The sequence below is a fragment of the Pyrus communis genome, chromosome 14 (genome assembly GCF_041283825.1).
Source record: "Pyrus communis isolate YQ-2024b chromosome 14, ASM4128382v1, whole genome shotgun sequence".
Classification (NCBI taxonomy): domain Eukaryota; kingdom Viridiplantae; phylum Streptophyta; class Magnoliopsida; order Rosales; family Rosaceae; genus Pyrus; species Pyrus communis.
The window spans coordinates 11957196-12026604 of record NC_142578.1 but is presented as its reverse complement, the minus strand read 5'-3'; the positions used below and the strand labels follow the sequence as shown (position 1 = coordinate 12026604).

General features: G+C 37.2%; 6 protein-coding genes and 1 long non-coding RNA gene across 15 annotated transcripts; 3 read left to right on the top strand and 4 right to left on the bottom strand.

Moving 5' to 3' along the window:
* Positions 1 to 7503: 7503 nt before the first annotated feature.
* LOC137713288 (putative phospholipid hydroperoxide glutathione peroxidase 6, mitochondrial) lies at positions 7504 to 9759 on the top strand. The gene is made up of 6 exons (XM_068452577.2): positions 7504 to 7763; positions 8592 to 8668; positions 8851 to 8912; positions 9043 to 9161; positions 9274 to 9441; positions 9536 to 9759. Exons 1-6 carry the CDS (start codon positions 7716 to 7718, stop codon positions 9566 to 9568), a joined length of 507 nt encoding a protein of 168 aa, XP_068308678.2. The 5' UTR covers positions 7504 to 7715; the 3' UTR covers positions 9569 to 9759.
* A 2290-nt stretch (positions 9760 to 12049) lies between these two features.
* LOC137713657 (putative phospholipid hydroperoxide glutathione peroxidase) lies at positions 12050 to 14859 on the top strand. The gene is made up of 6 exons (XM_068452984.2): positions 12050 to 12195; positions 12880 to 12956; positions 13044 to 13105; positions 13371 to 13489; positions 14373 to 14540; positions 14658 to 14859. Exons 1-6 carry the CDS (start codon positions 12145 to 12147, stop codon positions 14688 to 14690), a joined length of 510 nt encoding a protein of 169 aa, XP_068309085.2. The 5' UTR covers positions 12050 to 12144; the 3' UTR covers positions 14691 to 14859.
* Positions 14860 to 21722: 6863 nt separating this feature from the next.
* LOC137713070 (putative phospholipid hydroperoxide glutathione peroxidase) lies at positions 21723 to 25512 on the top strand. Of its 4 annotated transcripts, none has more exons than XM_088683868.1 (7): positions 21723 to 22041; positions 22179 to 22273; positions 23896 to 23972; positions 24211 to 24272; positions 24370 to 24488; positions 24781 to 24948; positions 25073 to 25512. In XM_088683868.1, the coding sequence occupies exons 1-7, from the start codon at positions 21999 to 22001 to the stop codon at positions 25103 to 25105; spliced, it is 597 nt and encodes a 198-aa protein (XP_088539994.1). In that variant the 5' UTR covers positions 21723 to 21998; the 3' UTR covers positions 25106 to 25512. The 4 variants fall into 4 exon arrangements, with proteins under 4 accessions (XP_088539994.1, XP_088539996.1, XP_088539995.1 ...); XM_088683870.1 differs by having other exon boundaries at positions 22170 to 22273; positions 24829 to 24948; XM_088683869.1 differs by having other exon boundaries at positions 22170 to 22273; positions 24820 to 24948.
* Positions 25513 to 25859: 347 nt separating this feature from the next.
* On the bottom strand, positions 25860 to 30877 carry LOC137713069 (AT-hook motif nuclear-localized protein 5). 2 transcript variants are annotated; one of them, XM_068452313.2, is made up of 6 exons: positions 30454 to 30852; positions 29699 to 30245; positions 29146 to 29213; positions 28259 to 28390; positions 26661 to 26819; positions 25860 to 26446 (listed from the first exon to the last, which is right to left on the bottom strand). In XM_068452313.2, exons 2-6 carry the CDS (start codon positions 30162 to 30164, stop codon positions 26219 to 26221), a joined length of 1053 nt encoding a protein of 350 aa, XP_068308414.2. In that variant the 5' UTR covers positions 30165 to 30245; positions 30454 to 30852; the 3' UTR covers positions 25860 to 26218. The 2 variants fall into 2 exon arrangements, with proteins under 2 accessions (XP_068308414.2, XP_068308413.2); XM_068452312.2 differs by having other exon boundaries at positions 29699 to 30877.
* Positions 30878 to 38895: 8018 nt separating this feature from the next.
* On the bottom strand, positions 38896 to 40987 carry LOC148691245 (uncharacterized). The gene is made up of 2 exons (XR_015955406.1): positions 39737 to 40987; positions 38896 to 39378 (listed from the first exon to the last, which is right to left on the bottom strand). It is a non-coding gene; the product is annotated as an uncharacterized LOC148691245 (long non-coding RNA).
* Positions 40988 to 41075: 88 nt separating this feature from the next.
* Positions 41076 to 44334, bottom strand: LOC137713557 (Polynucleotidyl transferase, ribonuclease H-like superfamily protein). 4 transcript variants are annotated; one of them, XR_015955404.1, is made up of 7 exons: positions 44053 to 44334; positions 43912 to 43969; positions 43070 to 43138; positions 42898 to 42993; positions 42518 to 42713; positions 41896 to 42058; positions 41076 to 41515 (listed from the first exon to the last, which is right to left on the bottom strand). XR_015955404.1 is itself a non-coding variant. In XM_088683619.1 (6 exons), exons 1-6 carry the CDS (start codon positions 44199 to 44201, stop codon positions 42021 to 42023), a joined length of 606 nt encoding a protein of 201 aa, XP_088539745.1. In that variant the 5' UTR covers positions 44202 to 44334; the 3' UTR covers positions 41636 to 42020. The 4 variants fall into 4 exon arrangements, 2 of the variants coding, with proteins under 2 accessions (XP_088539745.1, XP_068308969.2); XR_015955405.1 differs by having other exon boundaries at positions 42518 to 42607; XM_088683619.1 differs by lacking the exon at positions 41076 to 41515 and having other exon boundaries at positions 41636 to 42058.
* Positions 44335 to 45223: 889 nt separating this feature from the next.
* Positions 45224 to 60361, bottom strand: LOC137711926 (lysine-specific demethylase JMJ17). 2 transcript variants are annotated; one of them, XM_068451079.2, is made up of 34 exons: positions 60277 to 60361; positions 58793 to 60178; positions 57524 to 57581; positions 57072 to 57194; positions 56584 to 56641; positions 56352 to 56488; positions 54869 to 55030; positions 54680 to 54766; positions 53737 to 53919; positions 53377 to 53529; positions 53096 to 53287; positions 52936 to 53001; positions 52588 to 52683; positions 52380 to 52466; positions 52136 to 52252; positions 51847 to 52054; positions 51695 to 51759; positions 51344 to 51402; positions 51116 to 51247; positions 50869 to 51025; positions 50457 to 50792; positions 49318 to 49500; positions 49165 to 49226; positions 48418 to 48496; positions 47957 to 48106; positions 47742 to 47875; positions 47412 to 47529; positions 47254 to 47327; positions 47020 to 47164; positions 46618 to 46767; positions 46103 to 46198; positions 45923 to 46018; positions 45628 to 45824; positions 45224 to 45543 (listed from the first exon to the last, which is right to left on the bottom strand). In XM_068451079.2, the coding sequence occupies exons 2-34, from the start codon at positions 60127 to 60129 to the stop codon at positions 45294 to 45296; spliced, it is 5547 nt and encodes a 1848-aa protein (XP_068307180.2). In that variant the 5' UTR covers positions 60130 to 60178; positions 60277 to 60361; the 3' UTR covers positions 45224 to 45293. The 2 variants fall into 2 exon arrangements, with proteins under 2 accessions (XP_068307180.2, XP_068307181.2); XM_068451080.2 differs by having other exon boundaries at positions 54869 to 55027.
* Between the last annotated feature and the right edge of the window lie 9048 nt (positions 60362 to 69409).

The window sequence follows — 69409 nt, the reverse complement described above, 5'->3', positions numbered from 1 at the left end:
AAGTGTTGCGGTTTTGATGTTTGTTTGTAGTAGAGATAAAGTTCCACTCTGGCCTGTAATTTTAATTGCCACAATTTTAGTCTGGAAGTTTACTACATGTTGAAATTTAAGTAAAAGGGGCTTGGATTCATCAAAGATTTTTCTTTTTATGGAACCAGGATTCAGGACGTAAGTGGAAGATGGAGTTTATGGAATTGTACGACATCTCCCACATTGCATTCACGGTACTATTTTAATTGGGCAAAAAATTCAAGGAAACAAGCCATTGTTCTTGAATTGCAATAGTTAAATTACGACAATTGAAACTATATGACCTAAAGTCAAATTTTACCAAACTACAAGGACTAAAACTATAATTTGGCCCTTTTCTTTTTCTCATGACGTATTAAGATTATGGTTCATATTAAAGAGAATGACTTACATGGGACAGTTTACTGTCATTGTAGGGTCTTGGGCCAAAATATCATGTCATATATAAGTTTTTCTCCATATGACATGAAATTATTAACCAAAACGCTACATCGCGGTAAGCTTGGTCCATAGAAATTGTTCTCCATGTATCTTAGGTTTGATAGAGTCACAACAGGAAGAAATGAACCCTTTCCCTAACATTGTTCCCTCTCTAAATCATGTCAATATTATGTTGTTATAAACTAATTCTATTAAAAATATACAAACTGATACTACTAAAAAAGTATACAAAATTGATTCTGCATGTATTCAAAACTAATTATGCAAAAAATGCTTGAAAACGGGTTGAACTGATTATGCAAAAATGGTCGATGATAGGTTGAACTGATTCTACAAAAACGGTCGAGGGCGGATTGAACTGATTCTGCAAAAATGATCGATGACTGATTGAATTGATTCTGCAAAAATGGTCGAGGATAAGTTGAATTGATTCTAGTAATAAAGCATACAAACTAATTCTATTTATAGTTTCAAAATTGATTCTGTAGAAATAGTCAAGGATGGGTCGAGCTTATGTCACATATTAATTTTGTTTAAGTTGTGAGGGATGTGTTCTATTAAGGGCTTTAAAGCCTTAGGGGTATAGTTGGTATTTTAAAAAATTGTTTCCATGTTTTTGGACTAAGCTTTTTATGTTTTTGTCTCTCCTTAACATGTTTAAAAACTAGTGCAATTCCTTGATATATAGTGAAAGTTTTTGTCTCTATACATAAACTCATTTTCATTTAACAACTTAAAAGGGCCCAAATACAAATAAGAAAAAGAAAGATATACCAATTCAAAACCAAGTTTGAAGTCCAAAATACATGAAGCTCTAACATCAAACCGTACACCGACACAAATGTCGTCGTTGCCACTATTGCTGTAAAAAAAAAAACACCGTCATCGTTGAAACAAGTCAGAAGAAACAGAAAAAGTGATTATATAAAAATGGGGACATAGTCACGCATATAACAAGAGAGTGATTGAGCATGAGATTTGGGGCAAGATAAGAGTGCAAAATTAGATATGGTAGCAGGATGGTGAATATGGGTGAGCGCAAGCCAGAGCTAGTTGGGGATGGAGGGTTCGTTCGAGTCTGTGACATCTTGTGCTGCCAAAGTGAGGAGATTGTCCGAGTCTGTAACATCTTGTGCAGCCAAAGTGAACTCGACTTCCTCTAGTGCTTGTGCTTTGATCGAAGTCTTGGGGCAGTAAATGGTTTCATGTTGTCCTAACTCAATGGCCCACTTGCTAACTCTGGATGATGCATCGGGATTGTGCAAGATGGATTGTAGCAGGTACTCCGTCATGTAGATTACTCTGAACGATTGGGAGTATGGTCGAAGCTTTATGGTCACAGTCAACAGTGCAAGTATGAATTTTTCCATTTTCTTGGTATCCTGTCTCTGGTTCGAGAAGAGCTTTTGACATGTAGAACACAGGTTTCTGCTCCCTCAAGTCTTCTCGAATAGGAGCCGTGCTTACTGCGCAGTCTGATACTGACAGGATTAGGTACAAATCTTTTCCATCTTCCAATTTTGATGGTAACGGGGGTTTGGATAGGTACTCTTTTAGCTTCGTAAAGGCATCTTCACACTTATCCGTCCAAAGCAGGCCTTTACTCTTTTCTGTCGCCGTGAAGAATGGTTTGCACTGATCAGTGGATCTTGAGGAGAACCTGTTGTGGGTCGAGTTTTTCGACAAAGGTGTCTCGACTGTGGGTCAAGTTTCAAAGTTCGAATCCTTGCAAGATTCGTCTGGAATCTTATCGTTCCATGATGGAAACGTTTCCTCGAAGATGAAAGATGACTTGCAGGTCGTCAGAGGAAGTTGCATGAGTCATCAGGGAGCTCGGTGTTGCAACTCCAGCGTGAGCTGCATGCTCAAGCGCTGGATTTTAGGTCAAGACCTATCCTAAATTTTTCATGTTGCAAGGCCCATCACAACTCCTTTTTTTTTTTTTTTTTTTTTTGTGCTTATCCACACATATTCAATTTACATAATTTACATAGTATACCACCACATAGTTTCACGGTCTAGTGGTATTCCTCTTCACTTGTAAGTAAAAGGTCTTAGGTCTGATTCTTGCCAAAGCTGAATTTGAACCACATTATTGATAGCCCATTGTGAAGCTTAGCCTACTCCTTTACCCCTTAGTGTAGATAATATTAGTTGTTAAAAAAAAAAAAAAATTTACGTAATATACAATTTATGCTATGAATAAAAGAAAACACAACTTAAGCAAAATCTATAATTCGTAACGTGAAAAGCCAAGTTCATGCATTATGTAATGGTTCATGCAATCAGGCTAAAAAAATATCGACAATCAAGACCCGTGTTTTAAAAGAACCTGGATTGCGATGATGAATATTGTGAAGGAATTTGTAGGAGTTCTTCCTTCAATTTTGGATTTCCATTTTCAAAGTGTTGTACCATGTTCAACACAAAAAAAATTAAAAAAAATTAAAAATATCAATAAAAGTATATGAATTCAATAAAATAAAAAAGTTTCATCATAACAATAATTATTGAAACAGAATGTCCCCTGATTAAAGATGGACAACTTCTCTTTAGTGCAGCGTCAAAATCGTGATGATAACATGTTGTGACCTATTTTAAGAATTTATGTGCGTTATTCTTCAGACCTTGTGCCTTTATTTATTGTAATAAGTAGGGGTAGATTTTTTTGCCAAATTGTCGTGCCAACCGAATTGCCAACCGTGCCATACCGATTTTGTGCCAATTGGTAATGGTACAGTATTGTACCATACTGTACCAAAAATATAAATATAATATATAATTTATAGATTATATAATATATAATTATATTAACACATATTTATAATATTCCATTGCTTGATTTGTATGATGAGTTTAGGAGATTAAAAAATGATTGCTTGATTTGTATAATGAGTTTAGGATGGGTTCTTTTACTACCACTGGGGCTTCTCTGGAAGATGTGGAACTAAATGTGGAGTTCATAATTCAAGCTCGTGGGGGTGATGAGAACAAAATTGAAATGATGAAGGAGCTTATACAAGAAAGGAGGGAGCAACACCTTTTGGAGATATCCGATGAAGTTGATAAGTACTTCACCGCTCCTTATATTAGCATTGTTGTTGGTGGCTTTGATCTCTTGAGTTGGTAGAAATCAAACAAAAAATAGTTCCCAATTATTTCAGAAATAGCCAAGAATATATTTGCAATCCTCACTTCTACCGTTGACTCCTAAAATGATAGAGGAACTAATGTGTACTAGTGATAGGCTTAACACAAGCTCAATCTTCTACAAGTTCAATGCCTCCTCCAAAAGCTTCGACATCTCAAACTTGAATAATTGATCAATGGATTTTACTTTTTGAAGTTTAGTTCCAATTTTCATTTGGTTTGAAACTTTAACTTCTATTTATTTTGGTTCGTAACTTCTATTTCGATTGTAAGCTTAATTTTCATCATGAATCTTGATGCTTCATTTGAATTATTGTATGTGTGAATTCTGAATAATAATTAACAGATGAATTTGGGCTACAATGTATGAGATTAAGGTACAAAAAAATGTTTTGCCCTTGAATTGGGTTAAAAAAAAAAAAAGATTTTGTCCAAAACAAAGTGGCAATTACCATTGCCATATCATGCTAACTGAACTATTTGGCAATACCAAACTTCGGTATACTAAAAGTTTGGTAAGATAATGGTAATAGATTTTGCTAAACTAAAAATTTGGTACGGTAATTGGTACGAGAGTTTTGGTACGGTAACCATACCGAACCCACCCCTAACTATTGCTATTAAAAAAAAAAAACACCGTCATTATTGAAACAAGTCAGAAGAAAAAGAAAAAGTGAATATATAAAAATGGGGACATAGTCACGCACATAATCAGTCGACAAGTGGATACAATACGATTTAAGATCCCAAATCCATCAAGCAATGAATCTGCAGCACGCCAAGGAATGTCTAAGATAGCTAAGGAAGAGAGGGCGCGAGGTGAAGAGATCTGTAGCAAAGGGAAGTTTTGACATACAAGAGAGTGATTGAGCATGAGATTTGGGGCAAGATAGGAGTGCAAAATTAGATATGGTAGCAAGATGGTGAGTATGGGTGAGCGCAAGCCAGAGCTAGTTGGGGATTGAGGGTTCGTCCGAGTCTGTGACATCTTATGCTGCCAAAGTGAAGAGGTTGTCCGAGTCTGTAACATCTTGTGCAGCCGAAGTGAACTCGACTTCCTCTAGTGCTTATGCTTTATTGAAGTCTTGGGGCAGTAAATGGTTTCATGTTTTCCTAACTCAATGGCCCACTTGCTAACTCTGGATGATGCATCGGGGTTGTGCAAGATGGATTGTAGCAGATACTCTGTCATGTAGATTACTCTGAACGATTGGAAGTATGGTTGAAGCTTTATGGCCACAGTCACTAGTGCAAGGATGAATTTTTCCATTTTCTTGGTATCTTGCCTCTGGTTCGAGAAGAGCTTTTAACATGTAGTACACAGGTTTCTGCTCCCTCGAGTCTTCTCGAATAAGAGTCGTGCTTACTGCGCTGTCTGATACTGCCAGGTATAGGTACAAATCTTCTCCGCGGGGTTTGGATATGTACTCTTTTAGGTTCGTAAAGGCATCTTCACACTCATTTGTCCAAAGCAGGCCTTTACTCTTTTCTATCGCGGTGAAGAATGGTTTGCACTTATCGATGGATGTTGAGAAGAACCTGCTGTGGGTCGAGTTTTTCGACAAAGGTGTCTCGACTGTGGGTCGAGTTTCAAAGTTGAATCCTTGCAAGATTCGTCTGGAATCTTATCTTTCCATGATGGAAACGTCTCCCCAAAGATGAAAGATGACTTGTAGGTCGTCAGAGGAAGTTGCTTGAGTCATCAGGGAGCTCGGTGGCGCAGCTCCAGCGTGAGCTGCATGCTCAAGCGCTGGATCTTAATTCTAGACGTAGCCTAAAATTTTCATGTTGCAAGGCCCATCACAACTCCCTTTGTTTTTATGTTTTTTCTTTCCTTTTTTCTATGTTTATTCACACATATTCAATTTACACAATTTACATAGTATACAACCACTTAATTCCACGACCTAATGGTATTTCTCTTCACTTGTAAGCAAGAGGTCTTAGGTTTGATTCTCGCCAAAATTGAATTTGAACCACATTATTGCTAGCCTATTATAAGGCTTAGCCTACTCCCCCCCCTTTAGTGTAGATAATATTAGTTGTTAAAAAAAAATTTACATAATATACAATTTATGCTATGAATAAAAGAAAACACAATTGTAGCATGATCTATAATTCGTAACGCGAAAAATCGGGTTCATGCATTATGTAATGGTTCATGCAATCAGGCTAAAAAAATATCAACAATCAAGACCCGTGTTTTAGAAGAACCTAGATTGAGATGATAAATATTGTGAAGGATTTGTAGGAGTTCGTCCTTCAATTTTGGATTTCCATTTTCAGAGTGTTGTATCCTGTTCAACACACACAAAAAATAAAAATAAAAAATTAATAGAAGCATATGAATTCAATAAAATAAAAAAGTATATTCGTAATAATAATGATTGAAACGGAATATCCCCTGATTAAAGATGAACAACTTCTCTTTACTGCAATGTCAAAAGCGTGATAATAACGTGTTGTGACCTATTTTAAGAATTTGTGTGTTATTCTTCAGACCTTGTGCCTTTATTTAGTAATAACTAATAAGACGGAGATAAAACCTGCTTTCCAAGTAATACAAAGTGTAATAAGAAAGATCTTCTAAAACACAATTACATTATGTTAAATATAATTACGTTCACATTATTCACACCCCTTTTTTTATAAAAACAAAAAATTCGTGTTCGCATTATTCACACCTTCCACCACACATCCCGTTTGGTTTAGGGAAATTTTATTTGAACTCATATAACTTCTTTTTACACCCAACTTACTCTCTACACCCATATTAGTTCTAATTAAAGAATAAATCTCTCTTTAAACCCAAATTTACTACCTAAACTACCCCATAAACCCAATTCAATATATAAATTCATTCTTAAATAATCAATCTCTCTTTAAGCCTATTGTTTTATTTGTCATGGCAACCAATTGTTATAGATGGATTGATCAGTAGTATCAATTTGTTTTACAACTTTTTCAACGTTGCCAGTTTATAGTGCAAGGCTGCTAGGGAATGATATTTGCCAAGCTCTTAATGGAGTAGTCCAGGTAGTTAATCTGAATGTGATTTGCGAAATTGAGTGATGCATTTCTAATTCAAGATTAAACAGTTCAGTAGCAGTTAGGCAAGCAGTTGAACTAGTGCTTTTGGAGTTTGAATCATGTAAAATTATGTGGACACCTTAATGAAAGTAAATTTCAGTAGAATTTCTCATCACATTTTCTTGAAGGATCATGGCGGTAATTTTATTGGAGTGATATGTGTTGCTTTTACAGGCATACCTAGTTGAATTGGAAGTAGAACTTAACCAATTACGAGATGAGTTCCTTAAGCAAGCGCTGGTAATGACATGAAACACATTTCGATGTGTTGAAAGCTTTTTACTCTTTTTGTTTCTTGTGATGATATGGCTTGTAATTATTGCTCTTGCTGATCGAGTTAACATGAAGCTAAAGAGGAAACAAAAGCAATCGGGTTTGATTATTGGGTGATGGTAGGTTTTATGATTGCTCTTAGGATCTAAGTCAGAAGGAACATAGGATAAAGATTGTGTGATAGTAGGGTTTGATTATTGAATGTGAATTTATTGATAAATTTTAAATTTATTGTTAATTTCATTTTGTATTTGATGGTAATTTTGCAATATGATAAAATAAACAATTCAAATATAAAATTTATGTTTGGTACAGAGAAAAATTATAAATGATCAAACAAAGTTTGTCCGACCATCGACGGTCAACCCGTCCATTTTCCCCACTTCCAAGACAACACAAAGTGTTTGTCATTACACTTCCACGTGTGGGATTACGAAAGCGCCTACGTGTCAATCTAGTATCCCTCCACGTGTGGGCCCGCAAATCATCACATTCCACTCCTTTAGTTAATAGCCGATTCTCTGCTTTGAGTCCCCGTATGCTCTGTGCTACTACTCGCTTTCTCTTCCGACGAAATCTCACCGTCACCACTTCATCTGCTTCTCAGCTTCTGCAAAAGCACTTCTCGGCCGATTCCCGGCAGACCCTTTTGCGGTTGTCGCAGATTTCGCTGCTTTCGCCGTCGATCAAGGTAGAGCCCGGTTTCGTCAACCTTCCGATTGAATCGTACAATGGCTAGCCAGTCCGAGAGTAAATCCATCCACGACTTCACTGTCAAGGTTGGCTTTTCACGAATTTTGATTATTTTCATTTTTCAATTGAGATTGGGGATTTTTGTTTGGTTAGAAGCTGGGTTTTTGCGTATAGTTCATTAAATTTTGAAAATGAAAATGTTAGGGGATCAAATTTTTAAATTAAATTTTGTAAAATAAATAACTTAGAGGTAGATGGTTAGATTATTACGTAAGTGTTGATTAACGTGCTTATATTCTCTGGATGACACGCATCATTTAGTTTGTAAATTTAAATTTAAATATGGATTATAACAAGTATTAATTAACGTAGTGACACACCGTTTGGTTTGCAAATTTGATTTAAAATTTTAGTTTTCTGGCGTTACCGTTTCGAAAATAGTGTTGTTAAAAAGAAAAACTGATGTCAGGAATGCTTGGGTTTTCCCCAGTTTGTTAGAATTTGGGTAGTTTATGATAATGTCCATGCTTTAATTTAATTTGCGTTTAATTTAGCAGGTTAGAATTTGGGTTCTAATTGTAAGGGGTGGATAGCCCTTGTCGGCCTTCCTCTTCAATCTACTGGGTCCCGTGATCAAACCATCCCCAGTCTCTCTTAGTGTAGTTTATTGTAGAATATGCTTTTAATAATAAAACCAAACAGAAAGGAATTTGAGTTCTAATTATCTTCCTTGTAATTGAAATTTTAGTAGTTTTGGATTGACCCTTTGGAGCCAACCACTGTAGCTTATTTCAGTTTTGATCCCCAAAAATTGCAAGGTGATGTGGTATAGGGGCTGCAGGTTAGCAAATCTAAACCAAACTTCATCCCGAATCCAATAATTGAATACATATAATGTGTCCGTTTACTCGCAGGATGCCAAGGGTAACCATGTTGATCTTAGCACCTACAAAGGGAAGGTCCTGATGATCGTCAACGTCGCGTCGCAGTGGTACGCAATATCTTCTATTTTCTTTCGAGTTTTTACGTGCATTACATACAAAAATACTAAAAGAAAGAAAATCTGATAAGGATGGTTATATTCTCATAAAATGGGATGCATTATCAGCCAACGTTGTTTGTCTTTGTCTGAAGTGTGAGCTTATTATAGTTTGCTATTTAATTTTGATGCAGTGGCTTGACTAATTCAAACTACACAGAGCTAGCTCAGTTGTATGAAAAATACAAAACTCAAGGTCTGCTTTTGTGAATCTTTTATTACGTATGCATGTTTGTACTTCACCCCATGGCTGTTTTCATAGAAACTCCCTATCGTTTGGTTGCCTTGTAGGCTTGTAGCTCACACTTGCTTCTGTTGCCTTGCAGGATTGGAAATCTTGGCATTCCCGTGCAATCAGTTTGGAGCTCAGGAGCCGGGGACAAATGATGAGATTGTAGAGTTTGCTTGCACTCGCTTTAAGGCCGAGTATCCCATCTTTGATAAGGTAAGAGTTTCTTAGGATGTCATTTCCAATATGAACAAACAGCGAAAGCGTCTTCTTTTCATGGAGTTGTGTTATTTTCTAGAGCTGGAGATTTACAAACAACCAATTTTAGGTGGATGTGAATGGTGAGAAAGCTGCTCCAATTTACAAGTACTTGAAGTCGAGCAAAGGTGGACTCTTTGGCGACAACATCAAGTGGAACTTCTCCAAGTTCCTGGTTGACAAAGAAGGGAAAGTCGTTGACCGTTATGCTCCTACAACTTCTCCTCTTAGCATTGAGGTAAGAAATCATACATTCATGACAATTGCATTGAACTGAAAAAGTGAATTAGGATAATGAAATTGCGGTTTGTTGTCTCCTTTTTGTTTTGCAGAAGGATGTAAAGAAACTGTTGGGGGTCGCATGAACAGGCAGCTCTCTATGAAGAAATGAGAGGGAGTAAATTAGTTGAGGAATAAAAGGCACTTGCTGTAATAAGAATGCATCTCTTTGTATTGTTCAACATTTTGTAAGGGTTGCACTCTGTTGATGTTTCAAGGAAGTATAACTTAAAAAAAACAGTCGGAATTCAGACCAGTTGAGGGTCTGTGTTTTCAAGTTTTAGCTTCAAGATTTGAGGTTAGGCTAGTCAAATCAAGCACTACATATATATATATATATATATATATATATATATATATATATATATATATATATGTCTTTAGAAAACCTTGACGGTACAAATGTAATTTTATTGATAACAAAAACGAAGTTACTCATAATACAAGAAAAAATGATAAAAAAAAAAATATGAAAAAGAAGAGGGACATAAATCTTACCTTTCTAGAAACGAAAACAATAAGATACAAGAAAAGACGGGGGGCATGAAATTTAACCCCTTTAATGGCAAACATAAAAGTTTAAACCTACAAAACAAGTTAAGAAACATCACAAGGTTGAGAGAAAAAAAAAAGACAAAAAAAAGCGAGTCAAACATGTATGCTGATATGCAAATTAATTTAGTGATAGCCAAGAAAGCAAGCACAGTCTGAAAACAAAGTAGCATGAGCTGCCAACGGAAGGGAATTATGGCATACCAAAGTTGGCGAAGACAAGACAATCTTAGCAAAATTGTTTGCAACAACATTTCCTTCGCGATATATGTGAGAGACCTAGAAAGTCATATTCCGAATGCGGTCCAAACAAATAGACCATTGTGTACAAAAAGGCCAAGGAGGATCAAAATCAATCGATTGGAAAGCAGAAATAACAATAGAATAATCACTTTCCAACCAAAGACAATGCCGACCCCGCTAATATGCAAACTCTACACCAATCATAATTGCTAATAATTCTGCAAAGAAAGAGTTGCAATGGCCAATCCCTTGGCAGAAACCACCAAGAAATTGACCATGGAAATCCCTGAAAACTCCTCCAGAAGTAGCAGGATCGGGATTTCCTATGGACAAACAATCTGTATTAAGTCTAATCCAAGGAACCAAGAAGAAGACCAAAGCACATGAAAAATTATTGGTGCCTTACAAGGGATAGGCTAGATCCCCAAAGAAGAAATGTTACAAGTGTCAAAACTATAAGAATAACCCGGAATAAACTTCCCACCATGAATGACCCCATAATTGATAGACATGCAAAGACGACGAAAATAGATTGGGCGACCCTTAAAAATAAACTTCTTTCGAGCGTTCCAAATAGCCTAAATAGTAGAAAGACCCGCAAAATCCCAGAGATTGTCCAACTGTTGGGAAAATGGCTTACGTACGTAGGCATGCCAAAAACAACCAAAGAATCTAAAAAAGATAAAGAGGTACCGAATTGACATGCTTAACCACCTCCAAAGCTGCCTAGATATCCAACAATCGAAGACAAGATTACAATAGATTCCTCAGATTAAGACATAAACAACAAATGGACGCTAAAGAAATACCACGTCGTTGAAGTGCACCTTCAGTAAGAAGTTTATCATGAAGAAGCTGCCAAGCCAAAATAGACGGTCGAGGTGGGATAAAATGTCACTAAATAACCTTAGCCCAAGCACAATCACCATGTTTTTGTAGAATAACATGATAGGCAAAAGAAAAGGAAAATTTCCTAGTAGATGTAGGCTCCCAAATCAATTTGTCATCCTTTATATTTAAAGGCAAAGGTAGACATAGAATCTGCTGCACTACAAAAGGGAATAAATTTACAAAATAATCTGGCAAAGACCAACTTTGTGCTTCAATCACTTTTGAAGCCCTAGAAAGAATTGTAGGTGAAATGAACGAAGATAATGAAGGGCCATTAATCAGGTTATCCAACCATTTGTCGAACCAAAAGGAAACTGACTTCCCATCACCAATAACCCAACGACTATTATTATTCAGAATAGGAAAAACAAGCTTCAACCTGTGCCACATAGAAGACCGTAAATAAATATCTTGTTTTTTAACTCAACGTCCGTTGAAGTGCACTAAACCCTAATATACATGAACAACCTAGCATTGTTTAGGGAGCTTGGAGTTCCTCATATGTTTTCTATAGAAGTTTTCCCAAATCATGAATTAGAAAGTTTGGTCCAATAGACCCTCAGCAGTATTGTTGAGAAAGTCAACATGCTTAGATTAGAATCCAATCAACGTTAATTTGAGCAAATATGTCGGAATGATTACCTTCTCACTTAGTGTTAATTGTATCAATAGCCAGATATTAATTTCATGCTTTGTATCAATTGTATTATAGTAGGAATCAATCAAAGAAATTAAACCATATTAAATTTAATTAGTATCTTCCAGGATGCAGAATTTGCTTTAAGACAACAACCATGGACGAATCAATCAATATTGGAGCTACCCAAGTCAAACAAGGCAGACTACTAAATGGTTCACTATCTGAGTTTCCTATCTATAGTATACAGCTCATAGTTGGTCTGGTAGCTGAGAGCTTTAGCTTGACAAATAATTGAGACAGAAAAAAAAAAAAAAAAAAAAAAAAAAAGAGAAAAGAATGGCTAGTCTTAGCCCACCCCCTGGATCATTTTATGACTTCACTGTCAAGGTAAATCCTTTCTATCCTCAATTACTTTATGATTAATTTTCTTAATTTGTTGCAGATTGTTGGTTTATTTCTTTTTGCATAATATGAGCGATATAACTACTCTAGTCTAAATACATTAAGGGGGGAGGGGAAGAGGAGGAGGAGGAGGAGGAGGAGGAGGAGGAGGAGGGGGAGGGGGAGGGGGAGGGGGATGGTTTGAACGTCGAGACGTAGTTGATTAAAGTTGAATGGCCTAATCACCCGGTCAATTCACCCGGTAATGAACCACTTGCAAAGATCAGTAGTTTCTTGAGTAAAGTAATTATGTGATTTGAACTTCGAGACGCAGTTGATTAAAGATGAACAGCCTAAGCACCAGGTCAATCCACCCGGTAATCTACCACTTGCAGAAGATCAGTAGTTTCTTGAATAAAGTGATTATGTTGAATGTATTCACAATCAAAACAATAAGCATATGGGAATTCGGTATTTATTTTTGGCATGTCTTGAGAATTTACCTTCACCTGTTCGGATGACAAGAAAAAAAATCATACCTGAAAGGTTAAAAGTTTAAACAAATATATATTGGGAACAGAAGAAATGTTATTTGTATTGAACCTTTGTTGGAGATTCAGCTGAGAAATGTGATTTGTTTGTCTTGATCTTGTACTTCTTGTGATGGGGTTTTAATTTGTGTAAGTGCAGGATGTTAAGGGAAATGATGTCGATCTTAGCATTTACAAGGGAAAAGTTCTGCTGGTCATCAATGTTGCTTCCAAATGGTATATACACCCCCTTGTTTTCATAGCCGTGTTTTTTTCATTTTATTCTTTGATTCATTGCTCTTTTTTCAATGATTTTCCCGGCAGTGGACTGACCAACTCAAATTACGATGAGCTGAATGAACTGTATCGAAAGTATAAAGATCAAGGTTTGCATTTTGAACTTGTATGGTTTTCTTACATGTTCTTGAGCTGATATCTATGTAGTTACTTCTCCTACAAGTTGAGTTCTGACTGCCCCTCTGTGATACATGCTAATCTGCTGCTTGTTCGAAAACTTTCGAATTAATATATTGCATATGCAATGATCGAATTTTTGTTAGAAAAACATGAATTCCCTCAAAAATTTTGTTGAAATTCTACCTTTTTCCATTACTTTTCACCTTTGTATGATATATTACGAGGTTGATACAGGCTTTGAGATTCTGGCATTTCCGTGCAACCAGTTTGGTGATCAGGAACCAGGAAGTAACAAAGAGATTGAAGATTTTGTCTGCACTCGGTTCAAATCGGAGTTTCCCATTTTTGACAAGGTAGATCCAGAAAAGTAGATTATGTTGTATGGTAGTTTCTAATTTTCCATTAGCTCACGTTCGTAAAACGATGAAGAGCGGATGGTGGTTGAAGATCTTTGTGTCTACAAGTTTAAGTTCCAACTTTCAAGGATTTTAAAGTCGATACATTTAGGCTATTGAAACCTTAATAGCTGAAGTTTTAAAAAAAAAACCTATCTAATGAGTAATGAGTGCTCATTTTAATTCTATTTGAACTCTTGCAAATTAGAACTTTCACATGCGTTTTTCCCTACGGATATTTCAACTGCATCTGAGAGCTAGGATGGTATTGCACTGTTCTAAAAATCCCCGCCTAGGCGCTAGGCGACTGGCCACCATCCCGATTAATGTCTAGGCATTTGAAAATTAAGATAAGGCACTTAGACTTGATGAGGCACCTGCATAGACCATGTAGGCACCCACCTAGGCCACCAGACCCGCCTAGGCACCCACTTAGGTTGCGACTCACTTAGATAGAAAATAGATAACTTTCATTTTATTTTTTTATTTTTTTCAGTAAATTATAAAAGACTTGCTGAATGGTTAAATAAATACTCATTATATGTTTGTTCCCCATGTTTTCATTATGTTCCAATACTTCATAATATATATGTCACTCTATTTTGTAGTTTATGATGAAATTATATATATTTTAAGTATAAACAGACACTTATTTACATGAAATATAATATATTTACTTAAATCTGCCTAGTCCACCTAGGCGCCCACCTAGACCCTACCTAGCCGCCTAAGCGCTAGGCCCCAGCCCGCCGCCCAACTAGCACCTAGCGTCTTTAGAACCTTGTGGTATTGCAATAATGTTAGATCTTTCTTTCTGAATCCGCCCTTGTTCTTGTGTTAGATTGAAGTAAACGGAGATAATACTGCTCCAGTGTACAAGTTCTTGAAGGAAGGCATGTGGGGATTCTTTGGAGACGATATTCAGTGGAACTTTACCAAGTTTCTAGTTGACAAAGAAGGAGAAGCGTCTCACCGCTATTATCCAAGCACACCCCCCCTTAGCATCGAGGTCTGTTTCTCAAATTTAATCATGTTATGCTGCCTCTGTTGTTTACTGTGATTGATCATCTCGACTCATCAATAGATTTGTCAATTTTTCTAGCCTTTTGACATACATTTTCCACAGCGTGACATCAAGACGCTGTTGGGAATCGCGTAAGTAGCTCAGATGTGAAGATTTCAACATATGCTTTCCTTTTGCGTACACTGGAATAAAAGTTCAAGCTTGCTTTGTGTATGTATATTATATCAGAAGGCTTGTTAAGGATGGAGGCATGGTGCTAATTAATAAAACATTAAGCAGTTGCAATCCCTGCTTGTTTCTTAAACTTGATTAAACCATTTATGTTCCTTGTGGGATGATGGAAAATGTTTTAATTGGCAGTCAGGATTCAATCATCTTTCCTAATCTGGATATGTTTGTTATTTTGATCACAGATTGATGTATAGGGAAAAGACTTAGCTGTCTCTTTTTCCACGAGATATATCTTTCATGTTAGCACTCATTGCGTGACCTCGCATCATGGTGAGTACAATAAAAACATTGAGGATATATATTTCTCATTGGAGTGAGATTTTAGTTAAGGGATCATCTAAGTAACCTTATTTGAGGAACAACCTTGTAGAGCCAACTTCGCATTGTACTTAAGGATTCCACTGCATATCTTGTCTCTCTCAAAAACCATCTCTACCAAATCATCATAACTGGAAACAATATAACGGTTACCCTTGTAGAGCCAACTTCACATTGTTTTTCAACAATCCAACCATGTATTGTTGAAAAGTAACTCAGCTAGGGTTCTAGGAATATGAAGTCTGGGAAGAAACTTTTGAATATTTTTCATTATTTTCTTTACAATAGAACACAAGACTTATATAATACAAGGTGGCATATTCTAGGAAGGAAATAGAATATAATTTACATTGATTTACATGGATCAAATATGCTCCTATGATCAAGGAGAATCAATCAAGTATCCTAAACGATATTGTCTTCCAATACTTTCCCTTAAGGTGGAGTGTGAATGTCAAGAACACCCATCTTGCCAAGTAGAGAACGGAATGCTGATTGTCCAAGTGGCTTGGTGAATATATCGGCAAGCTGCTGTCCAATAGGTACATAGGCTGTCGAAATAACCCTAGAATGTATTCGTTCACGAACAACGTGGCAGTCGATCTCTATGTGTTTGGTGCGTTCATGAAAAACTGGATTGGCAGCTGTGTGGAGTGCAACTTGTTTGTCACATGTAACTTTGTCGGACCCTTGTGATCAATTTGCAGGTCAACCAATAAGAACTTCATCCATGTAAACTCACATGTAGCGAAGGTCATGGCACGATACTCCGCTTTAGCTGAGGATCGCGAAACAGTAGATTGTTTCTTGGTTTTCCAAGATACTAGTGCACCTCCAAGGAATATACAATAGCCTGTGACAGATCTTCTCGTAAGTAGACATCGAGCCCAGTCGGTGTCACAATATCCTTTCAATGTTAAACTCCCCTTTGAAGGAAAAAAAGCCCTTGTCTAGGTGATCCCTTTAAGTATCATAGGAGACAATGAACCGCGTCAAGATGAGGCTTCCTTGGTTGTTGCATAAATTGGTTGTGTATATGAATCGAGTATGAAATCTCCGGCCTAGTGATTGTGAGATAAATAAGTTTCCCAACAAGCCTCCTGTATTTCGAGGCATTGTGGAGAAGTTGCCCTTCCGTTGGAGATAATCTCAAGTTTTCTTCTGTCACATCCCAGCTCGAGAGGGACCACTTCCCGGGCCCGCTCCACCACCGTAGCACGATATTTTCTGCTTTGGGCCCCGACCACGCCCTCATGGTTTTGTTTCTGGGAACTCACACGAGAACTTCCCGATGGGTCACTCGTCCTGGGAATGCTCTCGCGTGCTACTCACTTAACTTCGGAGTTCCAATGGAACCTGAAACCAGTGAGCTCCCAAAAGGCCTCGTGCTAGGTAAGGATGGGAATATACATATAAGGATCACTCCCGTGGGCAATGTGGGATGTCACAATCCACCCCCCTTAGGGGCCCAACGTCCTCGTCGGCACACACGCGACCAGGGTTAGGCTCTGATACCAAATTGTCACATCCCAGCCCGGGAGGGACCACTTCCCAGGCCCACTCCACCACCGTAGCACAATATTGTCCGCTTTGGGCCCAACCATGCCCTCACGGTTTTGTTTCTGGGAACTCACACGAGAACTTCCCGATGGGTCACCCATCCTGGGAATGCTCTCGTGTGCTACTCACTTAACTTCGGAGTTCCAATGGAACCTGAAGCTAGTGAGCTCCCAAAAGGCCTCGTGCTAGGTAAGGATAGGAATATACATATAAGGATCACTCCCCTGGGCAATGTGGGATGTCACATCTTCCATGGGGAACTTTGCAGGCTTTGCATCGAGTAAGCCGACTTCATCAAGAATGTCAAGTGTGTATTTACATTGTGAAATGGAGATTCCTTGAGAAGATCGAGCCATCTCCACACCAAGGAAATACTTCAACTGTCCAAGGTTCTTAATTCAAAAGTATGATTGAAGAAATTGCTTGAGAACATGGATGGCACCCTCATCGTTGCCTTTTCCACTGCCATATACCAAGCTGGCTACCAACAGTCAATGGCCGAATACTCCCTATTCACTAAGGTGTGTGGAAATTTGTTTACAGTCGTCTTGATTTATGTTAACAACATAATTATCACATGGAACTAGCTGCGAAAGGCTTGCTTGAGGCCATAGAAGGACTTGTTAAGTCAACATACATTATGCTCCCCCTGCCGACGAAGCCCAGGAGGCAGCTTCGTATAAACTTCCTCACAAAGATCACTGTGAAGAAAGGCATTATGGACATCTATTTAATGTAAGGACCAATTACGAACAGATGCAACGACTAATAGACAACAGACTGTGATGAGTTTGGCAAAAAGAGCAAAGGTTTCCTTGTAATCAATACCTTCGCATTGTGTAAAACCTTTGGCAATGAGGCGAGCTTTATAACGCTCGACGGTACCGTCAAAGTTGTATTTGATTTTGTATACCCATTTGCAACCAATGGCGTGACGACCAGGAAAAAGGGTAGTGAGAGTCTATGTGTTGTTTTGTTCAAGGGCCAGAAGTTTAGAGTCCATGGCAGCACGCCATTGAGGGTCACTATTAGCCTGTGCAAATGTAGTTGGTTCAACAATAGTCAAAATAGCACAAGCAAAAGAGCGATGCGATGGTGAAAGGTGAGCATATGATACATAGTGAGATAAAGGATAACGAGTATTTGACATGGAGGAAAGAGTGGCGTTGGGAGCAAGAGATTGCACATGATATAAATGGTAGCCCTAGAACCTTACAAAAAGCTTGGGAACGCGGCCAGAGTGTCGAGGGGCAAGTGGGTTAGGACGTGATGGAGAGGGTGATGGAGATTCTAAGTGAGGTGCTATGAGAGAGTCGATGGTGGTCGGTGTGGGAGGAGAAGGTTCTGTTGGTGTAGGTAAATGGGGTTCTGGAGGAGATTGTGTGGTAGTAGGTTGTGTAGGATTAGGATGAGAAAGAGAGTCGGTGGGGATAGGTAAGACAAATGTATGAGGTTGATGATCAGGAGGTTAAGTGAGGAAACAGAACGTGGTTTCATGGAATACCATGTCATGAGTGGAAGAAATTTTGTGTGTGGTGAGGTCATAAACTTGATATCCTTTTTGACCTAATGGGTACCCAACAAAAATACATTTTTGAGCACGTTGGTCAAATTTATGGTGAGGATGGAGGTTGGTAGCATAACATAAACAATCGAAAACCCGTAGGTGGGAAAAATCAGGAAGTTGGCGATGCAAAATCTCATAAGGAGTTTTGTGATCAAGGAGAGGTGTAGGTAAACGATTAATTAAATAACACGTTGTTTGTATGCTTTCCCCCCAAAAATTTGGTGGTAAACTAGCTTGAAACCGAAGTGCTCAACCAACATTTAGAAGATGACGGTGTTTTCGTTCAACAACCCCATTTTGTTGAGGTGTGGACGGACAAGAAGTCTAAAACATGATACCCTTACTTTCAAAAAAAGAGCGTAAAGAGGTGAATTCACCACCATTATCAGCCCTAAGTGCTTTGATCATGCAATTAAATTGTGTTTGGACCCAAGCAATAAAGGAACATAACAAACCTTGTGTTTCTGACTTAAAACGCATAAGATGTATCCAAGTATAACGAGAATAATCATCAACAATCATTAAAAAATATCGAGCCCCTGAATAGGAATTGACTCGATGAGGTCCCCAAATATCACAATGTATCAAATCGAAATGAGTTTTAGAAGAAATAGAACTTGATAGAAAAGATAAACAGGTTTGTTTAGCAAGAGGGCAAACGTCACATGAATGACTAGAATCAAACATTATTGTTGGAACTTGTTTGGTTAAAGCTTGCAGAGGACCGGCGGAAGGGTGCCTTAATCGTTGGTGACAGAGGATGAAGTTTACGGCTAATGTGATGAGCAAGACGAGGGTTTTGTTCTGGTACCAAGTAGTAGAGCCCATTATATCGCTTGCCCAGGCCAATCGTCCACCTCATATCCATGTCCTGTATCACACAAAAATCAGGGAAGAAAATCACTATGCATCGTAATGCTTCAGTAAGTTTGCTAACAAATAATAAGTAAACTCGAAAGTTAGGCACGTGGAGCACTCCATCAAGTTTAATGTGAGGGGTAACTTGTATAGAACCGATCGAGTCTATTAAGGCATGTCCTCCATTCGGCAATTGAATAGAATCCAGCAGGGATAATGATTTCTTGTCTAGCAAGTGAGGAGAAGGAGAGATGTGGTCTGTTTCCCCACTCTCAATGATCCAATATAAAGTTTTCTTTGGGGAGACTTCTGACAAGTTAGAGGAAGGTGTGATTGTACCTGTTGCATTTGCAAAATGTTGTAGATTACCAATAATGTTGCTCTTCTTGAGCATTTCCATAAGTTGATTATATTCTTCAGTGGTGAACTTTGGACCTTCACTAGACATCGCTTTGTGTCATGAGTCAGAGCCTTTGGTGGTCTCGGTCTCCACTTTCACTTGGTTTGTCGCAGGTTTTCTTTTGTTTAGTGGCTTGACTGATTTGCCATGATACTTATGGCCAGAGGGGAAACCATACAGGTAAAAGCATCGATCCACGGTGTGGTACTTTTTATCACAATATGAACATTGAAGGGTGTTTCCTTTCGGTGCAAGAGGTTCCCTGTTATGGGTTACATTCATGGCATGTAGATTTATATTGTTACGATTCAAAGATACCTTTACTTGGTTCTCCTATTAGAGAACAAAGGAGTATGCCTTCCGAGTGTCTGGTAGTGGCTGCATCAATAGTATCTATCCACGTACTACTGCATAAGAGTCGTTCAAACCCATTAGGAAATGCATCACCCTTTCTTTCTCATCCTGATCATTTACCTTCTTCAACCCCCCACAGGTGCAAGTCGAAGTTTCATTGTAGGATGCCAGTTCATCCCACAACACTTTTAGTTTCGTGTGGTAAACCAAGATCGATTGTTGTTCCTGTCTGTGTTCAACGATCTCTCTCTTGATTTGATAAATGTGTGAGTCGTTTCCTTGTGAGAACGATCTCGCAAGTCAGCCCAAACATCGGCTGCTGTCGTGTAATAAGAAACACTGCTTGCAATGTCATCGGGGACCTGAGAATCCAAGCAAGGACCATATCATTGCATCTTTGCCATGATGCGAATTGTTTGTCAGTCTCTGGTGAAAGGTCAATGGTGCCATCAACCATGCCAAGTTTATTCTTCGCGCTCAAGCTGATTCGCATAGCATGACTCTAGGTATTGTAGTTGTCTCCTTGAAGTGTTTTGGAGACCAAGATATTCCCAAGTTGATCTGAGGGATGTAGAGTAAAAGGGTTTGAGACATCTGTGAATGTCTCTGTAAACTTTGGGTTTTGGGTGTCGATGGACGTCCTAGTGGGTTTTGTTGTTGGATCGCCCATGGTGGTTTAGGTGATGTTGTGTTTGTTAGGATTGCAAAAGTTGTGTGGGTATTCAAAGTCACCAGAACGGTGCTCTGATACCATGTTAAAAAGTAACTCGGCTAGGGTTCTAGGAATATGAAGTCTGGGAAGAAACTTTTGAATATTTTTCATTATTTTCTTTACAATAGAAAACAAGACTTATATAATACAAGGTAGCCTATTCTAGGAAGGAAATAGAATATAATTTACATTGATTTACGTGGATCAAATCTGCTCCTATGATCAAGGAGAATCAATCAAGTATCCTAAACGATATTGTCTTCCAATATATATCTTGTCTTCCTCAAAGACCATCTCTACAAAAAGATCATCATATTTGGAAACCATATGACTGTTAAATTAAATTATAATCCTTTTAGTGTTCTTTCGAAGCAGCACATTCATTTATTTTCGTCATTAAAATGGATGCTGAGATGTGAAAGCTGAATAATTTCAAGCTTTGTATGATCAAGAGGGGAAATAAGTTCAAGCTTTTCTTTTGTGTAAGTTTTATTATATCATTGTGTTGCTTCAGGACTCATTACTATTGTTATAATATAAAAAATTGAAACCCAAATACTCATCTTTCTATAGTCTAAGAAATATTGAAATCAGACGAACACAAATTTTCATGAATCGAGTTATACTTTAGTTTGAGAATTCAAAACTTTAAAATTACCATCCATCGATAAAAAAAAATTAAATAAATAATAAATTAAATTAAATAAAAAATATAAAAATATAAAATAAAAACTTGTTTTTCTCCATAAAATCTATTAGGATTTTAGCCACAATAAACACAGGATAAACAATGAGTGATGATTAGATTTAATTATAGTGTGTGGGTTTATTGATAAATTTTAATTTTATTATTAATTTCGTTTTGTACTTGATAGTAATTATGCAATAGGGAAAAAAGGATAATTTATATTTAAAATTTAAGTTGGTGTAGAAAGTGGTTGCATGGGTTTAAATAAAATTTCCCATAAATTTTTTATTGACAAGGATGGAGAGACAACATTGATGACCAAAATAATAGATGAGGACTAAATTGATGATTTTGAAACATGAATGACCAAACTGATGAGATGGCAAAACATGAATGACTATTTGTGATAAAACCTTTTTAAATACTATGAACAAATTTAATATATCGAATAAATTAATTAAAATTAATAGAGGAAAAAACCCTAAAGCAGCATGCAAAACTAAACCACGTCCACCGTTGTAAAGAAAAAGAAAGGCGGAACAGCCATCGTTATTTCACCTCCACCGTCAGGAAAAGGGAACCACCACCCCACCCTGAATTTCACCTACATCATAATTTCAAGCACTAAAGAGCTGATTTCGTAGAAAGCATCGGTTAAATTCGAGTTGTAGGCCGGATTGTAGCTGATTCTGTGGCGGAGTTGATTTCCAACAGCCTCTTCTGTTGAGCGTTATTTCTCATTGGCTACATCCTCTATGGGAAACAAGGTTTCTGGCTGCTTTACAACAATGCCTCAAGGCAAGATAAATTAAGCTTATTCTGTTCTTTTCTTCTTTAACCCTAATTTAGTTTTGTACAAAATAAACCCAAAATTGCTTGCTGGATTTTGCAATTTTTGTTCTCCCTTAATTTTGCTGCTTTTGTAGCTAGCACAGGTACCTGTGGTACTTCAGAGTTGGGACCGGATTGTAAAATGCCAAGCCAACCCGATGAGTACCCAGAAGGAACAATTTACGAATACTCTGTCAAGGTAAGCAAGTCCTGTCTTCAATTAGTTTTTGCATTTCTCCTCTCTCTATTTAGCTGGTCAATATCACTTTGTTTGGACCCAATATCACGCCATTGACCCCATTCAATCGAGGCTGTTGAATGAATTCACGATTTAATATGATTTTAATATTTTTCGTAGATATTACTATTGGATTATCATAGTAATTCTCTTGTAGAAATATTTTATGAGCTTGGAGATGAGGATGAAAACGAAAACTTTTGTTCAACAAGAAGATGGACTCAATGATATTCTTGTTAATTTTTTGGAGTCAGTACGACGTAGAGATGACCTTCAACTCTACACACAAATCAACGCTCTACGCTAACCCTCTCACTTTTGAGAAGAAAAAAAAACACTAATTGGTTTACTGAAAGTCAGCACAAATACCGTTTGGTTAAACATATTTGGGTTGACAGATGACGAACAAGGACAATCTAGTTAGACAGCGTTTCCAAAGGCAACCAGGGAAGGTGACATTTTTGCTAAACGACACTAGGGTTGCAGAATCAGTTTTATGTTAGGAGTCTTGACAGTGTGGTTAAACAGCAGCTTTTCCTAAGTTAAACTGATTATCTATCCTAAGTCTTTGCCTGTTAAGAGTCCTTGATTCTTTCACCTAACAAGGTGACTTCATTAGCTTTCTCGGTGAAGTAAAATGTTCCATGATTGGATATTTCCCAATGACATTTAAAGTTCATTCAAATAGTCGAACCACTTTCACCATAAAGACAATCATCTCTTTTGAGTATCTTTGTCCCTATAGTTTGGTACCAATTCGACGCACTTATATGTTCACAAATATAGTTGAAGTTGCTGAACCTAGTGCAGAAGATTGAATTTCATAGCAAAAGGCATAATTGCGTCTTTAGGTTCTAGAATCCAAGGCTGGGAGTGTTCCTTCCTTCACCTGATTAAGAAGTCAGGAGCATATTCCATCACACTCAAAAAGTATTTGCCCGGCCGAGCTCTATAGCAAATTGGCTTGCCTACATCAGCAATCAATCACCAAAGAACGTAGTTAACTCTTAGTCACTCAGCATGCAAGCCACGTCTATTCTCAAGAGATGGAATGGAAAATTTTGACTCGAGTTTTTTGAAATTATGTGTGACGAGTGGTAAATTTGTCACACGAAAAAACAACAATGCATGCTTTTCGAAATGATGGGAAAAGAATTCTCGAGGGAAGCCAAGGGTATGACTTCTAGTGTGTTTACCAAACATTGGTGTGATATCTCATACTCATTCCAGGGCTCCAATCTGCAAACCAAACGCCAAATGTTAATCTCCAAATTGTAAAACAATAATTTTGAAGAGATGAGATTATGTTGGATATATACTCCCCTTTTGGGATGTTTGATAATATTCCTCAAGTGTGGCTTGGGTGCCAGGACAAAAGTATAATTGAAGGGGAGAGAAAGAAACATTGACACAACATTGGAAAAACACAAAATATATGGCTCGTTTCTTTGTTGGGAATATGAACGAAAAATTTTGATTTGTATTTGATTAAATACATGCTAGAAATTCAGTTTAGAAGTAGTATTTTTTTGTTCTTTGGTTTATAGTTCATCTGATAGTTAATAATTTATATGTTTGTGCAGGATGTTAAGGGAAAGGATGTCGATCTCAGCGTGTACAGGGGAAAGGTTGTGATGGTTGTTAATGTTGCTTCCCAATGGTATTCCTCATATTCGGCCCTTCTCGCATTTATTTGTTCTTAATTTAGGGAATTGTTATTAGCACTTCAAAAATCTCATCCTACACTCCTCACAAGTATATTTTTGTTTCTAATTATAGAAAGTTTGGAGTGTAAAATGAGATTTTTTGAGTGCCAATAACAATTCCCTTAATTTATTTCTTTTGTAAAAAGAAAATAAAAACTCTATAATCATTGTTGGTTTTCACTGATTTTGCAGTGGATTGACGGAGGAAAATTACACGGAGTTGAATCAACTATATCAAAAGTATAAAGATCAAGGTTTGCATTCTGTACTGTTTTGCAGCTTCAGCATATATTTCAACTCTTCTCTTTGGTTCGTTTTTTTTTGTATGATGTACCGGTGGTTGCGACACAGGCTTGGAGATTCTGGCATTTCCGTGTAACCAGTTTAACGCTCAGGAACCGGGAAGTAATGATCAGATTCAAGAGTTTGCCTGCACTCGTTTCAAAACAGCATTCCCAATTTTTAACAAGGTAGATTCAGAACTGAAACACTAGATTATGTCACGTCTGCATGCTTTCCAACAGCGTAAACTTACTAGAGCATTTAGGCAAGCCAGAAGATTATTCGACTGGATGCCTCATGCATGTATTGTCTTTGTAAAACAACGAAGAACTGCATTGTAACTATAATTGTTCTATATCAGCGGGTATTTATAACTCCCTTACAACTTTTGCAGGTTAAGAATTTTAGATGTGTTTCTTGGTCGGTATTGTAATTATTTCAGACATTTTGTAAATTTACCACCCTTGTTCTCTGTGTTAGATTAAAGTAAACGGCATTAATACTGCTCCGTTGTACAAGTTCTTGAAGTTAGGCAAATGGGGATTCTTCGAAGACGATATCCAGTGGAACTTTGCTAAGTTCCTTGTCAACAAGCAAGGAAAACCTGTCGGTCGTTATTACCCATCAACTTCCCCCCTTAGCCTTCAGGTGAAAACTTAGACGTCGAATTTGCAAATATGCTTATGTTATGCTGCTTCTGTTGTTTATTGCAGTGATCATCTGCAGGTTTTGTCAAGTACTCTAGTTGTGTGACATTGTATTATTTTTGCAGCATGACATAAACAGGCTTTTGGAAGCCTCGTGAATTATGAATACTGTGCGATGCAAAGGCCTTAACCCGAGGGTGCATGCTCCCTGCCGGTTTCACTATTCGAACAAAACGATATCTGTTCTTTTTGGATGATTGACATTGGCCTAGTTGGGAGTCGGGATGTAATCATCTCTTCCGAACCCTTGTTGACAATGACCTGTGTCTCAAAAACTCACTAGCTTTATCTAATTTACTTTAAATCTTGTAAAACACGGTATGTTAATTGGTTGTCAGGAGTGTAAAGATGCTAATCTCGTGGACATATACATTTGAAGAAAACTGCCCGTCTGGTGGCATTCGCGAAATAAAGGTCCGATGGATATGGTCACGCCACCACCGCCTAACTCACACCTGTTTGAGCAGACGGGGGATGAGCATTCCATGTGGTGTTTTGGATTGCACTGTCGTGTTTTGGATTCACTGCGTTTTACGTTTTTCCGATCAATACAAGCAGTGTTGCCCCTAAAACACTCCCATAAGATCATAGTTTCATAGGAGTGGTAAACATCGTAATGGTTCCAAATTGTTACACACGGAACCACACATCAAGATACCAGACAAATCAATGAGATTAGCGGGATGCTTGCAAGTGATTATCGAAGGGGGCTATAATCACTTCTGAGGCCATAATCGCTTTTCCTCAGAACTGATGGCTCTTTTCATAATCACTTCCAAATGGGCCCTGAATGGCTCAGACAATGCTTCATCACCTAAGTGGCGAAACACAAGTTGCTCCGGAGACAAAAAATGAAAAAGAGACTCGTTCATCCATGCATATGCAGCATACAATTCTACAAATTGTCATTTTTGAATCGGTTACAAACTTCAAATGGACTTTTGATTCAAATAGGAAGTTTCCACCTAAAAGCCAAAAGAATTTCTTGCTACTGATGAGTATTTTAACCTCCACACTACTTGAAACTTCCTCAACGAGTGAATTATGTCACCCGAAACATGCCCTGGAGTTATGGATTTTGTTACAGATTATGTTAGCACAAACTTGTTTACCCACCAGTGGGTGAACAAGGGTCGGAGAGTTGCATCACAGATTCAGTTCATTTACAACACATATATACAAACCTGGCATGTGTCTGTTGCAGCTTATCTTCACCCTCGAGTCAAGTCAATACCGGTGTGGGCATTTCTCAAATCAACTTGCCGCGAGCCAGGCCATATGCCTGCTCCGGAGGGATTATAATTTTGAGTTGGTGGGGCACTGCTTGGTAGACCCAATTTCTCACTATGCTGTGGCTCGGAATTCTCATCGCTATTGGGATCAGCCAGTTGCTTGTTCTTGGTCTTGGAGCCACCATATACGAAACTGCAAAGCACAACCTGCAACAACACATGAATCAGATCTCTCAATAGGTCTCCACATTCCTTCACTACAATTAGAACTGATAAAAAGTGCTTTTAAGATCGTCCATCGTCCAATGCTAGACAAAGATCACGTCACAACATGTGCGCATGTGCAGACAACCAGCAGGAAATAGGCATTAGCATTGAGCCTAGAAACTTTGAACAAATTACTGAGCAGTAAACAAAATACCTGCACTGGAGTCGCTGCAATCAGCACTGCCACAGCACCACCAATGACATGACCATTAGGATTAGAAAGGGAAACGCTTATTCCCCCTGTTCGATTGCGAGGTCCACCATCCTCTGCAACTAAGTAAGAACCTGACAAGCATAATATCTGGAACCGACCCTGCAGAGCCACATAAACAACCGAGTTATAAGGGAGGAATGAGCTAATTATTGCAAAAAATTGGACTTGCAAAAGTAAGTGCATTTTTATGAGCAATGATTCACTGTTTCAGCATTGAATACTATGACAGACAATCCACTTGATAAAATCAAGGCACGTTTCCGGGAAGAATATATAAACCTGAGCTGCTCCAGAATGGAACAAAAGAAAGAGAAATGTTGCTTCTTGGAGACAGAAGTAGGCATTCAAGCTTAGTTAACCTGGATAGTATCTGAGATTCTAAACTAATTACTGTCGAACAGAGTCCGCTAACAGTTAACCCCACTCCTAATGGCATTCTCCTCTTAGTAATGCATTAACCAGTCCACTTTAATTATGTTAGGTTTGGCCACTGAGAAGGGTTGGCAACTGCCTAACCGATAATCACCATAAGCATCTCTGATTCTAACATTCCAATTATCTGGAGATCTCACTGAGACTTGCAGCTGTTATAGCCACCATCAACCCATAAATCTTCAAACAGCCAATGCGCTGTCACATGGCAACATCTACAATTCCCAAGACCCTTTGAGTTATTTTCTTACCATTTTCCACACGTACATTCCCTGCCTCCTACCGCCCCCGCCCCCCTCCTCTTCTCTTTTTCATTTGTCTCCTTTTCATTCTATTTTTTCATTAGTTGTAATTATATTGGTGGCCCGAAGGCCGTGTTGGCACACTGTATACCAACTGCTTTTCTCCCCATATGTATTTGATAAGTACTAATTACTGCGCTAATTTCCCTTTCCCATCAGCTATTTGAACCAAACAAAGTGCTCAAACTATTAAAGAAAATGAAATATACTCAAATTATAACCAATCACAAACTTACACAAAGAGCGGACAGCTCTTTGCAATTGTAAACATTACAATGCTCAACAACCAAATTAGAGTTGCAACTTAAGGTATTTACAAGAAATGATTTAAACAAATGGAAGAAAATTTGCAGCTTCCTATCCTAGTTTTGGAATAGAAATTCTCAGTAAAACTGAGATCTGGTTCAACCCAGAAGGAAAAGGAACTAAAATGGAGTTATTTCTTCTGCTCCATATGTTTTTCCTACGGACATAATTTTTGCACTAATTTCTCATCAGGAACTAAAAATGCTCAAATTATTACAGAAAATGAGATGTGTTATACATATAACCAACCACAAACTTGCACAATGAGCCAGGACAGCTCTTCGCAATCATAAACGTTACAACACTTCACTAACTGAACTAATTTGCAACTTTAGTATTTGCAAGAAATGTTTTTATAAAAGGAAAAAACATGCAGCATATCCCACTCTTGTAATTATCCATAATTTAGATATAGTCCAACATAAAAGGAAAAGCATCTAAAATGGAATTCTTTCTTAGGCAAAATATGAGCAAAATTAGAGATAAAATTGAGTTAACCTCATATGTGACACTGACACCAGTAGATGCAGGCTCACGTAGAGTTACTGAAGACACTGCACCATTTCCTGACAAGATGCATAGCGCCCTTGGTCTCTGTTGTGCAAACAACAATAATTTTGCTGCAATGTCCTATAGAAAAACAATAAGGAAAAGTTTAACAGGGGCAGGAGCTCATGTGCATTTAAGCAATAAATCAACACATAATTATCATCCAAAAGCAAGTTAAACATTGACATTAAGACCTTCATCAAGAACCAAACGCTAAAGAAACCATTAAGGAAACAGTAGACAGACAAGTGTTGCATTCATATAGAGTAGCCTTACTTGCGTGTGTTTTTGCATTTGTATGTACTATGTATCTCAACTTTCTGGAATCCTAGTGATACGGCCATTCCATTTAGGCCACAAATGAACACATAATTATCATCCAAAAGCAAGTTCAAGACACTGTACATGTTATAAACTTCTAATAATTCCTACCATGCTTTAACATAATAACAGGTAAAGCATTACGCAAAATTTTAATAGTGTAATTCTTATTCCCCTATAGATTCATGATCCAGAAACATTCACTGCAATATTCGAAAAACTATTTGGTTCAGAAGCTTCTAGTTAGCTATCTGAAGCGAGCGTACTACGGGCTGGTAAGAATGATTAGTGCCCATTTCTAGTATTCATCTGTTTTACTTTCCTTATGCATGAACTTAAGAGCTTATGCAGAATTGAAACCATAATTAAATAAAGACAACAAACAATGACAACCTCCTATGTCTTCACAAAGGGACTGTTGAACACAACATATTGGAGCAACTCCATTGTAGATCACAAAATGTTTGTGACATCAATTCTTAGTATCTTACTAGTACGAGCGGTGTATGGCATACCTCTCCAGCTCCAATGGTGATAACATGGGGTGCAAAAGCTAATCCGGCTGAAGTGTTCATCCAATCCCCTATGAAAACAGTTTAAAACGTCCAAGACATAGTAAGAATATGCCACCTTTATAATTCATGTGAGAAATAGAAAAACTTGAACTGGAAAATTACAAACATCTAAGCACTAATTATCATAAAAAATAGGTGTAGCGTACATAAAACAACCATAACATTAGAATCTATGACTGTTACTTCTGCGTGCATCTCTGCTTCTGAACTCCTATACATGTTTAGATGTTTGTGCTAAAAACTTGTTAGTGAGCACCTCAAGGACATTACTAGTAATTTACAAAATGCAGGAAGTTTAGTAACATTAGCAGAATTGGCATGAATTAACCACCATTTATAGAAATCAAATGAACGAAGTTGATAAGAAAATGCTAACAATAATGGGCCACTACATGCTAGCCAACTAAATTTAGAAAAACTGATAAAATTAGAACCATAAGCAAACAAAAGTAAGGCATGAAAAAAGGATATTAGAAATTGCACAGAGATTTACCAAGAGTAGCCAACTGTTGCTTCCTACCACTCCCAGGTGGCCTCCCTCTACTACGTTTCGGGGTCGGACTGGTTGAACCCGGTGTAGGAGTAGGTGTTGCAGACATGGGAGACAACCCCAGAGAAACCGGCCCATCGGGGCCATACTTCCGGGGCCTCCCTCTTTTCTTCTTTACAGGCTGAGCTGAAGGCACTCCGGGAGCGACATTCATGGTACTGCCACGATGTTGAAAATTGGGTCTTGAAGGCTCTACTGAGAATGTTGATCCCGCAGAGCTGACCCTCACATTGGACTGAGGTTGCATGAGTGTGTTTGAGATGGGCCTGAACCCAGGTGGAGCATGATGAAGTCCGCCGCCACCGCCAGTAGCCTGTGATCCAGGCATAGACCCACCAACCCCTCCTCCCCTATGGATGTAGTATGAAGCTGACCCACCAGACAATCCCATTGCTTCCCTCCCATCCATGCATTTACTAAGAGATTTGTCACCAAAAAACTCACTTTTTTGTCACCTAAAGATTGTTTCTACAAACCCTCTTGGTCAATTCTTCAGAAAACAGAAAATTGGAACAAAATGGGGGAAAAAGTCAAAACATTATTTTCAAAAACCAAAAAAAAAAGAGGGAGATAAATCCCCTTTAACCCTAAATCTTCAAAATACAGAAACAGAGTGAGCTTATAAAAAAATAAAAAAAAATAAAAAAAGGTTTTGCTTGAAGTTTCGGAAAATCTAAAAAACTCTATAAAGCTCTGACCTTTACCCACAGAAACAAGTAGCCAAGTGACTGCAGAGCTTGAACAATACGACCCCTACAGACCCATCACAGAAAATGCCCAGCAAAAACCAAAATGTAGAAAATCAGGAGCTCAGGGAGCTACAGAGAAGTAAGAATAACAACCTGGCAGCTCTTGAGCCACTGCCTCAGACACAGCAACAGAAAAAAACCCCAGATTTCAAATCTAGGGTTTTGACAGGAAAATGCAGGAGGTGCAAAAGGGGGAAAAAGGAGGGAGGAAAAGACAAAGGGAAGACCGGAAGGAGGGGTTGGGGTGGAAAAAATGAATTGAAAATTTGAGGTTTTGAATTAAAGTTGCGAGTGAGAGAGAGAGAGAGAGAGAGAGAGAGAAAGAGAGAGAGAAAACTTTTTCCTTTTTCTTTAGTCTGATCTGAGGCCTGAGGGGAGTTGTGATGTGTCTGTGACTATTGCCTAATGCTATTGGACAACAGTGTGGAGCCTACCAAACTACCAACCAGGATGTCCTCATCAGCTTGCCCTTGCTTAGGGCACAGAGCCCTCAGGGGCCCCCAGTCCCCACATTCCTCTCCACTCTCCCTCGCTCGCCTCTCTCTCGTTTCCCTCTTTAATGACCCCTTTGGTGTGGGCATCTTTTGCTGGGTTAGGTTCAACAGATTGTAATACTTTACTAATTGGAATGGGTTAGAATTTGGTCATGGGCCGGTCTCAAATGGGAGACAGAATGGGAGTTTACTTCTTTTTCCGAGCCACTAATACGTCGTCATGATTTTTTCGAACTAGTATTACGATATCGAATGTGAAGAGTTTAAAATATAGCATTGTTATACAGATTTAATGGCACTGTTTTAGTGATTTAAGACGCCACAATGACAATAAATCTATTAAGTATAAATGTAGGAAAAGATGTTTTCCTTCAATGTTATTGGTGTAAAAATATCGAGACAAATGGAGCAATAGCAAAGTCGTATGGATTAAAAACAAATTAATTAGTAATTAACGTGGTCAATAAGGTGTTCATTACTGGTCTAAAACTAAAAAATAAGAACATGTGTTTCAAACTTGACTATACAAGTGGGAGTAAAAGTCATGTGACCCACATGACACCCACCTTTGTTTTGGTATTTTGTACCCGAATTTACACTCTCTAGTCTAATTGAATCTAGTGGTCCAAATAAAGGTGAAAATGATATTATGTTAAATTACACCCATGATTTAAGTCATACGAAACTTTTTTTGGTCCAAATGAAGATGATGGAATGGACACAATCAAGGCTAGTCAATGTAAACTATCACCGATTAGGAAGATTTCCGTTGATTGACGTGATCACGAGACAAGGTATCTAGATTTAACGGAAACCTATAAATACAAGCTTTAAGAAAAAGAAAATGATCCCTAATTTAACACACAAACGTATCATTTTATTCTCTTCAATTCCTCTCTAGGAGCAGCGCAATGTAATCCATAGTCTATCGCTTTTCAATTTCCTTTCAATACAAGTTTTTAATTTACTTTATGTTATTAATTAATTTATTTTGTGCAAGTTAACTGCAGTTGTCTTTTTTCTTTTTTCTTTTTTACGCATTTTACTTTCCGTCTTGCCTTTGCAATTTTACTTAATTTCAAAGAACTTTTATTTTTACGCACTCGCTCTTCATTTAATTTACTTTCTCACAAGTACATTAATTTTAATTTCATTTATTCTAAATTCTTTTTACTTTTTCGCTCAATCCTTACCTTCACCATTTAACATTATTTTGGTTGTTGCTTCAAAGCCTTGTCTTCGAGGTAAAAAACCGTTCAATCATTTGATTAGAAGTCAAATCTAAGGTGCAAACGCAATTCACACTCACATTTTTTCTACATCAGGCAATTTAGTTCACGTGGCAACACACTCACGCATCTAGACAAAGAAAAGACTAAATCCTTAAAAAAAATACAAAAGGGAAACAGTTTTGGCATGCCCAGTGGCATACTGTATATAAGCAGGCAATATGGATTGTAATATTCATATCGGTGGATAAACTACGGTGAGTATGGGTTTAGTAGCCAATACATACGAAATGAACAATATGGTTTTAGTGGCCAAAATGACTCGGGCAGCCAATATGCCTCTAATGACATTACTGTAACACTCTGTTTGGATGAGACAATTTAAGATTACTAAAGAATTTTAAACTGACGAAAATTGAAATGAAGAAATTTTATTTTCTAGAATTTGTGAATTTTCTTGTTTGGTTAGCCTAAAATAACAACAGAATTTGTTATTTTTAAACTTTCACTCATGAAAATTCAAAAATAATACCCATTTACATGAAACTTAAGCTTGTGAATTTTCTTCTTCGGTTGTAATAGTCAATTTGTTTATAGTGGTCAATATGACCAAAATAATTCAACCAACATAGCTAATGGTTCGGATTATGAATTTGGCGAAACAATTTACTCAAACTAGGAGTGCTATCCTAAGGTCCTCTTTTTGAGGTCCTGTGAAGGCCTCTTTTATATAAGTATAGGATTAATCTAACTGTGACAACCCGTTCCAAATTTTACGTTTTTATTCTATTTTAAAAACGTGAATTTACGAATCTTTTAACATATCATCGTAGTACTCGTTGGTACGAACATATAGGCGAAAGCCGTTTGCGAGTCCGGATTATAACGGTATAGTTACGGACGTTCGAAATTGGTTATTCAAGGTTTAGTGTTAATTAAATTAAATCCCCACTTTGTGGGGTGAAGCCCAATCAGAAAAAAAAAAAAAAAAAAAAAAAAAAAAAAAGGAAAAAGGAAGTGGCTTTCCCGTCCACCCGCACCCACCACGAGTTCCCATTTTCCAAGGCCAATTCCGGCCAACTCCGGTGGAGTTTTTCGATGCCACCACCACCATCTTGAAGCTCTCATTCCCCTCTACAAAACACACCCAAGAACCACCTTGATTAACAATGGTATGTGGCGGTTTGAGGCCACGAAAGTTGACGAAAATCAATAATGCTCCGGCCACCCTTTTCGATTTTCCGGCAAATCTGCAAAGCGATGGCTGATGCCACCACTTGGGCTTTGTATCCCATCATCCCAGGAGCAAAACCCAACCAACCTTGACCCCGTTGGACCACCGTAGACGACGAATCGACGTCGGGAAGTTTTAGGCACCCGCCAGCTTTGTGGGCAAAATTGACCATCTTCCGTCCACTTTTGGACTTCGTGGCAGGTATGAAAGTTGCTCCACTCACTGAGATCTTCATTTCTGTGAAGTTTGAGAATTTTTGGAAATAGTTGGATTTTTTGGCGAGTCGGGGCGGCCGACCGCCACCTGCGGCGGCACGTGGCTAATGGGCCGCCAATGCTATTTTTAGGCTATGTCGAATGTCTTGAATTCATTTTTGTCATTTGAATGACGTAGGTTGATCGTTGGAACCTAAATTCGTTACGATACGTTACTTGATAAAAATGTGAATCGATGATCCGACCGTTGGATCGTCACCAAAATTGGGTACATTATAATACGTAATATTTAAAGATCATAGGAATTTATGGATCAGGAATCCGACATATGGATCTTCCTGAATTGGATTTGTAAGTTAGTAAAATAAATGTTCACGGCCACTTGTTTTAGGCAATTGGCGGAGATCTGACTGTTGGATCGTAATGAAATTTTAATATGTTATTCTAGAAACATATTGTGGATCGTTGGAAGTTGCGGATTGGAAATCTGCTATGCGGATCTTCTGGGTCAAGTTATACAGTGTTGCAATGTGACATCCCACGTCGCCGCCCAGGGGAGTGATCCTTAAATGTATATTCTCATCTCTACCTAGCACGAGGCTTTTTGGGAGCTCACTGGCTTCAGGTTCCGTAGGAACTCCGAAGTTAAGCGAGAAGGGGGCTAGAGCAATCCCATGATGGGTGACCCACTGGGAAGTTGCTCGTGAGTTCCCAAAAACAAAACCGTGAGGGAATGGTAAGCCCAAAACTGACAATATCGTGCTACGGTGGTGGAGCGGGCACGGGAAGTGGTCCTCCCCGGGCCAGGATATGACATGTAAACCCTACCGTCGATCTTTGATCGACTCTTGACTTGTGGTCAATGGGTCTCAAACTATTTTAGAATGTCGTTGAGGTTGTGTTTTATGTGAATTACGTATTCTACGAACAAGAGTTCTGAGATGTGATTTGATAATTGGTCACAGGGACCAATCATTCAGGACGCCTCGATGCGTGTGCTAGAGAATCATAGCGTGGACTCTAGGTGAGTGGATCTTTTCCTTTTTATCGTACATATTATTGAGAGTTCTATCGACACTTTTAAATTGATTAGGTATATTACCTTCATATAATTATTGTGAATGCTTGAAGTACCTATATGAACTACGAATGGATTGATCCCTGTTTAGGGTACGTAGGCAGTCTAACGAGACGTTAGATGCAGCCATAAAATATTTGAGACAAAAGCCTTGCTTGGGAAATTGAGTAATGTGAAGGAAATTGGTAAAGGCAAGTTTTAGTTTTGTGAATTAGTTAGTTAAATTAGTGTTAATTGGGTTGTCATGGATAATTATCCCTGAAAATAAGTAGTTCGGGAGTATGGCGTTATTGATTGTACACTTCACACCATATTGTTTATAATTGAAAATGCTACGACATGGTTGAGTATTAGATTGCATCATGGTATATTCATATGTATATTACTTGCATATAATTATTGAGAATGCTTTCAAGTGCAAAGGTGAACGCAGGACACCCAGGTAAGTTCAGGTAGTTTATGGTATTAGTTGAATCGATTACGTTATAGCATGACTACAGTTATGTGTTAGGCAACTTCAATACTGTCGTACTGGTTGCCATGAGTTGCACATGTTATATTGAGATGCAATGAGAGCTCATAAACCTGCACCCCAGTGTTAGTGCTCCCGCCCATGGCCAGGGCACAGTCCTTCACGTGATGTTCACCTCTCGCACCTTACGCTCACCTTGGATCCAAGGTAGATGCACAGTCCTGTCGTACAGACCACTTTAGGTGGTTCCGACTCGTTGGTGACCCGCGATTATTCGCACAGTCTTTACGTGATCGTAGCACTTGAGCGTATTTATTTACACCCAGTCCTGTCGTACAGACCACTTTAGATGGTTCCGACTCGTGTGCAGGTATACTTATTGAGCTATTGGCTAACCATGATTGATGAGATATAGATAAGTCGTACAGGTCACTATAGGTGGACTTATATGCTAGTCATGATTGATGAGATATGGATAAGTCGTACGTGTCACTATAGGTGACTTCGACTTATATGCTAGCCATGATTGATGAGATATGGATAGGTCGTACAGGTCACTATAGGTGACTCCGACTTATATGCTAGCCATGATTGATGATATATGGATAAGTTGTACATGTCATTTTAGATGACGCTGACTAATATATCACTTTGTATTGATTAAGTTCATTTGGCCTAGTTATTACTGTATGGTGAAGTTGATGGCAAACCGTGGTTTTGGTCATTTCTGAGTATGGTTTGGATATATGTATATATGTTGTACTGTCTTATAGAAAACGATAAGGGAATTACAGTGAGAGGTTATTATTGTTAGAAAGGTAATAGTTTTGGGAAGCTTGGTTTTACTGCTTACTCACACTTTCTGTTTTGTACCCCTTCAGGTTTTAACTGCTGAGTTCGTATCGACGAGGATATATAGCTAATCTTAGTATTGGTGGCTACTTTTAAGGGTATGATTCTTACCCACACTACTGTACCTTACTTATGCTCTGACATCGCGTGTGAAATGGGTTCGCTCCCACTCGTAGTGCACTCTGGTATTTAGACACTTTTAGATTCAAATTTATTCACTTTTTATACACTATTACATTTTATGGCTTCGTCACCTTCCAGGTGTCGACCAGCACAGCTCGATTCAGGGTCCAAGTGGACTTTCTGGGTCGGGGTGTGTCACTAACGGTACAAAAATTGATGAATTTATATAATCTTGTTACACTTAAACAAAATCAAAACACGCTAAAAAAATAAAATAAAAAGTTGGTTCACGTTCAAATTTTTGACAGCTGCATGTTGAAGGAAAGCAGTGTGAATTCCGATTTCATAGTGTCCTCGGAAAAGTAAAATTCTCTTTGAAGCTACGAAAATGTATTTCCTTTATAGTTGTATTGATTTCAATTTCTCCCAATTTTCCCGTCCCCATTGTCGAAAAAAGTAGAATCACGTTGATGTTTATCGTAGAATGGAATTAATTGAGTACCATTCTTCTTTTAATTAGGTCTCATAGTAACCCAGAAATGCTTTCCTAATTGAGCACCATTCTATTTTATATTTCTTTGTGGTGGTGGTTCAACCTCAACCCCATTCTTCTTTTTTTTTCTTTTTTTTTTTTTTTGCTTCACTTTTAATTTTAATTGCAGATTGTTGTATGATGGAGGAACAATCTTACAAGGGATGATCTTGAACCACCAGCAACGATCTTCAAGGGTGGGAGCAGAGCGGTAGAAAGGGAGGGTTGGGACGACGTCCTTGACGAAATATTTCTATGAGATCGAACTGGTTACATTTTTGCTCATCTCTCTCAGGAAACAGGAATGAAGGATGAGTTTGAACCCTATTTTTATTTTTTAGCATGTTTTGATTTTGTTTAGGTGTAACAGGATTATATAAACTCATCAGTTTTTCTACCATTAGATTAATTGTATGGCTCATATAAAAGAGGTCCTCACAGGTCCTAGAAAAAAGAGGACCTTGAGAGAGCATCTATTACTCAAACATGCAACGAAGGCTGTTCTCCATCTCCTTCACGAAGGGAAAAGGAAAGGGAGAGAGGTGGCCCGAGAGTAAATTGACATAAAGCATATGGAGGAGTCGGCCCTTGAATTTGTTACTCAAGTCGACAACGTTACTGAAACCCCCACTTCCATTGATTGAGGAAAATGCAAATACCGTGCAAGATGAAAGTCAACAAATAGCCTAGTTCGACGACCAAATTACGTCAAAATACTGACGAAATGTGAAGTTTTAAAACCACTACCTTATGTCAAAGTTGGTCGATCAACCAGACTTGGGGGGCATGAAAAAAGGGCCAAAATAATGACCAAAAGTTATATCGGCCATGGGTTTAGGGTTTGGCTGAGAGAAGAGTGAGGCTGAATTATTCGATAGGGAGATGCACCACCGGTGGCCAAAGGATTACAAGCTTTGGTTGGTTTAGTTTTCAATACAATTTGAGTGGTCTTAATGCAGAGTTTTGGCCCGCTTATTGAAGTGGCATGATTCTTTTGCCAATTGATGGTTGATCGCTATCTAATCTGATAATTCAATGCTAAAAATAAAAAATAAAAAATTAAAATGTCATATGAATTTATACTTTTTTTTTTCAATTTGTCATATAAAGTAAATTTTAACTCATTCATTATATCAATTTTTTGAAATCATCCATTTGTCATCTCTTTCTAATTCTCCTAAATTTTTCATTCAAAATAAGTCATGTGCTTCTTGTTTTGATATTTTTGTATTTATAGTTATACGAAGATATATTTACACTAAGGTAGGGTATATTGGTTTTGGACTTGTGGGATCCTTTTTCATAAGTTCTCTAGTTTTATTTGGTACGAACAAAAAAAAAAAATTGGCTAGTAAAAAAAAATGAATGAAAATTGTTGGCTATAGTGATAGGATTTTTAGTACATGCACAAAACAAATTAAAATCACACAAAATACTTGCAAGAGAATAGGTAGTTGTAATATAATATAAACGGTTATAGTAAGGTCGTTCTCCACAGGGATATTTAAAAACAATTTATATTTAATCTAAATCTTAATTCATTACTTAAAACAAAGTTTTAGAAAATATGGTGATTTTATGACCTAGCTTAACGAAACTGATTTTAATTAAAAAGATTAGAAAAATCTGCAATATTAAAGAAGGGGAAAGAAAATAATTTTTGAAAATTAAGTTGTAAAAGCACTAGAGTTCCACCGTCACCTTAACAGTCCTATGTAATTTATCAATTACCTATGAATTAGACATACAACTTTGAAGGTTAGGTTTTCCTAATGTATATTCTACTTGGACCTCCAACCTAGAATGTATATCAAACATGCAATTCGGATCACATGTAAACATAAAAGACTTATTAAGCTTTATTAAAACTCTTTGAAAAATCATGCAACCATTAAGACGTGGTGTTCGCCTTAAGTGAAATTACAATTATTAACCACAAGAAGTCATAACCAATTTCAAGAAACCTTCTGACAAAATTGCATCAAATTACTTTTATAAAGATCCTAATGGTAGCTAAGCATTAAGATGATAGTTTAAACATAGTGATTAATAATTCAAAGTATGTATGCATAATATCATAAGCAATTAAATAAAAACTACATATTCATGCTAATTTTCATGGCCTTACCCTAGCAAAAGAAAGTTAATTACACATATTCATATTTAAAATCAAAAGGAATTTTATTGAAATAGAAAAAGAGTTAAAACACCTTGAAAGTAAAAGTCTCAGAATCTTCAAAAGCTCTAGCCAAATTACTCTCTCCAAAGTCGTACAAAGAAGACGACTAGGGCTAGCCAAAAGGCCTTATTTATGCTACTACAATTGAAATCATTCCTAGAAAATGTCTTAGAATAAAACTAGGAAACAAAATAAATAAAGAGAAACTAGGAAACAATCTCCTAGTCGAACATGGAGAATATGCCATCAAACTGATCAGCCACGTTTTTAACTCAAAAAAGCTCCAAAACAGGCCCAAGATAGCTTATTTTAAAGACATTATGAACATATCTCCATGAGGGTCCGAACCCAAAAGAGACATTCTTGGACGCCAAAAAATCCAAATAAGCCCAAAAACGTCACTTTGGCAGCATTGCACACTGCTCATTCATTTCATCGCCATAAATAATCCATTTGGTAGAAAAATCTGAAACATTGACACGAACTAGTTGAGAGACTCACAAACATCCTCCAATTGAAATCACTCCAAAATTCATCTATTTGATCACTTTTTCTCAAGAGGAAGTTGAAAGTCCTACATTGAAAATATAATTCAAAGTATCAAAATTTCACCAAAATAATTACCAAAACATACCAAGAATAAGGGAAAATATATAATATGAAATCAAATCATCATAGAGATTATTTGAGCAACACATGCATATATTAACAATTAAAAAAAAGTATGAACTCAAAACAAATCTAAGTTCCATAAAAATTCAAGGCCTAGTGGATGGTGAACCAAGACTCCTTCCATAAATGAAAGAAGAAAGTTTGAACTTTACCCTTGAAGCACCCTTGTTTTAACAAGGCAACCACCCAAGTGGAGGGCCTTCAAGTCCTCTCCTTGCTCCTTGGATCTTTGTTTCTTCATTGCTCCTTTGCTCCTTGAGAATTTGATGAAAGGATTCTTCAAGCAGAAAAGAGATGGCACCTCTAAGTCCACACACCATGGATGTGATGTGAAGACAAGATGGATAAACTAGGATATGTTTTGATGCTAATAAAACTTTATCTAGTTGACTAGATAAAGAGAGAGAGGGAGAGTTTGTGTGCCTCCAAACTTTCTCTCCAAAGAACCCTAATGAGTTTTTGCCTATAAGGTCACTTTTACACACACAAGTGAATGACATAAGTGAAATTGAGGCCAATCCTCATGTATAGCCAGCTACCCTAGTGTGGGTGAGCTTGTGTCTCATTTTGTTTAAGTTGTCATACAAAGTTTAATGGACCTTATGGATCAAAGCCCATTGGGCCTAGAAAACCCGAAACTAATTTGAAGCCTAGTACAAACCTTTCTTATGATAAATAAATAATTAATTAATTTTAACCATACACAATTAAACTATTTAATTGCTTATATCCATCCCAATTACATATCTTGCATCTCACCCTAACACAGTGTACGATCCATTAGGTTACAATTAATGAGGCAGTGGATGATTGTGACTCTTACTAAACAATTGTGAATTAAAACTTACTTTCAATCTCCCTATGACGAAGATTAATGATTACTAATATTCAAGGTTTTCACAAACCATGAGGACACCTGATAGTATGCCATGACTACCCAAACTAAATAGAAGTGGTTGAAGAACTTATTCAGTTACAACTACAATGTAGTACAATGTTTCTCTAATTCAATACTCCTAACCACATTGTTTAGTTGATAAACTGTTTGGTTGATAGTTTATCTCATGTCTACTATCCAATACGATACTTCTGTATATGATTCTAGTGAACATGATTTGGAACATTGTTCCTAAGTCATATTCATATGATTTGGCCAAGGACTCTCTAACCATATCTTAGAGTGTTCTTCTTCCACTATGGAAGGTTAGAGGTCCCTTGTTGTACACTTACATGTCTCTACAGATAAATTAATGACCCCAACAATGCTAGGAACATGCCCAAGATGAGGCATGTACTTTGTTACATTGACAAATGATGAAAGGCATACCCAAAAGGCATATGTGGTGTCTCAAGTCAAATGACTACTTGTTTCTGTGTATGTATGTATAAGAGTGTGTGTGTGTGTATGTTAATGTATATATATGTATATATTATGCATATGTATATGTACTTTAGTCTTAACACATGACATTATTTTGCTTCACTTGCTAATTATTCGAAATGCCGTCAAATTTGAGCATTGGTCGTTGACGCACTCCTTTAGTTAATTTATAAACTGACATGACATTATGATGAGTTTTTCAATCTGCCACACCTCGCGGGCATAAACTTTTGTGACAATCGAACATGGAGGTAATTGAGAAACAGTTTCTAAACAGCCAATGTTTTGCACTCGAAAAGGCATCTACGCAACTTAAGACACACGGATGAAGATAGTCCGAGATCAAGTTCCACAACTTCACACCGGATATCAGTGCAAATCCAAGCATCCACACCAGAAGCATCCTTGATTCCGCCCTGGTAAAGAGAACATTTTTCCATCTGCGTGACAAAACGTTGCAGCTCTCTTACAACAAACCTCAGCCCCCCATTTTTGTAGATTAAAAACCAGCGGATGTGATGAGTTGATATGCGCAATACGCAGCTCATGCCTGAAAAATATAATGTGGTACAGTGGTACCGGTCTGTTTGTCAATAGGACTGAAGTGCTTTGTGGGTTTGTTTGTTATGCAAGAAAAGAGTTGCCAAGAAAATCGACCGGGAACAAACTCTGGAAAAATTCTCCCCTAAATGATTTAAACGGAAAGCTTGAGAACTTAACTATGTCATGTCAGTACTAACTATAATCCTAGTTTTGAACATTACAGTACAAAGTCCAGAAGGACAAAATTGGAGTCATCGTCATCGGTTGAGACTCGAGTGTATTTATCTTCACCAAAATTTTCATCTGTGATAATTTTGATCCAGCTCCAATAGCTCAGGAAAGTACTAAGTTTGCTTACCAGTCAGGTCAACGATCTTAGAACCTTACCAATTCAATTCTTCTATGATAGATGATCCGCAGAGTATATCTTGAGTGCAGTCGTAACGTAATCGCTCTGTCATGAACAAGTAAGAAACAGCTATATCCATTCAGAGACACTTTACTGAGTGACGTCAGACTTCAGCTCTCTGTTCACATAATCCAAGTATCCCTGACAAATATGGAAATATAAATTGATGTTAGCACCCAAGACTCCGAAAACTGATTGAGATGAATGCTCTTCGTATTGTCCACTTGAAACAACCAAAGAATCAGTTCTCGTTTGATAACCACCATTTCACATGATTGAGATATGCGGAAAGTACATATGGGAGAAAGGATAGACGAAGAAAGTTGGTGGGAGAGAAGAAATAAAGAATAATGAACAAAAATGAAATCTTGAGAGGGAAAACAACTCACAGTAGCTTTTGGTTTTTAGTTTTCATTTTGTGTACATTTCTTCTACATCTATTATAAATTTCCCCATATCTCAAGCACAAATAGTGAAAAATAAAAAACTAAAAACAAGGGTCATCAAACGGGTCCGTTACGATATTTATTCAGTTTTATCTAGCACAATCCGACACCTTTTATTGGATTCTATGTAACGGAAGAAAACATACAACACTACCTGGAGTATACCGACAGCAGCAAACTTGTCCATAATTGTCTTGGACTGAACTGGAGGCAGATTCAAAGGCTTCAACAGTAGTTCCACGTTCTGTTTGCGGTAAAATAAAATCTGAGATTCTAGATCGCTTACAAAATAAGGACACTTGTTGTGTAATTTGTAATAATAGCCTAACTCTTAAGTGTAGGCTGCTCTTCTGCCGGCAAACAAAGTACAAGCAAGATCTTTAACATTTGAAACAAAAAAACTGCAAAACCTAATGGATAGTAAATTAACACTAGACACATCCAAGTTAGCAGCAGTGCCCATATGATGAATGAATAGTGTCAGAAGCATCATGTCACAAGACTAAATAATTTTCCCACACTATACGCACTAACCTTTGATGTAAATCCCTCGTCCCAATATGTATACTTTAAGCCTTCCAGTTTTCTTGTCTTAGAGAGGTCGTCAATGAAAAGCTTCACTTGGACAGCCTAAACAAAGACAAGAAAATCATGATAAAAAAATGAGAGAGTCCCCACATAGACAACTCAAGCTAAGAATACACACATCAGGAGTCCCTTTTTGTCTGTCGAACGGGTATCCAACAATGAAGCCCACCAGAGAAAGCTCAGAAATCTGCATACAGAAACAGAAGGAATTATGAATCTGACCCGGGAACTAACATGGACCAAGGTTTCAAACAGTCTCACATCACTGATGTAATATCACGTATGATTTGTACTCATGCTTGGTTACATGCCTGTTACGCCTAGAAATCTAATGATATTGAATACTTGGGTATGACCAGGAGAAACCAAAGTTCCTAAACTCATGAGAAGTTCAGAACCAATCACGAAGAAAAACTAAATGCATATAGATATCATTGAGGCAGCACCTAATGTTGCATTAGCATGATTTCTAGACTTCACTCTGAAAATTACTTATGTTTAAAACGTATAAGATTACGATAATGTCTTTGGCCACATATTGCTATAGAAATGTGTATAACACGGATACAGATGAAAACAATGAGAGGCATTTGGCCAATTATCTGACAAGAACAAAACTATTAACATCTTGTATGAGCCCTATCCCTATCGTATCGTAACCAATGTTGGGGGGTGATGTCTAAACTTCACCTCATATCAGAGAAACGCTGAAGTTTAGGCTAAAATCGACATATATCGTTGATATTGCTGATACATGTGTTAAAATAGTGGAGAAACTCATATTTCGTTCAAACCAATGTTTGACAACATACCCAAAGTTTCATTTTAAATTTCCAGAATTTAACAGTGCCAGAACATCTGTAACTTCAATTTCTAGAATTTAACTTGTAAATGGCACTTCAATTAACATAAACAAGTAAATAAAATCAGGAAATGAACAAAAAACAAAAAAAACCTCACCAAACTCTGAAAATCGGCAGCCATCAAACCAATATTTGATTTCTTCCTCAACAGAACACTGCGGCGCATCAAATATTAAGAGACCCAAACTCATATGTGAACCATAATTTGAAGATTTACAGGAGGAAATTATTCCAGTACCTCAAGGGCGACGCAATCTTGTTATGAAGATCCGAAACGGCTACGCCGACGTACTTGTCGCCGACGTCCAAACCCAGCAACCGCCCGCGTTCCAGAGTATTGGCCTTGACCAGATCCTGGAACAAGTTCAGCGGCTTCACGTACCTCATCTATGTATTTGATGAACTCACTTACGGATTTGTCCAACACTTACGGCGTCGACTGATTGGCGAGGGAGTGCCAGTGCTTATGTTTTTTTTTTGTTTTTTTGTTTTTTTTTTTTTCACAAACGATATTACGAGGGGAGTACTTTAAATTTTTCACTTATAAAATAAATAAACAGGAATACAACTAGATGTTACTGATTGGCTACGTTTGCTTAACTTCGTCGCACTTTGGAACCTGTGAATAGGACAAGTTAAATGGGTCGGACCGGGTTGAATGATAGTCTGCCTGCATTAGGCTGGCCCAGCCCGTTAAATTTTTGGTGCTTTTGCAAAAAGTTACCTGTTATAATAGCCCGTTTACTATTTAATCCCGTTTTCAAAACTTCTACATTTTTTTTCTTTTTAAATTTGCAAATGAGAAATCTTAGATTTGATTTTTGCTAAATACGAATTTAAATCACATTACCACTAAACGATTGGAAGATTAATCCATCACCTTACCTTAGTGTAGATAATATCGTTTGTTCACGAAAAAACAAAAAAAAAAAAAGAGAACCTTTGGCAATGGGATGGGTCGGATCGAGGATGCCAATGCGGTGTAAATGTAAATTGAAGGTATTTTAAATTATTATCAATTCGAGTTATGTTTAACGAGATGGAGTGAAATTGGGAGTAATCTTCGGTGAAAGTCATTAAAAAATAGAGTTATACTGGCACACATCAAATAGACGTAATACCACACCACCAGAGTAACCGAAGTGATTCTCACACCCTTTTTAGCCTCTTGCAGATTACGATTTAATCCTAATCGTTGAATTTATTTAATTCAATAGCCATAAACAAATAGGAAAACATGAGATGCTAAAAAACGTGTGAAAATCACTTCCCTTCGAATAACAGGGGCTGCTTTACTCCATACAACTGAAAAGTTGCATTTATAACTTCAGAAATATTTCCAGGACGAACCAAAAAAAGGGGAAAACTCATCATATAGCTCAAGCATTTAAAATTTAGGACCATCTACGTGAGCTGAAATCAGGGTAATCAATTGAATAAATTAAATCATGGCCTACAACCAATTTTCTTTTTAATGTTTCACCCTTCCAAATGAGAAAACACAGAGAGACTATCAAGCTTGGCACGTCGTTTAGCCGCCCTTCTGAAAGGTTTCCGATTTCGCCACCATAAACGTTCGATCCCGCTAGAACACCTATAAACATTGTTGGGGTCTGTAATTGCAAGAATCTTTTGTGCTAGATTGGACTCCGCCTTCTTTGGGTTCGTCCTGCACTTTGCATGCGTAGGAGAGGGCGTTTTGGGCTCTACAGATTTCGCATCACTACATCTGTCGAAGCATGCATTTTGGGAGAACCAGTTATTGGACACGCATGGTATAGGATACAATAAATTTAGAGGAGACAAGACTGACCTCTCTTGATCCACCACGGGTTCACAACACTCTTCTCCTAGAGGCTGACATGCAGGGCATATGTAAACCTTTGGTGTGGAACGTAATTTAATGCAATCAAAGTGATACCACTCATTACATTGGTCACACGCAATCATTGCTCGTTGATCATACGGCTTTCGGCAAATGCAATAAAGCATACTCCGAGCTTTCAACAACTGAAACAAGTAAGCATTTTTTTTAGGGGGTCAGAGATCAGCATAGTTTACTAACAAAAGGCCACAGCACATAATTAAGACGAAAGCCTCCTCTGTACCTTAAGTTCCCTCTCTAGACGAACAGGCAAATTTTCACCCTCCGAAACAAGTTCAAAAACTTTATCCAAGGGGAGAGCCCCAGAATCGGCAGCAACCTGTGCACAAAAGGCAAATAAGAGAGGAGAGGAGAGAGAAACAGAGAAGATAGGAGAAAGAGAGGACAGAAAAATGCTCCTAACCTTCTTAGCAGTATCTGCCCACTGCAAACCAATAATCCTCACTTCGGTAAGTTTCTGCCAATAATAATCCGCAGGCAGAATGTTCAAGGCAGCTCCCTAAACATTGAAGAAAAGATAAATAAATGCATGAACATTAACTACAGCAAAAATAGACGATATTCTTTCCTGCTAAATTGCTTTACTTGATAAAGGTTTGCTATTTTGGACAATCAAGAGTGACCTCACACCAGAACATTTGTTTTTGCCTTAAAAGTTGAAGTTCAATGTATTAAATGCTTTTTCTTTCATTTCTTTAGTTTCTAAAAGCAAAAAAACTGTAGCCACCATTTCTCGGTATCCAGTACTCGTGCACAAGCAAAGAAATTTCTCGATCTAATAACCAACTGTTGGAAAATGTTTTCCATGCCACCGTTTGGTCGAAAAAAACCACAAAGGACAGAGAAATTGTTGCATGAGAAATCCATCTTAAGAACATAGAACGCGCTTCAAATTCATTTAATATCAGCAGGACATACCTCTTTTAACTGCTGCTGAACCTGTTGGATTGTGGGCTTTTGTGAACCCTCCAATAACCTATTGACTCTGACTTTCCATGAGTATCTTGATAAAGCCAACATAAGGTTGATATCACCTTCATGATCATGTACACCCTGCATTTCTCTGGCCTGTATAACAAAAACAATTTCAATCACGAAGATGTACCAAGCCTATATCAAGGTCATTCCCATCAACAGAATATGCCAAGATTGGTTATTCTCCATTTTTCTTTTCAATTTCTGGAAGACTAGTTTTCTAACAACATAACTAGCAAATTCCAACCCAAAGGCATTTATGCTAGATGACAAAACCAATGGGTCCATCATATTTAAAATAAAATAAAATAGTTCAACACTACAGCAAAACGCTCCTTAAGATACCTTTAAAGCTGTTGTTAGTTTTTCAACGAGCACACTGAGATCCTTATCAGAATAAGCTAATGCAAAATCCACTAATTCTGTCAAGCGAGATTTGCATGCTTGAGCTTGCTTCAAAACTTCTTTCAGTACATCTCTTTCTTTAATACTGTAAATCCAAAACAATGTTAATAATTTCAATAACTTTAAGAACAAAGTATGAATAAACAAGTAACTTAAAAGAGTGCACTTCATTACCAAACACAGAAGTCTTCTTCACCGGATAAATGTTCAATAATTTTTTGAAGTTCTGGACGCATCCCACCAAATTTCTATACCATATAAATAGGATATTAAAATAGATATCAAACATACAGCCTTCCTTACAGAATATACTAGACAAATTAAATACATACCAGAGTACTGAGCCCACTTGGAGAAGAAGTTCCAGATACCAGATATCGGCAACATGGGCATTCATATTCTGCATGTTTTCCACCTACCATGGAAGACCCTAGACACCTCAAATGGTAGCTGTTCAAGAAGATATCAAGTTATAACCTATAACAGAGGGGAAAATTTACAGGAATTGTGTTTCTTGCTTGAAATTCTTCATAGTAAAAACATGTGATTGAAGTGCAAAAATAAGATTGAAATAACAACCTATTGTGAAACAATTAAGTACTAATAATAACACGTAAGGGTGAAGGACCTGCAAAAATTTACAATAGCAATAAATAACTTACCAGTCCTTGCATGAAGAACAAGTAAGAAATTCCTGATCCAGAGAACCACTGGAGCAGCAAGCAAAAGAACTACTCTCTTTCAAGCCATGTGGTTTCTCATATATGTGTATACATCTCTTCAGAGTCTGTCCTATCTGTGAATCAATAACAACGATTCAAGTCCCTAGGGAAAACATAACAATTAGATGTAATAAATTACAGTTTTAGCTGAAAACCTTTTCTAAACTGCCAAGCAATGAATTATCATCCCCAACTACTATCCTGAAAATATCCATGCACTGTTGTTTCCAACTCTCAACCCTTTCAACTTCAGATACAATCAAATCTAGTTCTGTGCAACTGAAAGCAGCAGAAACTCCAAGTTCCTGAGTGCAATTGAATCATATTAGGCATGTTTTCAGGAATTTAAGTACATAATCGAATGTAATTTAACAATCAATATAATTGACAAGAGAAAGCAGGCAAAAATTATACAACATTGACCAAGCCAAAGTGTTGTACTCTTCAACAATCATAGAAGTCATCAGTCATAATCAAACATCACCTATGCTGATCTATTAACATTATAAATACAAGTGAAGACATTTACTTAAAGGTGAACTGCAAGGGAACAAAGATGAACTTTGTCATGTCAAAAGCACTAAAGCATGTATAAGCGCACAATCTGACGTCATACCTTTAGCTGTAATGTTAGAGACCAAGATCGTTCTCCTGGCCTTAGGCTGAAAAGTTGATGCACTTGCTCAAGCCAGGACCTACAATACATTTACAATTACTTATTATAAATCATACTGGTAATGCAAGAGAGGTCAATACAAATTGAAAACCCAGAAGCCAAAAGTTTTTTTTGTTTTTGTTTTTTGTTATCCAGCTTGTTGCATGCTTAGGCCCAAATTGTTTTCCTTTCCCTCAAGATCAAAAGGGAAAAGGTACAATAAATCAGACCGCCCAAAGAGATCATAATATGATATTAGCAGAAAACAAGCCACTGGATCATGCAGCATCCCCGAAATTCTAGTATACAAGTTTTAAGGACCAGTTCATTCCAAAAATTCTTTCCTTCAACTTGATAACTAAACATCAAAACATTGCTTAATACAATAAAATCATGACAGAACTTTTATTTCTAGTAGAAGCAGAACCAACATAATATTACCAAATAATATGTACACAAATTTGGGAATAAGTACTTTTTTTTCTAAAGAAATAATTTTGCAGTGACAACAGTATTTGAAAAACACCTTTCTCAAACACTCAGATTATTAGCCTCATTTTCATATTCTGCAACAGCCTGGACTTGTTGCATGCATACCAAGTCCTTGAAACTTTTTCTAACTCCTCCCACAAATATATCAAGTGATGCACTTCAGTTTAAAAAGTGAAAGTAAAACAATGGACAGGTCAAAAGACACGGCAAGCTCACTTGTGTTTCTGAATAGCACATTCAAGTTGATCAACCATCAATGGGAAGGAGACACTGATACTCTGCAAAAGATGATGATACAGTTTAGTATGGCAAGTATAAAAATATCCATGTATAGAATTGATTTGAAATATTACCAGAAAATAAAAACACCTGAGATTTAGAAAGAACTTCTTCAGCTTCACCTAAAGTGCATCTTTTAGAATTGCATGATGCAGAAATAACCTTTGTAGCATGCTCAAGCCATTTCAGCCCTTCAACCAACGAGCCCCACAATGCACTAGGGGCAAATGTACCACATAAATTTTCTGCAGCACTCGCCAAATTTTCAACATCCTACAACAGAAATGACAAGTCTCCATAAAATTGCCAACAGAAAGGCATTGTATAGAAAGTAAAAAGAATCATAGTGTTAAAACAAGGCACATGAAAACCAAGCAAGACCAAGATAGCATCCTCATCATTCCACCACTAGCACCAAGGTAGCTTAACAATCACAGGGACACTTTTTTAAGTTGGTCTATATAATACTCATTTACTCTTGCTTAGCAACTTGAGCCTTGCGTTCATTTTGATTGTGGTGGGTTGAGACTTGGGATTGTCATTTCATTTAGGGCCAATATTTACTCTTCCTAATTCCTTTTCTCTTTCTCAGCTCTCTAGTCTATGTCCCCACCATCTCTCCCTTCTCTTTGTTTGAAAAAAATGAACAATAAAAGACAAAAAACAAAAAACAAAACTTCTGTGAAAAACAGGCTTCTAGTTGTACGGAAAACTAGGAGTCCTGGATGCAATGGACAAACATTGATACACTTTTTATGATGTGTCGGACAAACATTGATACATTCCTTGTGCTGTGCCTGTCCATCATATTTCTCTATAATGTATATATTGCATTAATTGGTACAAGAGCTGGTCGCTACTCCACCGCTAAATGCATTTTATCATCCTAATAAAATAACTAGAGGAGATGCTCTACACCTGCAAACATTTTCAGATTAAGAACTATAAATTTCAAGCACTTCAAAGATTTAGCAATTGTCCTTTCAACTTGAAGGCGAAAAGTTAGTACCAGGAAGCATGGAGGATCAAGTCATGGGAATATTAACGATTCTAGTGATAACTCTGCCAGCAGTCATAACTGGATTTGGTAGGAAATGCAAGGGGAAAACGGATATACTACCACAACTAAAACTTAAGCATCATGTTGTACAATCACTATTGCAAACTCATACGAAGTTGAGCACAACCGCAACATAAAATTTGATTACTATTGGAGTATGAAGTATCACCTCAAGGGGAGTTACTCCAATGCTGAAAGAAAGAGCCTTCTTACACCATTGCAGCACAGAACAAGCCTCCTTAAGTTTCACAAGCTCGCCAAAGTCAAAAGAAAGAGATAAACCAGTGCTTCCCATGGATTTGATTCTTGCAATTAGATGTTCAATCTTAGAAAGAAGACCATCTCTTGTTCCATCTCCAATGATCCTCATATCAAATAGGCACCTTGTATCTTGCAGTAGACAGCAAGCGTCATTCTCCCATTCCTTACAGTTCATCAAAACAGTCTCAAGCATCCTTATTTCTTTCAAAGAAACCTTCAGAGGCTTTGACTCAGAAACTAATTCCTGCAACATTAAACCATATTGTCATCTAGGTCTTTCAATTTTTAGCAAAGAAAACAAACAGGAGACATTTGAGAACCTTCAAGGTGTCGACATTCAGCAAAGGACTTGAAACAGATACCAAAGGAGAAGTCATTAAAAATGGCTTTGACCTACTCAACCAGATCTTAGCCTTTGATAGTGCATCCTTGACATCATGGAGAGAAGATAAATGCACATGTATGTCTTCCGAACTCCTAAAACATTCAAATCAATTATTAGAACCAGCAAAGGAACTTATCCACGAACACCCATATGGTTAAAAAAATGTAAAGCATGTTGAAGACCTGATAACATCCTCAAAGTCAGATATCTGAGCCTTGTGTGCAAGGATATATTTCGCTCTTTCCTCCCATAGCATAGCAACAGCTAACACTTCAGACATATCAACGAATAACTTCTCCCCCTCAACATGTAACCTGAAAGAGAAACACCAAATGACCAAGGGTAAATGCAAATATAATCCAGAGTCTTGAGTTCAAACTTGTAACAGGCATCAAGGTTAAAAAACATACATTCTTGCCTCCATCATCACTTCTTGAATGAAGTCCAGAGACAATTTAGTATCTCGCATCTGCACATATTCCAAGTAAATTATATGCATTTGGGTGTCTAATTAGGATTCAAGCACAAAAAACAAGTGAAACAACATAGGAGCAGGCCAGAAGAAGGGGGGAGGGATGGATACCCAGTGGGTCAGCTTAGGCCCACTTAACTTCTTGTGTACACACTGCAATTTTGCAACATGGCATGCACAAAAACTCACATAGACACAAATCCAGTGGGCCTAAGCTAATCCCATTGGGTACCCACAACCACCTATAGAGGAAGGGAAGGAGACAAATTACATACTAATAGTAACTTACCCTCAGCGCCTTTTCCCTGCACTGAGCCTTCTTCAACTCAAACTCTACGATAGACAACTGATGAACTGATAAAAAAACCAAACCCAATGTTAGCAACACGAGAGACCTATTTCCATTATACAAGTACTGAAAAAGTCAACATATTCCAGAACCTTTAATTTTCAAAGATGCTCCATCTGTTAATATGAGCATTAACTCATTAACTACATTATTTTGATCCTCCCTTTCGTGAATGTTCACAAGAACAGCATTAAGACGAGAAATCCAAGAAACTGTATCAATGTGGTACTGCTTCAGAAGCTTCAGCTCTGGTGTGTTAACAGTAAAACCATCCAATTGTTTCAGAAGCGCCTCAACATCCTACAGAAGCCATGTATTCATAAGTACAAGTACTTTAAATCATGCAAATCATTTGGGTAGCCTATTAACCATATCACTAACCTCAAGGCTAATAGGACCTTTCAAAATTTCACCACATCGAGCACGCCATGATTCAGCTGTCCTTAATAGATCTGAAAGCCTATCCATGTCTGGGAGTTCAACTTGGAGCTCTGAAATCTGTTTATTAGATTCAATTTTAAGATCCCAACCACCAAAAACAAATTGTTAAGTCACAACTCACAACCTAAAAGATTTAAACAAAACACAAAGTTTGGCAACAGAACAGCATGCCAGCCATTATTACCTCTGAATTCAAATTGTAAACAACATCAATCCCAATTGCTGCAGTACGTGTCTCTGAGATACATTTTCTTATGCCTTCCATCAAGACCTGCCCCGATAATGAAGCCAGATTATAAACATTAACTTGCCATATACCAAGAATACGTTATAGCTTGAATTATTGTTAAATGAGGTTTTAGTAGAATTTGAATCCAAATAAAGTAAACTACCTCTGCAGATGAAATTTTTTGTAGTAAATTTTCACTTTCTTTCACATAGACTGGAAGCTCACAGGCTCTGGAATACAACAATTTCAACTCCGATATCTGGAGGGACAATTGTAAACAAATGTTAATCATTATGAATGAAGTCAAATGAGATCACACTGTAATTGATAGTGCTATTTGTAGACATCGAAAAGAGACAATGCCTATTTTCTTCATGTATATGCGTGACCAGAGAAAAGGTGAATTTCTTGAGCTTCGCTCTGGCCCTGGCCTTTTTCTTCACATTAGTATCTTTAGAACACTGTTAGATAAACTCATGAGAAAATAGACTTATGAGAAATAGAGAAAAACCTTTAGGCATGATGACATAGCAGATTCAATTTCCTGTATCAACATTTTTGCCTTTTCTGCATAACCCTGTATCACATAATCACACACCTGGTAAGATTCTTAGTTGGCAAGCCAAGGATAAGCACAAACTAACAATTACAACCACTCAGAAAACTGTAACCTTCAAATTATGATGCCCAGTCTCGTAACAGGGCACCACATCAAAACTCAGCAATTCATTGATATAATCCAAGTGAACTTTCTCGATACTGTTTCCACTACGAGATGACCAAGTTTCAAGTTTAGATAGACAATCTCTTACACCTTCAGCCCATTTCTGAAATCTGATCAAATTCTTGGTTGTTTCCCGCACCTATATTTCAATGTGAAAGTAGATGAGCATAATGTCTGTTAGGTAAAATTTCAGAACGTAACAGAAGATAAAAAGCAGTTAAAACTCACAGGATTCATCTCTGAGCCAGCCCAAAGAAACTGTTCAGCTTCTTTTAATAAAGACACATACTCATCTCTTGAAAATGGATTCTGAGAAATCTTGCACGAGCGCAAAAGCCATTGTTCTGCAAGTTGAGCAAAAGTGGCATGGCCCCCTTTGACCTACATGCATTGCATGGCCTCAGAAGCACTCTTAAAAAATCCACATACTAATACATCACATAGTAGGCACCACATTTGTTGAGTAAGTCAGTTAATGTTAAAAATCATGCAGGACATTCTTAGAAAGAAAAATAGATTAACATTAAAAACCCAATCCAAAGCATGATAGTCAGCCTAACATTATCAGTCAAGATAAAAAAATCCTACCTTTTTTGTCAAAGCCGTTGGTTCATCAGTGCATGAGATTTGCCTTCTTATAGTCCTACTTTGTGTTGTCTCCTCAAAACCATGTTTATCCATTTCAAGGACCAATTCATGCAACTCTGCCAGAGAATAACGATATAAAAGACGGAGTCTTCTGGATTTGCATTCGCAAAGGTGTTCCCAATGCTGCACAAAAGGCAAAGTATTTTTGTGAGAATAAAGCATATGGGTTGAACAGTCAGACTTCCAAGTTCCTAGTCCAATCAAGTTCATAACTTGATTTTACACAGTAAATAGTTATCATTATAATTTAGTTAGTACGTGAGAATTCTTAGCAAGGTAAGGATAAGAAACAAAGTTATCAACTCTGGGTGAAAGAGATCAGGTAATTAATATCACCTATCAAACCCCTAATGAAAACAGAAAAAAAAACAGTCGGGTTTATCATCTAAACTAAAAATTTCCAATCAAGTAATCTGCATTCTGACTCAATACCCCCAAACATTGAAAAAAATCTACTTACAAATATTATCCATATCTTTGTTAGGATGCTAAAAGATTAAAGGACCAGAATCATGTACAATAGTATGTATAATATACTTGAAAATTTTATTTTACTCTTTTGTCCTCAATCAATCTATTCCACCTCATGATGTTCACTCCACCCTTAATTACCAAACAGTGTTACTAAAGGTTGAATAGATAATATCTAGGTGATTGGTCATTGCATCACCTCCATCAACTTAAAATAATTGGGAAAAAAAATCTCCAAAAAAGAACAATTGTGCAAACATGTGCTTTTACTTTTTTTCTCCATTCAAACCATAACAATCCCATGCAAGGTTTATATGTGCATGGGTTAGGGTCATATGTTACGTCTGAACTAAATTTACACACAAATTCAAAACAGAGGGAGGATTTGAAACAGAATCTGAGAATCACATACCTCCAGACATACAAATGCAGATGGCCTACAACGACAAACAACAGCAGAAAGAAAAAGATACTGTTGGCATATAATGCATGTAGGATCCTACAAAAACAAAACAGCAGGAAATATCATTATGATCCGAAAATAATTAAAGTTGCACAGCATATGCCCAAACACAAGGTCGTAATGCAGTATGGCAAGTACCTCTTCGGTACCAACATACTCAGGGCATGTCCGAGAGGACATACGGGATGATCTGATGATCCCTTTCCTCCAAAGGCGCTCCCTCCAGGTTTTTTCCTTATTGTAGATTCTTGTCAATTCTTTCTTCAAATAAGTTGATACTCTGCTGTCACAGTCACTCTTCTAAACCAAAACAAAATTAAGCGCATGAGACCTATAATTCAGTTAAGTGACTGGAGAAAGAATTTAAAGGGAGAAAGGAAACCAATAAACAATGTTGGCACAAGAAAACTACTTTTGCAGCATTATTGACTATAATTTGATAATCAGACGTGAAAACCTTTTTTAACAATGTACATTGATGAGTGTAAGCTATGAAGCCAAGGGCTATCCAACAAACATTATTATGCCTTCAATTCACATTATAATGGCTTCATAACCCAAGGGCTACTCCAATATAATATTAGCTTCATAACTGCAGAGGTTTGCATATTTTTAAATGAGCTCATTTTGAGCATTATGGAAACACCCACTACACAACATATAGCCTGCAATAGCATCCCATCTAAAATTTGAACCAAGAGATATAAAATGAAAGTTGTTCAACAGGTAAAACCAATGTTTTAAAAGGCAAAGGCATAGGCAAGGCGTTTCATACCCTGCCTAGGCGAAAGCCTTGAGGCGTGAGGTGAAGCCTCACAGAACCTATGTGGAGTCTTAAAAAGAAAAATAAAGGATAACATATAACGTTAAAAAGTAGGTAATATACTAATATATAACGTTAAAAGTAAAATGTCTTATGAGTTTTTTTAGGTCCATAAAATATATCAAAACATATAAAAAGTATAAAAACAGTTTCTTTCTGCTAATCTTTTTTTTTTTTAATATCTATAAAAATAATATAAAAAAAAAAACAAAATCTTAAAAAAAATGCTAAAAGAATCTGTAACAGCTGTTAGTAAAGTGCAGAAAAAAATAGAAAGAAAAACCAGCCAAAAGTTTGCGTCGTCTTCATCTTCTCTGCAACTGAAGACAAAACGCAGATTTCAACCGAATTTTTTTCAGATTTCAGCAACTTTTATAAAACTGGCGCCTAATCAAACGCCCTGGAGTGAGCCTCATCCGCCCAGGCACGCCCCGACAAAGCTACACGAGTTTTTCGCCGACTCCCACAAAACAGAGACGGCAAGCCACCCGCCCAGCCTCCGAGGCCACCTAGGCATGCCCCGAGGCGAGTATTTTAAAACATTGGGTAAAACAATCACAAATTTTATTACCAAGCAAACAGGACTTGCATTTGTGTATCATTATACAATACAAGCCTAAATATTTGTTGTACACATGCATATAGTTGCATAAGTTGTTGGTCCCCCAAGCTTCCAGCCAAAACCCAAAACACCAAGCAAATACTTGAAATTTCAAACACTGAATTGGCTAGCTAGTTTAGGGTATTTGTTGTACACATGCATACAGTAGAATAAGATGTTCTATCACTAAAATTAACCTTGGCTAGCACACAAACAAGCTCCTCGTGAGACAGAACGGCAGTTTTGTGATAAAGCTGATACAGCCCTGCTCCAAACCCACCATGAGGTAGCCAGTCCGCAGGAGCAAAATTGACAGCTTCTGCACAATTCAAACCTGAAAATGCCAGAGCAAAGTGTTATGCCTGCGCAGCAATTAACTGAACACTACATCTACTAACCACTATCAACTTGTAAAGCAAAATGCCATACCAAGATTAAAGCCTCCATGGTAAGATCTGGGGAAGGTGATGACAAAATTCCCAGGCTCCTAGCAGAGAGCAAGTGTGAAAAGAACATCAACAATTACTAAAGATACCAGATAGATGAATAATTTAAAATTGGTATGTGTATAATTAAAGTTGAAAAGGAAACCATAAATCCAGTTTTGAATGTACTTATAGAAAGCCATGCCAGAGCATTGCATACAATTGAGAACCTACAGATTCTTAATTCAAAATTTTATATATTACCAAACTCCTTCAAAAGAAAGGGGAGTGCAAAAACGAAGGAAACCTCTAGCAACATTTCATTAAAAAGTGATATCTCTAGCAACATAAAAACTATCACGGTTGTCACTGTGTCTCCCCATTCATATTCTTCTGTGTGAAAAATTAATATTAGCATTTTTCAGCATTGCTTTTTGTCAATTATAGAAGAAAGGCTTTCAATACACGATATCGAATTCAAAATGCTCAAACCTGTAGCACACTATATACAGGAACTCCATTCGCTTGCAAAACAGATGGATTTAACATGGTGACAAGCTGAAAGAGTAAATCAGGTTGTGCATCAAAAAGATCAGGAAGACTGTTGCGCATCACCTACAAGAACATAAGTAAAAAAATGTGTCTATAATAATTCAGCATCAGAAAAACACTATTTAGTTAGCATATGAACCACCAACGAAAGCAATGGTAAATATGAAGATTTACAGAATCAGAAGAGAATTACAGCAGGCAATGAGAGGTATGATTCAATACAAATTAAATTCATTCCCTTGCCATAATAATGTACTATAGAAATTCTGAATTAGAAAAAAAAAAAAAAAAAAAAATTGACGTACAAGAAGGATACCATAAATAAGAATGTGCTGATATTCTAAGAACAAATACCAAACCCCCAAAATAGATGAAAAAAATGAAAGGGTTACCTTCTCAAATGCACTGGCTTCACCACCAGGGACGCTGTACCAACATTTTGGCTCTCCCCTGAGAAAACAATATTAAGCTAACATTCAAATCATCCACCTTAAGTTACAGAAAAGAAAAAATATTTGACTTCTGAAAAAGAGCAAATATTTTATCACTGAATATGAATTGTCACTTTGAAAGCTCACATCCCACAAGTTTCCTTATAAAAAATCCTGAATATAATTTAATGAAGAAAGGTGAAATACTCATCCACTACAGAGAGACAACAAAAGAATAAAACTTCGAAAGTTGTTTTTTTCTCAAATATATGCAAAAGTCTGAAGGTAATCCAACAGCATAGCCTCATAAGTCTACCAACATATCGGCTTTCAACTATGAAACACATAATTTTCCAAACTAGTAGGGCAAGAGATGCAAAATTAGTTTTTACTTGATCAGTGAAACTAAAAATAGAAATGACTCGTCACTATAAGCCAACCACAATGAGATGATACTAGGACATGGCCGAGGTTAGATAACTGTTTCAGTACTCAAATAATCATTAAAAGAACCCAAGGTGCATGATTGGAAGATGACAAATGGACAGGTTTAAGTAAACCATAATCAAAGTTAAAATCAAAACTGGTATCGTCAACCAGGTATACTTCAATGCAATAACAATTTTACCAATATCTGCACTTTTATGTTGACTGAAAACGGCACTGGGAATAATCATCGCAAAAGAAACATTACTTCCAAAAGTGTATTTTGTATGTGATGCATGTATGTTTCCTGAAAATGCTGTCCTCTGTGGTTATAACCTAAAATCTTGTTCAAAAGTCATCCCGCACATAGCTTCTTTTGAGTTCTTTTAATGCACAATATAAACAGGATAGACAGAAATTTTATTATTAATTTCATAGGATTCCATGGGAAAAAATCGAGTGAAATCATGTCTTTCTTTTCTTTTCTTTTTTAGGGCAATAAGGGTGTCTCCTTGTCTTCTCTTCATGTTTCTTAAGTCTTGTATTTATTTGCTGGCCCCAAATATTTCTCTCATGTTTCTTAACTCTTGTATTTATTTGCTGGCCCCAAATATTTCTCTCTCAGTCACACACACACGTACACAAACCAATAGGAGTTGGCATCTGATCCTGCTCCATGGAATGTGCACAAGTTTACAACTCAAAGCCCCACTAATAATCATCTTACGTGGATAATTTATTTTGCATTTGTAGCCAAAATTATCTTGTATATAATATTAAAAAAAATACACAAGATATACATACCAGTGGTGATAATTCATTGAGTAAAAACAATGATCTTCAAAATGCCAGCAAAAAGATGAGAACAACATCCCAACATACAGCCAAGGAACCATAACACCAGCAATGTTATGATGAACAGCTTGAAGCACCGATCCTTTCAATTTGGGCAAGTTATTGAGATTCCATGGGCTACTGCAGTACTCATCCCATATCTTGGCCTCAGCCGATTCTGGTTTCTGGTCATTTACACGCGGAAACCCACTCCCATATATGGAAGTATCCAAGTCACTGCCATACTTAACTTCAACCTCACCGACTGAACCCTCCACAATCTCCCAAAACTTTTTCTCTATTTGCACCCTTGATGCAGATCCTGACCCAAACCATTTCCTCTTGGAGCGATTAGCCATACGCCTAAAAACTTCCAGCGAGAACTGCTTACCAGGAACAAAGCCAAAACTATCCTTGTCGGAATTCAAGCAATCCAAACAATACCAATTCCCTGGCGGAACCTGTTTCAATGGAGGAGACAGGCAATAAATGTGCCACCCCTTATTACACCTATCACACAAAAGCATCACTTCCCCATGCAGACCACTTCTGCATTGTTCACATATCTGATCATGCTCCTCATCCTCCTTCTCTACCTTACCAACCTTAACTTTCTCACTATCATTATTGACTCGCCTCCTTTTGGAGCTGGAACATTCAAAACTCTGTTCACTCCTCTTTTCCACAGGCATAACCCTCTTACATCTCCTAGCCCCCTCTTTGTTCAGCTTGTTATAATACTTTTCATAATCAAACAAATGATCTCGATACAGTTGACACAACACGTGCTTCGAGCACTCCGAAATCTTTATCAGCGGCCTCACAAAACGAGCAACCTCCCCCCACTTCTTCCCCTTGACAACCTTATCATATCCTCCATACCGCTTCACAGCATTAAACAATTTACACAAATCCAACTCCTCCCCTTCGAAAACCACCCTCTTCCGCAACTTCTTCCCACAGTGGTCCTCCCAAAACCTACTGTACTCCAACTCAAAAGTCTTGGAATCGCAAGATGCAGGCCGCACCTGAAGCTGGTGAATGGCCTGCGTCTTTGTAGGAAACGTAAACGAATCCAGATCCAACGCAAACGGGGGTTTCCAGCTCTTCGGCGGAACTATCTTACAAATCCCATACGCCTCGGCCTCGGGCCTGATCTTATAAATATACTCCAAAGGGTCTCTAAATTCATCTTCACTAGGGTAATACACAGGTGCAGATGGAATATTCAATGATCCAGATGCTGTAACACTCAAATTTTGACCTACCACTCCCTTCTCCACAGCCCTGGGTTTTCCCTTACCCATCAACACCACCACACATATACGCAGAACCTATATGCATATAACTAACTACCTACATAAACATAATTAATTTCCAATTAATTTAATTAAATTGACATTGCAGTACTGAAATTCGAACTCGAGTGGTTTTTAGGGTTTTGCAGAGCGTACCTTTTGTAGATAACCTCAGACTGGCGAGTGAACCGTGAATTCCGAGTTTCGTACGAAACGAAAATGCAAGGCAACTTAAAAGGAAAGAAGCATAATTACGCATTAGGGCCTGAAAATGGTTAAAATTACGAGAATGGTAACCCTATCTTTTACTGGCCGTATGTTTCGTCGTTATTGTGTTTGTCTCGTTTGGTCTTTTTCCGCCGTTTGCATCGAGGCGCGGATTGTTTGGGGGACTCTTCACGCGCTGCGATATCGGGCAGCTGAGCGTGTGCTGTGGGATGGAATCGACGGTCAGGATTCAGGCGATTTGTTTTGCTCTTGGCTTGAGAGCGTGTTTGGTCGCACGTGTGTGATATATACTGATCAACCGTACTGTTGTCTATTTCCTCATTTGGAAACACGTGTCAGAGTCTTGACTGGATTTAGGCGTTTTCAATTTTTTTTTTTCGTCAAAAGAGCTTCTTATTTAAAGGGGCACTTCCGAACTTTAGCTAAGTGCTCGTTTACGTATTCGTAATTGAAATAGGAAGAATTAAATTGAGGAGAAATCAGAATCGAATTCTTATTGAAATTATTTATTTAAATGTTTTAGAATCGGAATAAAAATGACATTGATTCCATAAAGTTGATTATTAATTTAGCAGAATCATAATATAAACTAGTATGATTCTAAAATGCCCATGTCCCAAATCAAATGTTTTATAGGGAAATACTCAGAAATAGGATAATTTATTAATCTTGAGACATAAATAGGACATTTCAAATATGCACACGGCATGCATAACAATCAGACAGAAATATGATTTTTCCTGCACCTTGAAATGATCAAATTGTCCTCTCATATAAAAGGGGTATCCAAAAATTTTAGCCCTCATTTCTCATTTTGTAGTGAGAGAAACAGAGAGGAGAGAGAGAAAGAGTCTCTCTCACCCAATTCCAATTCGAAGAACCCTACCTATCTTCGTCATCCAAGAGCTCTTTCTTTCTCTCTCTCTCCTCTCTCTACATTTCGAATATGCACAAGAGCTCTCTCTCTAACCCACCCATCTTCTTCGTTTTTTACTTTTTCATTTGTAGGTTTTGTGAACTGGGTTTGCTTAATTTTGCCTTTTGATTGATGGATTTTTGGAGTTGAAGTGATTGGTTTGGTGTTTCTTGGAGGAGACCCAAATCTTCAATTTTGATCTTTTTATTTTTTATCATTTCTCTAATTTATATGTGGGTTTTCATTTCTTTTGTCTTCTCCCTCTCTCCGCTCCCTCTCTCGATCCAAATTTACAAGCACTAAAATATGGTTTGGCTTTTGCTGCACTTAAATGAAAAAATATATTAAAGGTCAATTGCCTTTCGAAGAAAATATAAATTTTGAGGGAAAAGAGAGAAATCAGAGTGGAAAGAAAGAAGAGAGAAGGACATTGATGAAATCGTTTCGTATTAAGCTCACTCATACACAACAGGCACATGTTATGCTCATAAATCTGAGCTCAACCCAAGAACCCATAACTCACAGCTCTCTCCTAGAAATCAGACAAATGATGCAATCAAATAAATGACTTTAAACTTCATGTGAAGAATCGAAGATTCGTTAATTTGAATTTAGTATCAAATTTGATTTTCAAGGATTTGAAAATTGCAGTTTGAATGGGCACGAAAGAACTCAACCGAATCAAAGGAAATTGTTTCACGAACTCGTTTACTTTTTTCATATTTGCAGGGCTTGCCTCTGAATCAAAGGAAAAAGTAATAAACTACGTTAATATGAAGAGTATCAAGGATATAAATACGCACCGTATACACTATATGCACACCACATGCTCATAATATATATAGTACATGCACATGATATGCACATAACGGATGAAACTTTAACGGCAACATATTGGTATAGTGGATACAATGAAAACATAATTGGTACATATATAAGGTTACAGTGACAGTTTGAAAAGTCTTGTTACATATATTAACCTCCGCTTAACTATGCACATGGAAAACATGATACTCGTCGTTATTTCATGGACACGCATGACCCTTAATGTCCTCTAAGCATTTTCTTAATTTTGTTTTTATCTTAGGCCAACTAGGTTGTGGTCATACTCACTAAATTTCGGGGTACAACATACATACATCATAACTGGTGAACATTCCCGCTTCTCATATTAAGATGTAGCCATGCACACCACATGCACATTATAGAAAAAAATTTCACAAATTTTTGTAATTGAACACTTAAACCAGAAATTATTTCATCCCAGTTTTGTAGCATGTCAAAACTTGAAATTTATTTCACAACCCATATGTCACAACATGAACACACAAACCTTAATTTAACTTCTAAGTCTTAATTCATCTTACAAACAACCCATTTATTCCATAAATCATTGATGAAGGAACTTGGAACTAAATACCCTACCTTACTATGCCTATCGAAGCTTTAGTTGCTGGAAAAAATGGAACTTTCTTGCCAAAACAGAAAATATGGTACAAATTCCAGCTCACCTATTCTCACCTCTCTTGCATCCCTTTGTTCGAAATCGGAGGTATGAAGGTCAACCCAAAACTTATCACACTTTTCTCGCCCCTCTTTGGACTTCCATCTCTTTGAAATTGGAGTTCAGAGTTCTAAGCTTAACCCATAAACTGAAAGCTCACAGAGCTCTCTCGACATCCCTCTCTTCCAAATAAGAACAGTGATGCAATGGACTAATGATTTTTGGTTTTTATATGCGGGTATTTTAGTAATTTTGGTTTTGTGTATGGTGTGCATGGCTGAGTTGTCCCATTTTTGTCCCAAGATTAAGAAATTGTTCCATTTTAGGGTATTTCCCTATTTTATATGCTTGTTTTTTGAATAAAATTTGATACAATATGCAATAATAATAAAAAAACTCAAATTGCTGTTTTATTTCATAGACACACTTAAACTGGTTTTATTTATTTGTATATTTAAGTATTTACTTTAATATTTAAATTTTCTTGCTCAAGTTATAGTTTCTTTTCTTCGGAATATGCAAGTGGAGTTGCATAATGAGAATGAGCTAGAAGGAAGTAGAAACATATTGTTAGGAGCATTTTCAATTTAGGAAACTAGAATTAACTTGATTAAAGTCAATAGTTTACATCAAAGTACATCTTCCTAACCATAATAACCAACCTAAACAAAATAATCATGCCATGCCGAAACATCATATTATCAACAAAATATTCATAACCTGCCTATACATCATATTATCAACAAAATATTTCTAACCTGCCCAAACATCATAATAACAACAAAAAGTGCTCATTCCTAATCATCATGACATTCACAATCTTCTCAAATATGTCATTTGACAACAAGCAGGTCATACCAAAAAACTAGCATTCACAATCTTCGGACAGTCACTTAGATGCCATTATGCATCCAAGTTTGCAACAAAGTAGTCATATGCACTTTTCCTTTCGTCAGACATAGTGAAAAAGACCCTTAGTAAGTTATATTCTTTGGCCAAGAAGTTGGTGAATTGAAATAATTTCATGGGAGCCAAAATCTCTATTTTGTTCAATTCACCATCAAGTTTTTGTTGCATTTGAGTCAGATTTATATCAGTTGAGAATGCATGGACTAGACCATCAAACTTAAGGTTTGACATCAACTAAAGCTTTTGTCATGCCTTGGACCAGAGTTCAGTGGAAAAATAAACCTAACGCCCGGTGCAAGAGTAAATGTAAAAATAAAATGAAAAACGAAACTTCTCTTATAAAAGTAACTCCAAAATCTTACAGGGTGTACAAAAATAAAATAAAACTCTTAAATCCCTTGTCTAACACAATCTCAGCTCGTCTAGCACTTATCTTGCCAAATAACTCATCTGTAAAATAAAAAGATGATGGGTGAGCAACAACCACTGTGGCTTAGTGAGTAGAATATGTAATATGCCAATCAAGCGAAGCCATTTTAGTCACTCTAGAAAATACAATAATAATATCCATTGGATTAATGCAACACTAAAGTTCTCATGGTCCATGAACAATTCCAAATACCCACATATCACTATATTAATAATTCCGAAAGCATTTCCACAAATTCAACATTGCTTGACTTGAAATAGAGAGATATTTGAAAATAGATAAACCTCACGATAACTCATGGTTTTTGTTTATCAGAAAATAAGAATATTTGGAAACAGATTACATAAACCACTCACCTCAAATTCCGAGTTTTGACAAGACAACAGCGTACCTCAAACCCTAGCTTTCCCTCTCTCTTTCTTTTCTAAACTCTTTCTAAACATACATATACATACATACATACATGCACTAACATGTTGCATGTCTTGCATGCATGCATGGCTTTCTACCTGCCATTATATGTCTCCTAATATGCGATGAATGAAATAATGCAATGCAACCAAAATATAGTAGAAATAGGCGGTGTCAAACTAGCTTCCAACTGGATGGTTTTGTCCCTAAAGATGACTAAGGCATTGCATGTACAAGGTGTCAAATGCATAGCTAATATGAATGAAACGTCCAACTAATAGCTTCAATTGGTATGCATAATTGAGTGCTCTATCAACACTTCTCATACAAACTACACACGTTGCAACCTAGTCATCAATTCTAGAGCCAAGAAGAAGGTAACTGAGAATGGTAGAAAGATATCTATTTGAATGGGTTAAGAATAATGGGTATATCAGACTTGTACATAAAATTGGGCTTCTAATAAACTCTTTAAAATAAATAGAAATATATATATATAATAAATAATTATAAATATGTAATTTAAAATACGAGGTCTCACATCTTTAGCCATAGCGGAAAATTGATGAGCTATTTCATCCCCAACTCTTGCCCTCTTATGACCACTATTTGATGTATTACTTTCTGCATTTTGTCGTTGTAGGGTATTTGGTACTAAGAAATACGTGTCAACATCATATCCACTTTCATCCTCACCTTCATTCTCATTGACATTGACATTGGCATCTTCAAGTCTAACTTCTTCTTCCTTGTTATCAACGTTACTAGCATTTGCACCCACAACACGATCTTTTGCATAAATCTTTCCCAAAGTGTGGTAGTGCGGAAAAGCCTTATCATACAATCCACTTGCATCCTTTTTACCCTACAAACACAAAACCCAAAGCATGAAAGAAAACTATAAAATAAAATGGAATCAGATAAATGCAATCTCAAATACCACATTGATTTCTAATCAGGACTTAACAAAAATCTAGTATGTTTCTTATTAAAAATCGTGATGTGGGTGCCAAACGTTTAAAATGACTGATAGATTGTTGTTGCATGATGATGATAGTATATGTTCGAGATGATCTGTTCCATGCACATAGAAAATGAGGGGATGTTTGGTAAATTAATCTCTCTCAAATATAAACATGCACAAAAAGTCTTGCAAATTAATAGTTTAAAGGATTTTGAGCTCGTCAATATATAACTATATCAATTGGCTTCAAGTGATGATTACTCACAGTATTTTTAACAATTTATTTATATCCAGTCAGATTACTATATCAATTGGTTTCAAGTGATGATTTATGTACATGCATACCTTTGTAGTTTCGTAATACACACTTTTCTCACAAACGAACATCATTTTCTCTTTATTCCCCTCAAATCCACTAAGTGCTAGCAATTCAGTTATGGTAAAATATTTTGCCTTCAATGTCTTGATTCGTGGTTGAATGTAGGAAAACACCTTTAATCCACACCCTAGAAGTCTGGCTTCCATCGTAGCTTCTATCTTCTCCAAATAACCATTCTTGAAACTGGTGTTAGCTCACCAAGTCTGGTCACTATGTAATTCAAGCAATGACTCAACCAATATTGTCTCCTCAATGGTTGTCCAATAGTGTTTTTGTTGTCACCTTCTCATTTCACAGATGAAACAGGTGCCATTCTACGTCACAATATTAGAAATCATAAGCATTCCAAATAAGTTTGATTACAAACAATGATGTCTTTCTTAACTTAGAAACAAATAAATAATTCCAAATGTTATTACACAAATAGTATTAGAAATCATAATCATTCCAAATGATTTTGATTACAAATAATGATATCTTTCTTAACTTAGAAACAAATAAATCATTCCAAATGTTATTACACAAATAGTATTGGAAATCATAATGTGACATCTCGTCCCAAAATTTTAAGTTTTATAAATTTTAAAGTGGTGATTTTATGAAATACCCTTTAAGGCGAGGATGTTTGACTTTTGTTGACCGTTCGAAGTCACAATTAATGTTTCCAAATAGATCTTGAAGCTACGAACGTGTAGGCAAAAGCCGTTTGTGAGTCCGGATTATAACGGTATAGTTACAGACGTTTGAAGTTGATTATTTAAAGTTAGTTAAATAATTTAAGCTCCCATTTTGTGGGACAGAAGCCAATCATCTTTTAGCAAGGGAATAAAGGACCAATCAATTTAAATAGAACTAAAGACCAATTAGAAATGAGGAGGAAAAGAAAAAAAAAAAAAAAAAAAAAAAAAAGAGGAAAGCCTTCAGCTTTCCCTCGACTCGCACACCCAACCCAACCAATTTCGGCGAATTTCACCATTTCTTCCATCGAATCATGACCATACAACACCTGTAACCTCTTATACAACCTTCCCTCTTCCATCTTCACCCAAATTCATGGGTTTTCAAGTCCAAAATCACCAAGAATAATGCCAGAGCACCAGAGGTGTTCGAAGTCGATTTCACCGTTCCGGTGAGTTTCACTACCCACCACCACTCTCAATCAACTTCCTTTGGACCCAGAAACATGACCCAACCAGTGGTAGAGACATTGGAACATCGAGGTAGGAGAATTAAAGTTCACCCATTTTAGGGTTCCAACGGGTTTGAGTGAAATTGGAGCCTTTCTCGGCCAAAGTGGACTTGGCCACATGTATAAAACTTGATCTACTCTTTGATATCTTCATTTCTGTAAAATTTGAGAATTTTTAAAGATATTTGAATTTTCCAGCAAATCAGGATGGCCGACCAGCGCTTGGGTGAAGTTTGATTGATGAAATCTCATCGTTTGAACATAGTTTTGATAAAGACCGCTACTTGAACATTATGTGAATTGACGATCCAACTGTTGGATCGTCACCAAACTTTAATACAATGTAGTATGTAATATTTGAGGATATTAGAAACTTACGGATTGGAAATTTGACGTACGGATCTTCTCGAATTAGATTTGTAAGTTCGTAAAATAAAACGTTGACCGCCACTTGAATTGACAATTGGCCGAGATCCAACCGTTGGATCGTAATGAAACTTTAGTATGATGTTTTAGAAGCACAATGTGGATCTTTGGAAGTTACGTAACGGAAATCTGAGATGTGGATCTTCTGGATTGAGATACATAGGGTTGTGGAACCTATCGTTGATCTTTGACCGACGGTTGACTTTTGGTAAATGGTCTCAAATCATTCTAGAACGTTCTTGGGATATGTTTTATGTAAGTTACGTGTTCTATTGATAAGAGTTCTGAGACGTGACTGAATAATTGTTCTAGGTGAGGATCGTTCGTGATGTCTAGATATTCGTGCTAGGGAATCGTAGCGTGGATCTAAGGTGAGTGTGTCTTTTCTTGTTTATCGTATATATATGATTGATAATTCCACAAACGCTTTTAAATTGATTTATGCATTTTATGTCATGTCATATATATATATATTTATATAATCTAAAATACTATGATATGGTTGAGTTTTAGGCTGCATTAAGGCATATCCATATGCATATTACCTACATATAATTGTTGTGAATACTTTGAAGTGCTAAGGTGGACGCGAGACGCACATGTAAGTTCAGGTGAGTTTATGGCGTTATTTAAAATGATTGATTGACGGCATGACTATATTTGTGTTTTAGGCAACTCCAACATTGTCGTACATGTTGCAATAATAGGCAACTCCAACATTGTCGTACAGGTTGCAATAGGCAACTCCGACATTGTCGTACAGGTTGCAATGATAGGTAACTCCGACATTGTTGTACAGGTCACAATGGGCAACTCTGACACTGTCGTACAGGTTGCCTATGAGTCGTATAGGTTGCATTAGGCAACTCTGATTCATGTGTTATCATAGATTGATTTATGAGTCGTACAGGTTGCGTTAGGCAACTCCGACTCGTGGGCTGTCATAGATTGATCAGCACCTGATTTTTATTATGATGTTGCCGATATGTAGTGATTTTGGATTATTCTTGGATTTAATGTTGATTTACATTTGACTTCATACTTATATGTAGTATGATTTCTTAGAAACTATATAGATAATACAGCGAGGGGTTATATCGTTTAGAAGGTCATTATTAAAGCTTTATACTCAGGCCCACTCACTCTTGTTTTTTTTTTTTTTTTATCCCTCCAGGTTCTAGTAGCAGAGTTTTCGTATCGACGAGAATTCGTGGCAAGTCTTGGTATTGAAGATCACCTTCGACGGTATGATTTTCAATCCACTTTACTGTACTTTACTTATGCTCTGACATCACGTGTGAAATAGGTTCATTCCCGCTCACAGTACACTCTTGTGTTTAGGCACTTTTAGGTTTAAATTTATTTACATATTCCACATCACCACACTTTATGGCTTCATCACCTTCCAGGTGTCGGCCAACACAACTCGATTCAGAATCCTAATGGACAATCTGGGTTGGGATGTGTCAGTTTGGTATCAGAGCATAAGTTGGGCAAAATTGCGCACACGCGTGATGTAAGCATTCTTGATTCTTGAACCTAATTTTCGAATCTTGCCACCTTGTCGAATACGAAAAATGTGTTAGTTTTTCCTAAGTTTGGGCAGTTTTGTCGACTTGTCGATGTTTTAGAAGATCATTTTGATGAATGCCTCTAAATTATAAGGGAAGAATTTTCCTGCCAAAGAAAGATGTAGATTTGGGATAAGTTGATGGCCCTGAAGCAGGACTACTATATTGATAATTATGTATCTCAAGGGGAGAATTCCCTATCAATTCCACTACTATCTAGTCATTTCTTCCAATCTTTTCGAGTTAGGAAACCATTGATAGTTCCTTGGCAGTACCCGTTAATGTTTCACTTACTAGAATCTTTACAAAGTTTTAGTTCATTGAAATTTACAGAAATGTCTCGAGTGACAATGTAGTGTGAT

What these genes read in the sequence shown, in the direction of transcription:
- LOC137713288 (XM_068452577.2), top strand. Translation starts at nt 7,716, where the DNA reads ATGGCTAGCCAGTCCGAGAGTAAATCCATCCACGACTTCACTGTCAAG. An exon ending in TGAAAAATACAAAACTCAAG is followed by an intron (nt 8,913 to 9,042) that starts GTCTGCTTTTGT and finishes GTTGCCTTGCAG; the next exon opens with GATTGGAAATCTTGGCATTC. An exon ending in CTTCTCCTCTTAGCATTGAG is followed by an intron (nt 9,442 to 9,535) that starts GTAAGAAATCAT and finishes TTTGTTTTGCAG; the next exon opens with AAGGATGTAAAGAAACTGTT.
- LOC137713657 (XM_068452984.2), top strand. Translation starts at nt 12,145, where the DNA reads ATGGCTAGTCTTAGCCCACCCCCTGGATCATTTTATGACTTCACTGTC. An exon ending in TTTATGACTTCACTGTCAAG is followed by an intron (nt 12,196 to 12,879) that starts GTAAATCCTTTC and finishes GTGTAAGTGCAG; the next exon opens with GATGTTAAGGGAAATGATGT. An exon ending in AGTTTCCCATTTTTGACAAG is followed by an intron (nt 13,490 to 14,372) that starts GTAGATCCAGAA and finishes TTCTTGTGTTAG; the next exon opens with ATTGAAGTAAACGGAGATAA.
- LOC137713070 (XM_068452316.2), top strand. Translation starts at nt 21,999, where the DNA reads ATGGGAAACAAGGTTTCTGGCTGCTTTACAACAATGCCTCAAG. An exon ending in GTTAATGTTGCTTCCCAATG is followed by an intron (nt 23,973 to 24,210) that starts GTATTCCTCATA and finishes CTGATTTTGCAG; the next exon opens with TGGATTGACGGAGGAAAATT. An exon ending in TCAAAAGTATAAAGATCAAG is followed by an intron (nt 24,273 to 24,369) that starts GTTTGCATTCTG and finishes GTTGCGACACAG; the next exon opens with GCTTGGAGATTCTGGCATTT.
- LOC137713069 (XM_068452312.2), bottom strand. Translation starts at nt 30,164, where the DNA reads ATGGATGGGAGGGAAGCAATGGGATTGTCTGGTGGGTCAGCTTCATAC. An exon ending in GCAACAGTTGGCTACTCTTG is followed by an intron (nt 29,214 to 29,698) that starts GTAAATCTCTGT and finishes CTGTTTTCATAG; the next exon opens with GGGATTGGATGAACACTTCA. An exon ending in GTGTCAGTGTCACATATGAG is followed by an intron (nt 26,820 to 28,258) that starts GTTAACTCAATT and finishes GTGGCTCTGCAG; the next exon opens with GGTCGGTTCCAGATATTATG.
- LOC137713557 (XM_088683619.1), bottom strand. Translation starts at nt 44,201, where the DNA reads ATGAGGTACGTGAAGCCGCTGAACTTGTTCCAGGATCTGGTCAAGGCC. An exon ending in CTGCCGATTTTCAGAGTTTG is followed by an intron (nt 43,139 to 43,911) that starts GTGAGGTTTTTT and finishes TTCTGTATGCAG; the next exon opens with ATTTCTGAGCTTTCTCTGGT. An exon ending in ACGAGGGATTTACATCAAAG is followed by an intron (nt 42,714 to 42,897) that starts GTTAGTGCGTAT and finishes GTTTGCCGGCAG; the next exon opens with AAGAGCAGCCTACACTTAAG.
- LOC137711926 (XM_068451079.2), bottom strand. Translation starts at nt 60,129, where the DNA reads ATGGGTAAGGGAAAACCCAGGGCTGTGGAGAAGGGAGTGGTAGGTCAA. An exon ending in CAACGGCTTTGACAAAAAAG is followed by an intron (nt 53,530 to 53,736) that starts GTAGGATTTTTT and finishes CAATGCATGTAG; the next exon opens with GTCAAAGGGGGCCATGCCAC. An exon ending in CTGGCTCAGAGATGAATCCT is followed by an intron (nt 53,288 to 53,376) that starts GTGAGTTTTAAC and finishes ATTGAAATATAG; the next exon opens with GTGCGGGAAACAACCAAGAA.